At 33.9% G+C, this 64,429-nt stretch overlaps 5 protein-coding genes and 1 long non-coding RNA gene across 7 annotated transcripts; 2 read left to right on the top strand and 4 right to left on the bottom strand.

The window, feature by feature from the left end:
• The first annotated feature begins 899 nt into the window (after positions 1–899).
• LOC132052121 (protein PARTING DANCERS homolog) lies at positions 900–3,390 on the top strand. Of its 2 annotated transcripts, none has more exons than XM_059443494.1 (8): positions 900–977; positions 1,954–2,078; positions 2,163–2,251; positions 2,328–2,423; positions 2,519–2,613; positions 2,688–2,728; positions 2,815–2,895; positions 3,052–3,390. In XM_059443494.1, the coding sequence occupies exons 1-8, from the start codon at positions 917–919 to the stop codon at positions 3,199–3,201; spliced, it is 738 nt and encodes a 245-aa protein (XP_059299477.1). In that variant the 5' UTR covers positions 900–916; the 3' UTR covers positions 3,202–3,390. The 2 variants fall into 2 exon arrangements, with proteins under 2 accessions (XP_059299477.1, XP_059299476.1); XM_059443493.1 differs by having other exon boundaries at positions 2,812–2,895.
• A 288-nt stretch (positions 3,391–3,678) lies between these two features.
• Positions 3,679–13,140, bottom strand: LOC132052120 (bifunctional aspartokinase/homoserine dehydrogenase 1, chloroplastic-like). The gene is made up of 18 exons (XM_059443492.1): positions 12,824–13,140; positions 11,748–11,809; positions 11,283–11,657; positions 10,774–10,862; positions 10,373–10,676; positions 10,231–10,283; positions 9,930–10,144; positions 9,753–9,840; positions 9,562–9,675; positions 8,643–8,741; positions 7,567–7,761; positions 7,316–7,398; positions 5,754–5,979; positions 5,329–5,474; positions 4,961–5,096; positions 4,488–4,571; positions 4,311–4,403; positions 3,679–4,228 (listed from the first exon to the last, which is right to left on the bottom strand). Exons 1-18 carry the CDS (start codon positions 12,976–12,978, stop codon positions 3,983–3,985), a joined length of 2,763 nt encoding a protein of 920 aa, XP_059299475.1. The 5' UTR covers positions 12,979–13,140; the 3' UTR covers positions 3,679–3,982.
• An 8,440-nt stretch (positions 13,141–21,580) lies between these two features.
• LOC132053908 (LOB domain-containing protein 24-like) lies at positions 21,581–25,906 on the top strand. The gene is made up of 3 exons (XM_059446000.1): positions 21,581–21,741; positions 24,894–25,035; positions 25,565–25,906. Exons 1-3 carry the CDS (start codon positions 21,581–21,583, stop codon positions 25,904–25,906), a joined length of 645 nt encoding a protein of 214 aa, XP_059301983.1.
• Positions 25,907–30,422: 4,516 nt separating this feature from the next.
• On the bottom strand, positions 30,423–33,413 carry LOC132054540 (mannan endo-1,4-beta-mannosidase 5-like). Its single transcript, XM_059446526.1, has 5 exons — positions 32,558–33,413; positions 31,935–32,132; positions 31,709–31,831; positions 31,413–31,615; positions 30,423–31,120 (listed from the first exon to the last, which is right to left on the bottom strand). The coding sequence occupies exons 1-5, from the start codon at positions 32,900–32,902 to the stop codon at positions 30,676–30,678; spliced, it is 1,314 nt and encodes a 437-aa protein (XP_059302509.1). The 5' UTR covers positions 32,903–33,413; the 3' UTR covers positions 30,423–30,675.
• Positions 33,414–41,414: 8,001 nt separating this feature from the next.
• LOC132053906 (mannan endo-1,4-beta-mannosidase 5) lies at positions 41,415–54,039 on the bottom strand. Its single transcript, XM_059445999.1, has 6 exons — positions 53,917–54,039; positions 43,855–44,247; positions 43,252–43,446; positions 42,959–43,081; positions 42,650–42,852; positions 41,415–41,984 (listed from the first exon to the last, which is right to left on the bottom strand). Exons 1-6 carry the CDS (start codon positions 54,037–54,039, stop codon positions 41,615–41,617), a joined length of 1,407 nt encoding a protein of 468 aa, XP_059301982.1. The 3' UTR covers positions 41,415–41,614.
• A 93-nt stretch (positions 54,040–54,132) lies between these two features.
• On the bottom strand, positions 54,133–56,205 carry LOC132052119 (uncharacterized). Its single transcript, XR_009413938.1, has 3 exons — positions 56,082–56,205; positions 55,888–55,963; positions 54,133–55,512 (listed from the first exon to the last, which is right to left on the bottom strand). It is a non-coding gene; the product is annotated as an uncharacterized LOC132052119 (long non-coding RNA).
• Between the last annotated feature and the right edge of the window lie 8,224 nt (positions 56,206–64,429).

Here is a 64,429-nt window from a genome sequence, read left to right as displayed (position 1 = left end):
CCCGGGAAAATTTAAACCCCTTAATTTTTTTTTAAATTTTTGATCAGCGTGGTTCAACCCCTGAACCTTTTTGGAATTTTAAAAATTTAAACATTTCAAATATATTTATAAAAGAAAATTTAAAAGACCACTCCCAAAGTGAGGCAATTCTGCGAATTGCCCTCATTTTTTTGCGCGGATTGCCCTTCTTTTGGCATAGTCTTTAAATTTTGCCCCTTATATTTGTGGTCTTTAAATTACGCTCATATATTGCTCTTTAATTTTTACCTTTAGTACGTAACCTCGAGCGTTCACGCAAAAATCATGAGGTTCTGAGTTCGAACCCCCGCTCAATCATAAATTAAAAAAAAAATTGCATGGCAAGGTTTGGGTCGCGAGTATGCCGGACCCGGCATACTCATGCCTTACGGGGATTTGACATAAAAGTATTCGGGTCCGACATAACTTCGTAACCTTAACAAGTTTACGTCGGGGCATACTTTTAATGGGCAAACTTTTATGCCGGACTTCCGCATAAATTTGTGAAGGAATTACCAAAGTTATACGATCCTATGATACTTACGCCAAGTCTACCCATAAGGCACAAGTACGTCGGTCCGACATAACTTTGGTAATTCCTTCACAAGTGTATACCAAACAAGCACAGCGAAATTTAAACTCGTCTTTGCGAATTTTTTTTAAAATTTGACTATGTGTGGGTTCGAACTCGAAACTCATGAATTTTACTTGTCATGATAAAATTTAAAGATTAAATATATACCATGAAAGCTTTAAGCTAATTCACCCAAAAAGAAGGGCAACTCCCAGTGAATTGCCCCTCCAGTACAAATGGGCCAAAAACTGGAGGATGAAGGACACTATATATAAGCCAGCTCACTACTCATTTGCTCATATTATTATCACAAAAAAAGCAGTGATGAGTCGAGGATTCAGAGATTCAACGCCATTATCAAATACTTCAACCTTATCTGCTTCATGTATTCTCTCATTTTGGAATTATTTTTTTTTTTTTTTGGGTTTTATAACATCAGTTTGAAGGATCACTAATTTGTTCTACTTGAAAATTGCAATTCATAGAATGTGATTGTCTGAAGAATGATTACTGACATTGTGTTACAGCGATTTTTTGTAATCTCTGTTACTCTGTTTATTTCGATTTTTTGAAGGAAATAAGTCTGTGATTTACTTAGTTTTGAAATTTTGAATTTGATTTAACGTAGAAAGTAGAATTTTGAGTATTAACTCTATTTTTCATGTAAAACTTTTTTTGTCAATTTTTGTTAGAACATAAGATGCATTTCAAGTATGTGAATGTTATACTACTCCCTGTTATAGAAGTTCAAATTTCACATAGTATTCTACGTATCTGCTGATAAATTTGATCAGTATTTGGTTCGGATCAGCTTTAAGTTTTAAATGTCCAATGATCTGTAAGGTTTTATCCACTTTTGTACATGATGATGTGTAGGCTTTGATAACTATCGGCATTGTTTGATGTGTGTATACACCGCCATAAATCACATTTTTGAAGTTTTCGTCTTAATATATGTTGTGCTGCTGTATTTATCATTAACATCAATGTTTTGTTATTTTTTTAGATGACAAATAATTTAACAATATATAAACAAATTGCTTGAATGTCTGCATTTGCTTATGATTATCCTTAAACGGTTAAGATCTACAGTTTTCATGTCCCGGAAAGAAAAAAAAATTATTTGCTTACTTGCTCATCCCACGTAAAACAACATTTATACTTTATTAACTGTTTCTGATGTTAAGGAGAATAAGTAATGTATTTATCAAATAAGTTCTTTACAAGGTTTTGCAGTTCTCATCTGTAGGAACAATATTTGCAGCATGTTTTAATTGTTCTACATTTCCGCTGTTAGGATCAATCGTAGTGGGCGTCCAAAGTAAATGTCTATGTTGCCATTGACCATCAACTCTTTGCAGGTAGCAATGGAGTTTGTATGATGAGTAGCACATGGAGAGATGAACAACACCCTTCCTTTCTCAGTTTCATCTCTTGCTTTCTCAATGAAAATTCTTTCCGTTTAAATATTGTGCCAATTGCACCGGTAAAACTACTCTTTTCAGCTGTTTTGTTCTTCATATAAATTCTTTCTTTTGCTAATGTAAGTAATAACATTTCCGATTCACAGGATTTTATCTTTAACTGTGGAGGTTTGTCGATTGCTTTCATGTTTGTGACCAATTGGGATGGCATCGACATGATATCTATCTTTAGAAAGTAAACGTGCTGTATATCACTCAAAATCCAATTTTGCACTTTATCAAAAAATTGATAAGATTGTGACTTGATGTAGAGTTCAGAAATTGAAGGAGCAGTTTGCTAACTTCTATGTTGTTATCACCCTCCCTACAAAGGAACAGAATGATTCTTTCATATACTCCTATATCAAGTGAGTCAATATTAACGTTGCCTTCTATCTGTAATCTCTATATCAAGGTGGTACTTAATTTGAAGAACATGGATAATCTCTTGATCTTTTTGAAGGTACGGAATGCAACTTGGAAGGCCAACGTTTGTTCCTGTGCGAGACTTAGAGATGGGCTTCGAAAAGATCGTGAAGATAGCACATGCTCGTGGGGGTAAGATGTCAATTCTCTCAAGCTGAATAAAAGAAACTTAAATGTATATCTTACCTCCAAAACATCTATTGCAGCATGTAAACGCCAGGATGCATTGGCAAAAATAAAAGCTGAGGTAGATGGCTGAACAGCTTCTTCAATCTTCTGACTAATCACCTGATATTTTTGTGAACCTGAGACATTTTGCCTTGCTGTTAGAAGGAAAAATCAGTACAGGCAATGGAGATTTACCTACAAGTGGTTACATCAATCCCTGGAGTTGACAGCCACGATGCAAATGTGGTATTTTACTTGGTGCTATTTCCCTTTTATGTTGCATCAGATTTGTTGTACCAAGATAAATTTTACCTTTTCTTGTTCATAGAATTGTGCATTATCAAATACACGCATTTATCTATCCAAATAGTTGTTAGTCACTCCTTGCTTTGTCTCTTTCAGCTTAATCAAACTATTGGTTCAATTGAAGCAATAGCTAAGTCATCAAAGGAGTACATTCTGGAAACTACTGACCTTTCACCCACCACAGCTGAGACAATCACAAGGTTTTTCAGAGATCCAAAGTTTTATCTTGCTCCCAAAATGAGCTGAGTTATACTTTTAATTCTAGAGCAGTGACTTTGAACTATAAGTGGAAGTCGAATGAACTTTATCCACTGGAGATGTAGCTGCAGACTAGTGCTTCTAGCTTGACCCTGCTGTATCTATAGTATAACATGTATGGAGGACTCAAAAAGAAATCAGAAGGCTCTTCAAAACTTTCTTCTCTTGCTTAAGGAAGTTGATGTAACTTGTAAGTCTTACTGAAGTCCTTTTAAGGGAGATCAGAGTTACATCCATATTGATGTTTAGGTTCTTCTGTGTTTCTTGTTTCTATTTCTCATTCTTCATATGGCTAAATCCCACGAAGAACACTTGTTTTAATGGAAGGTGTAAACATTTTTAAGATTTAGTTTCCATGATGGTGAATGATCATCTACAAAGTAAAAAGTGCTGAACTTTTGGTTATCTACTAAGCTCCATAATACGTAGCAATCAACAGTAGAGAGCAAAACTAACAACAGGATATAATTCCCTGAACAGTTAATCAATTGCATTGATATACAACAGCAACATGCTTCACTAACAAGGTGTATCCTCTACAGGATATATCCATCATGATCCATGATCATAATACAGCTTTAATACTATCAGATTTATTCCTAAATAAGCGACCTACAATTTCCAACAGACGATAAGCGCCATGTTACAAAGTGAGCAACACAATCAGTTGCTTTAAAATACACAACAATCATGTAACTATATAGCTGCTACTAGGAGCAGGGGATGACAGATAGAAACGTGGAATAAGGAGTATGTGCAAGTCCATGAATTATGACGGAGCACCAAGATATGAGGCAAGTCGCAGTATATCACTGAATACTCCGCCTGCTGTCACTTCAGCCCCAGCTCCCGGACCACGAACTATCAGAGGTTGCTTACAATATCTTTCAGTAGTGAATGCAATTATGTTGTCCGATCCAGAGAGTTGAGCGAATGGATGTTCCTTGGTGTATCTCCGCAATTCAACCGCGCCTTTTCCGTTGACAACATCCACTACTCCAACATACCTCAAGACCTTCATGAATATCAGCATTTTCAGATGAGTAATATAAATAAAAGAAAGGAAATATCAGCATCTATAAGTCCAGAGTACTTACTTCCCCCTCATCTTCAGCCTCCTCCCTCTGTTTAGACAACTCTTGATCAAACTTTGGCAGGTGCAGCAAAAAGTCCTCGGCAGATGCAGTAGCCTGAGAAAACCAACAATTATCACTTCATAGAGAACAAATATGCCTTTCCAACTAACGTTGCTTGTTTATAAGCTAAGCACTCACCCTTAATGGTTCTGGCACAAGGCTCTGAACAGGGATATTTGAAAGCTCTAGGTCCAATCCACTTTCTCTAGCAAGAATTATCACCTGGACAGGAAAGTTATTGCATATAAAAAAATCATAAAGCCATGATTGTTTAGCATCAATTTTGCAGGAAGTTGTTTTTTGTCAATCTATTTAGAGAGTAACTGCGAGGGGAATCAGCAAACTCAAAAATAAAACTTGGTGAAGGAGGAAAATCAGCACAAGTGAGTGAACACATCAAAATGGGATCAGGATAGAAGTAAATTGACAGATACTGTTTTTGCAACACTAAGTCATGGTTGGAAACCAATGGCACTTCCAAAATGTTATTTCAGCTAAATGCCAACACTAGTCCAAAGTATTGAACAAATGGAAGCTGAAGAACGAAATCTTGTGTTGGGTTAAAACGTAATAACAATGAATGAAAACATTCAAAACTTATCAGCCAATACCTTTCTGGCAACATCTGTTCCAGATAAATCATCCCTTGGATCTGGTTCAGTATAACCAGCAGCTTTCGCCTCCTTCACCACTTGGCTAAATGCTTTTGTCCCCGTAAAGTTATTGAATATGTAACTCAGAGTTCCACTGCCAAAAAAAAAAAAAAAAAAAAAAAAAAGAGAGAGCAAAAAAAAAGAATAAATGCATGAAAATGACTGCAAAGGAATCAGATTAAAGAGAGAAATTTTGCACTCCTTGGTGCATCTTGTAACTAAGACAAGGATAGCATCATTATAACAATCCGCAACTTAGGATAGATGAATTTTATCCGAATCTGAGAAAATACATAATTTCATTCGTTCAAATCAGTGATACCAACCTAAAAATACCCTCAATCCGCAAAATCCTGTCTCCAGTTTCAAGAAGACCGCGTAAGGTGCTAATGATTGGTAGTCCAGCTCCAACAGTAGCTTCATAGAAGTAATGCGTATACGATTGTCGCTGTAGAGCTCTCACCTTCAAGTACTAGAAGCAATAGAAGGAAAATATGCAATAAAAAGCATGAGAAGCTTCCTCTTCCAGCTATTTATATAATTATCATTCACTTGCTTGATAGAGATAAAAACCACAGTTTTAAAAAGACTGTCACCTTTTCCTATCTTTGATAGAGAGGAAAGACAGCTGAAAGAGACGTATAATGAGGAAGGGCTGAAAACTTGATGATTGACATATTTTTCCAAAAAATTCGCAAGGTTAAGCACTTTTAAGAGGAAAAGAAACTCAAGCATGAAAGTATTTAGTTACCTGGTCAAGTGGCCCTGAATTAGCCTTTTTATTTGGGGTGACCACATGGATTCCTCTCTGCAACCAGTCATAGTAATGGCTTGCGATATGAGAGTCTGCAGTGCAATCCACTAGAACGCTGTTCGGGATGATATTATTTTCGCTCACATGCTGAACAAGCTTATTCAAGTCAGCCATTTCTCCATTTTGACTTAGCAGCTCTTTCCACTTCGACAAATCAATACCCCTATCAACAATGAAAAGAATGTCTTGTCATCACTACCCGTGAAGACAGTTCAATAATATCTAATGGCAAAAAGCAGCAGTAACCAGCTGGAAACTCTTTGTATCTTTTGGAACCCAGAAGCTTCAACAATAGCAAGAACGACGTAATGAACATTAGATAGGTGATAGTGAAAGGGAGAAGGAAAGAGAAGATATTAAGTTCCTCACACACTTCAATTTTTCGATCTCGTTAAAAATCTACCATGAGTCCATTACACACAAATTGACACTGAGTAAACCTGTAACTTTGAAATATCAGTAGCACAAAAAAACTTGAAAGTTCCTTAGTCACACTGAAACTAAACACGTAAAAAGCTATATAACCAAAGAGGACATGAGATCAGCTTAGAGGATGGGAAGAGAGGCAATGAATGTACATTCAGATCTACTAGCGCATTCTTAGCTAAGATTACAGCATTTGAAGTAGCAGAAAATGAATTATGAGCCAACACGCAAAATTCAAGAACCAAGCGACAGATACTCTAGGCTTCTTTATATGAACCACAAAGGAAGCACTGAGTCTGTATATCATAGATGAAACCTTTAGGAAAACTTTTTTTCTTGGCCTCGTCAGCAGCTGCTCATTTGTTATTCTACTCAAACGCAATTATTAATTTTGTAAAAGAAGCTCAAAATCAAAAGTTCCCAATTAGCAAGTACCCTCCCGTTCCAATTTCTATGACTAACTTCCCTGTTTCCACTCCAAGAAGATTGATCTCTCTCTATAAAGGTACAAGTAACTGGAAAATTCGTATAATCTAATTTTACATTTTATTTCACCTTGTGCTAATTTAATCCAACAGTCACCTGACTTAAAGGTGTATAACTAAACAAAAAATCGGATATTCTATTATTAATCTTCATACTAATCAAAAGATGGGATGAAGAAAGAAATAAGAGACCATATGGTTCCCTAAGTTTGACTAATAAAAGTTCATTTTTCACTTCTGAGTGGTTGCCGAGCAAGGTTGCAAAACCATAATATATTCTTTGGGGATGAGTAACTGCAGTTAAGCAGTTAAGATTTTGTATTTACTATGTGACCTCAGCAATGATCATCACGAAACTAATCTAATTGAAAGAAACATAATTATCTCTCCAATTAGTCATCTAATTCAATTAGTTGAAAAATTTGTATTCTGTTTATCCATTAGAATAACAATTTTAGAAATCTTAACTAAGGTTTCTGACTTTTTGCACTTCATTGTTTTATTCAGTAAAATGCTGCTTTCCTTCATTCTAAACAGAAAAAGACTATTAAAGAGAATTTAGAAGAAAGATGGAGTTTCAAGACTTACGAGCTGCTTAATAACATTGAGTTTATTCCAATTATACCCATCACGCGCAAGTCAATGTTGAATTTTTCCTTTAAGACAGCTGACTGCCAATGAAAAGAAAAGATGTTAAAAAAGTCTCTACCACCTTTAACTCATGGACATTAATAGGCGAAAGAATGATACTCAATTGAAGAAAGCATATTTTAACTTCAATACTTGTAGGAAATACAAAATATAAAAAATCAAATTAGCATAAACTTGAATTGAAAGACCTGATCCTTGAGCTGGTCAAGCAATGTACCCCCTATCAACCCAGGTCCAATAATGCCCACAGAAATTGTAGTTCTTGACAAATAGAATCTTGAGTGCACAGCACGTAAAGCCCTCACACAGTCTTCTTGCTTAACAACTACTGTAACATTGTACTCTGAACAACCTTGAGCTATAGCACGGATATTGATATTTGCCTGCAAAATAAGATGTGTTCTTTAATAAAATGTTGAATCTTGAAGATCTTATGGAAATTCAACTAATTAAAAGTTGAAATGTACACTCAGATTGCAGTGATCATCTTTTCATAACTCTAGCAATACAAAGTTGCCAAAAGCAGATAGCAATCAAAGCCAAGTTTAAAGCTTATATAAACTGTAAATCATTTTACGTAATACCAAGAACAGTATGGTAGATAGGTTATAAATCAAGTGAGCTTCCCATAGCAAGTACCAAGTCGGCATAAAGGTGGAGACTTGTAGTAGGTTGACAGACCGTGCAATATTAGGAAAAACTTTTTTATGTGTCTGACACCAGTAACATTAGTTGTGTGAGGTATCTTTTTGTCTCAGAAAAAAAAAGTGGCCCCAAATCTTACATTTTTGGATCCACAACCTTTGGGTCCACTTTTTTGCGAGACAAGAAGAAACCTCACACAACTAATGTCAGTTGTGTGAGTCACAAAATAAAAAATTAGCAAAAGTAGTCATGATATCATGAATTATAGGTGAAGTATACAAATGAAATGAACCCTGTAAATAGTGGAGTGGATACAAAGGGGTTAATATAGCGGATCTTAACTACTTTGGGACTGAGGAGTAGTAGATTGATAGATACTGTAGTTAGAGAATTCCACATGGCATGCATGTAAGGGCTCATAACAGTCGCAAAACAAAATATAGATGAAAATCTGGAGAACATTAATTCTACACAAGATACAGCCGCACAAATGGTCAAATATAAACAGTCTTTTAGTTTAAAAGGGTTTAAAAATTACCAGTTAACTCTACACAAGACACACCTATATACAGTCACATGAATGTTATTTCTAATTTAAAAGGATCGAAAACCACCAGACCTTAGCGAGTGCACTGAAAAATGTAGCACTAACTCCAGGAGTGATTGCCATTCTCTGACCAACAGCAGCCAAAATACTACAGCCTGGAACTACTGAAATCTGGAGAGAGATTGAAGCTTATCAGGTTGAGTAAACAAGTCTATAATCGGTTAGATGAAAGTAATGTTGCATACCAAGTGAAGTGACATAAAGAAGCAGAAAGCAATAAGCTTGATATGATATTTGAAGTTCAGATTAACTGTACCCTAAATCCCACAACTAATTTAAGTTTGGGCTATTCTAACTATTACTCAGCTTCATGATTTCAACGATTCTCTGATTGTTTTCAGTTGCCTTATCATCCTGTGTTCATTACCCATAACATTTTGAAAAGAAATCAGCATCAAGAAGAGTTAACTATTACAGCACTGCTCATCAGCACCCTGAAAGCTTTTGGTCCAGTTTTCCTTCCTTTCGTGTGTCAATCTAGTGACCACTAGCTTTTACAGCTTTACTAATTCTTAAGCTTTCTTGATTGGGCTTCTCAATTTTTTAAGTTGGAAAAGCCAGAAGCTACAGCCCAGAAAGCCGTCTTTTCAGATCTGCTTGTCAAGAACCAAGTTTTAACTCCCACAATTGTTCCACCGTATGGGTGGAGATAAATGCTCAATCCAACACTAAGTATTTTATCCTCTATCTGATATTTTTAGCACCATAATAACTTTTTGCGGAATTCTTCTAAGTATACAACTTGTGATCCCTATAACTCTGAGTTACATGTTGCATACCTATCATCACTATACACACAAAAACCATAACACTATAAGATGGTGACAAGAATTCCACATAACATTATTCCTGCCTTTTTTTTTTCCTCTTTGCTTATGCTGATCCACAGCTGTATTTAACTTAACAAATTGAATCAAAACAAGCAGAATACCTGAGAAAGGCGCCCGGAACTCAGAGCCTGACCAAACCTAGACTCTAAAACATCAGCAACAGCTTTCACTTCTTTTTCGGGCACAGCAAAGCAGACTGAATGCTCGCTACTAGCCTGTATCGTAGCACCCGATTATTTTCATGAAGTTATAAGCATCATAAGCTTAGCCCGGAATCAAAGAATAAACATACCTGCGATATCATGATTACATTAGCACCAACATTTTTTACTGCACCAAAAATGTCACTAGCTGTACCAGGAACACCAGCCATTCCGGTTCTGCAGAAGGTAACCGACTTTGTTGTAAACAAACAAATTTGAGAATAACCCTCAACATTTCTTTTTGGCAAGTAAACTAATGGTCCTACCCCTCAACATTCACAAGAGCTAGTTTGTCAATCGTGGCAAATCCTTTGACAGGGAATACTGATCTTTGTCCATCTTCATCTTCATTATCAGTGGATCGACAGATCCTTGTTCCAGGTGCAGCAAGGTTAAAGATATTTTTTATAACGATCGGAATGTCATATTGCATAACTGGAACAATCGTCCGTGGATGTAAGACATTGGCACCAAAATATGACTGCAAAAACATGAGAAGTTTGATATTAGATAGTGCCAATGACAGCTTTTGTTAACTTCAGCAACCATATAGAATCATGACTTCACCATTTCCCACGCCTCTTGATAAGATAGTGTCTTCAATATTACTGCCTCACTTACTGCAAATGAAGTACCCTTTAGTTGATCTTAACTTCATAACGGAAGTTCATTATTGATTGGGAAGAGCATGCAATGAGTGAGGACAAACCTTTTCTTGGATCAGCACTATAGACGCCATCAACATCAGTCCATATCGTGACTTGACGTGCTTTAAACAGTGCCCCCATGATAGCTGCAGAGAAATCACTTCCATCTCTTTTCAAAGTGGTAGGAATATCTTGGGGAGTGCTAGCTATAAAACCAGTTGCAATGATAGTCATGGATGGATTCTTAGAGTACCATTTCTCAAGTCTTTCCCCTGACATTAGGTAATCTGGATCAACTTGATTAGAGCTCGTTGGGTTCACAACAAGCACCTCTCTTGTGTCCATCCATTTACAATCTACACCACTCTGCAAATATAGGAAATTGACAAATTGCGACATAAATATGTGAACAAAATTTTTATTTACATAACTAGCAGTTCGGAAGAGATCATGCGAGAATCACCATTCTGACAACAGATGCCAGCAACTGAGCAGACCATAACTCCCCATGCCCAGCAACAAAATCAGTGAAAGATTCTGTTGCATGACCAGCTGCAATACAAATAAGCTATTGTGTCAGTTGAAGGCTAAAAAAGGAGGTCTGGTTCAAAAATATTGTCAACTGAAGAAACTTTGGCATGGAAACAATTCAGTTCTACTGAAAACAAGAGACTGAAGAATGACCATTATGCCAATATCAGCTTCATGACTCCAGCTCTGACAATAACCATAGAACGAAGCAAAAAACATATTGCACTATTGATGTTCTTCTTTTTACCGGCATAAATACTCTCAAAGAATTTTCCTTCATCTTAAGTATTCCACAAAAAATTACAAATATCTGACAATGGAGCTGCGAAGAGTAGTCCAAGTTTGATAAGTTCTTTTTTATATTATTGTTTTTGTATTTATGAGCATAGAGGCTATGGCAAGTGAGACATTCTGCAAGTAAAGAGGGAAAGCACAATCTACCAATGTATATTGCACGGAGCATGGCTTTTAGGTTGTTGATGTCATGATGAATACGAGATAAGAAACTAGCAAGCTCATCCCCATCAAGTAGATCAATAGCAGTTAATTTGTGTTTTTCTAGAATAGCACCCAATGCAGTTAGGTACGATTCATCTCGTGACTGGGCCTTGTCAATCAGATCATACATCATATCTGTGACTTTCGACATTGCAGACACAACCACCAATTTTCCTTCTGATTGATCCTGAATTATTACATCAGCAACTTTGCGAATTCTTTCAGAGTTTCCCACACAAGTGCCACCAAATTTATGAACAGACCAGCTGTCACCACTAGGAAGCTGAGTATTTTCCACAGCTCCATCCAGTAAGTACTCTATTAAAACATCAAGGGGAGAAGAAAGGGGAATCAGAAATTGAAAAAAATCACACGAGGATGATATTTAAGGTTTCAACGTAAATTAACCTTCACTTGTAACAGCTGCACTTATCCCGAACTTTAACAACTCTCCTCTTTCCCATTTTGAACTAAAAATCATTAAAAACAAGAAAGGCTTTAGCAGTATAGAAAACATTAAGCTAAAAAAAATTCCTCAAAGGAAAAGAAAAACATAGTAATGATATAGGATGTCCATTCTCATGCCTTAGATATCTTAATTAGATTACTGTTGAGACAACTAATTAACTTGTTGCATAAAACTGATGGAACAATTTTCATAACACTTTTCACTTTTAGTTGGATGAACATATAGAGCACTTCATATAGCAGTAATTCCACATACAAGATTAAAGAAGTGTAATTCTGAGACGAAATATATGGAGAAGAACTCAACTATTTCTCACCAACCAAATACTAAAACTTTAGAACTTCCAAACAAGCCTAAAAATAAAAAATAAATTTTAACTAAATTAGAACCAGGTATTGAAGTGTAGTCAGAAATGAGGGGAAATTTGGTTTTTTTTTTTTTTTTTTTTATAACTGTGGAGTTCGGGCCAGTTTGCCCGCAACTCGACCAATTCCATGGGTTACCTTCTACCTCTCACCGACACAGGTACCGAATAACTCTTTCCACCAAGGATTAGACAAATGAAAAGAAATCACCTAATATTATTTTTGCTTCCGGTGGGGTTTGAACCCCAGGCCTCATGGTTCTCAACCCACTTCACTAAGTCACACCCTTAGTTGCTTTTTGAAGTATTTTGACACATGAAATTATTCACTGCGACAATATTTTTACCGAGATTTAAAACCTTCCCAATCCACACTGAAGCTCTATTAGGGGGGTCAAGGGCGAGATTTGCAAATGACAAGAATATCAATGGCCTCGAAATAGAACAGAGGCAAAAATTAAGATATTCCATTTGGACCATTTCCCTAAAAAAAAATATATAAGAAATGTTTGAGAAATTGTAGTAAAAGAAAAAGCATGTTACTAAACTCATAAAATGTGAGAATATACAAGAACACTAACACAAATACACCTAAAGTGAGCGCCAAAATACATTACAAAGAGATTGAGAAACAATAATTGAAAAGTTTACTTGAGAAAAGGAGAGCATTGCAGGAGTGAAAATGGATGTGTAGTGTTAAATGTAGCAGTTTTCTTCCCTTTGGACTTCAAATAATTCTCTCGTGACAACAGATTTGAGGAGAGTTTACATGAATAACATGGTGAAAAGGAAGATGAAAACGCCATTGTTGTTTGTGGATTGAGCAAATGAGAGTGACAACAAGTACTAAGTTTTGTCACTATATTTATAGTAGTATATCAATGTGTTTCATGAGAGATAGTATTATAATATTTGGAGGCTCTAGTTAATTGCCTACTGATTGATACCCATTGGACCACTACTCCACGCCGCTTCCCCTGCCCACCATAGAGCAAATGGTATTTTGTATTTTTTAGGCACGGTCTTTGCGCAGGCAAATCCCACAATTTTTAAGTAATGGTGTGCGCAATTTTACTATCTACTTTTGCAAAACACTATTTTCACGGTTTGAATACAGCAACTTTACTAAGTCACGTCAAAGCTTCCTTCATGGTGTTGTGCTATATTTAGCTCAAATAGGTACTTCCTCCGTCCCATATTACTTGTCCATATTACTAAAAATATTTACCTCAAATTACTTTTTCATTACAAAATCAAGATAGAATTAATTAAATCATTATCAACTTACCTTTAATATAAAGTGTTTTTGAAAATAATCAATACTTTTATTTTTTGTTCAAAAAGAGTGTTCACTTTGTCAAACGCACAATTCTTTAAAAATACTAATTCCCGTTTTTAAAAAATAGGTCATTTTTGCAATAAAGTTATTTTTCTATTCAATCCGTGACCTGATCACTTGACAGCAAAGCCAACAACTCTACCAATTATGCCAAGGCTCCCTTCAGAGTATTGCACTATATTTAGCTCAAACTGGTATATATAACATATAATCAACGGATTTAACTGAATTAAATTTAATATTTTCAGCACAGACATAGATATATACGTAAAAGATTACATTTGTTACAAAAAAATCAAGTATACGTGCACCACTATATGAAACTAAATGTGAAATATTTGACAGGTAAACGATAATAGATATTCTCATCATTTAAAACATAGACCATGCTATTCACGATTATTATCGGCGTTTTCATATTTTGGAAATGATAAATAATAATATCATTACTTACATTAAAATTATTTCCAAAATAATTATTTATTGAAAGATCTTATTTAGATTGAAGTCATTTTTCTGTTTTAAAGAATTTATTATTTTTTTAAAATATTTTCCAGGACATTTTAACCTACCAAATAGTTTTAAAAAAATAGTATGAAAAATATTTTTCTGCATACCAAACTAATCTTAAAACGGAAATGGAAGAAAGAAGCAAACATTCTAAGTTAGGGTAGAAAGAGCCTAGTATTAATAACCAAAATTAAAATGGAAAATGAAAGTAAGAAAAGAAAGCATATAAAAAAAAAAAAAAAAAAAAAAAAAGGCACTGGGATTTGGATAAAATAAAAATGGAAAAAAGAAAGTAAAATAAGGAAGCAAATAAGGTAAGAAAAAACACGTTGATTAGGGAGGATGAATATAATGGTACTCCATTCGATATTGAAAGGATTTTGGCCGCTTGTTAACTTGCTCGAAAAATTACAACATGCAATTGCCTTTTGAGATCCTAGATGCTCGCGGTATAAGATAAATACTTTTATAAATTACTTGCATAAATATAAAAATCTGTGTCAAAAGTAATGGGTGCTCGTGCATTGTGACCAACGTGGGCCTGCCCCTGATTGTTTGATTCATAGGTTATTGATAAATTTTTATTTTGTTTCTCTAATAATGCACTAAGTATATTTAGGATGCGTTTGGATACGGTAAACGTCATTTTGATGGAAAATACTTTGTTTTTTAAATACAATAGAAAATATCTTTGTGAATCAATTTGAGTATCGAACTTTTTATTTTATACAAATATAATCCAATAACAACTTATTTTTTGTTGTACATATATTCAACATCGACTCAATTTTAAATGTAATTATGCACTTTGAATTTGTGATAAAATATTTCTTTTCTCTATTTCATGCCATTATTTCCTTTCAATTAGTTGCAAGATTGAGCACATTTCCCTACAAACGATTCGAGCTAAAATTGATTATTGCTCTTATACAGTTCGAACTATCTATGGAGTATTGGCGGGAGTTAGGGCTCGCTAATTTATCTATATAATCACATTGCAAGATTCCATACAAGTATTAAAAAGGAAAAAATTACAAGTATAATCAAAAGGTGTCTTCGATTTACCTGTAGTTGTTTGTAATTCATTATTTTTGCAACTTATTGCATACTACACAAATTTATAATTAAGAGGTTTTTACACCCTATACCAATTAGGGCAAAATAATTACCTGGTTTAGCCTATGCTTATTTTTTAATCGTTGTAGCCATTCTTTTAGCAGGTGAGATAAGAAGATTGCCGTCGCCGTCGCCGGTTTGGATACGGTTGGCTTAGTCGTCGCCAGTGACTGAGCGCCGTGGTGTTGTTTTGATCGGTTGTAGCTTGTCGGAGAAACTCCGATTCAACGCTTCTTAACTCTGATTAACTCTGGCGAAGTGCCAGGAGGTGGTGGCGCTCCGATGATGTCTCTCTTATACACTTTTATACGGTAGAAGTGTGTATAAACACCTCTTATATATTATGTATAAACCCCTTTATGTATAAACGCCTCTTGTATAAGTTTATATAATATTGTATACTAGTTTTATACATTATTATACACTTTTATACAAGGTTGATACATTATCTACAATAGGTATATAAAATTATATATTGCTGTATAATGTTGTATATAGTGAAAAAGTGGTTATGCGAATGTAATTTAAAAATATGATGACGTGGATGTAGTTTTTTATGCTGGATCGTACATTATTGAAATTTCATAAAAATAAAAAGCTTGTTTAGTATAGGAGGACTCCGCGTTTTGTTTTGGGCACACAATTATTACAATCAGGTCAAAAGGAGAGGATCAATACACGAGTTGAAGCTTGGTTAATGGCTGTATTTTTTTTTTTTCGTTTTAATAAACTTCACCACCATGTACCCAAAAAAAAAATAATGGTTCGGGGATTAATATAAATTTTCTAAATTGAAAGCAGTAAATACACCTAAGACAATTGGGTAGAGTAAGTTCAAAACCTTTATAATAGTTTAATGAAAGCTACTTAAAATCTGTGAAAGATTATAAAAATATTGTGATACAGTAACATTTTGTGTCAAAAAAAAAAAAAGCATTTTATAACTCGACAAGTACTGTACACGAGTAAAGACAAGACAAGTCATGACAATAAAAAAGTTCAAAATAGGACCTCACGAGGGCAATAGTGCCAAGTTTTTGTGCACCATGGCACAGGTCTAGTGGTTAGGAGAATTATGAGGGAAAAAATAAGGTTCATTTGGCGACTTTTGTGATCGTCTGTACTAAACCTATTAGAATCTTACCTTTGATTCAGATCAAGTATTATTAAAATAAAATTCTCTTTTTTGGTCATATCCGCTTAAAGTTTACTTTTTCTTCTTATATATTTGTTTCCAAATATCTTTGTTTTCGTATAATTAAAGCAGACACTCTAAATTCATGATTAATTTTTCTTTTTGTAATCTTACGACGAACAAGAGTGTTTTTATTTGTAATTCGTACAAAGTAATCACGAGTTTCAGCGAAATAGAAAATCTACATGATCAAACCTTTTTGTTAAAAAGACCTCTTTCTCCTTCTTCATTCTCAAGAGTCAAGAGGAATGCATCATAGAATTGCCCTTCAAATATGAGCGAGACCTAAATAGATTAGGTAATTTATTTTAATCAGTGATTTCTCTAAGTCTGCATATATAAAATTATCCGATACGTATGCTAATAAGAAGTAAGAAAATATTCTATGATAGTGTGAAATAATTAAGGTACATGCATATTGGTTCGAACATCAGCATTAACTGTAATGAAGAAAAAGTGTGAAGTGTTTATATAATTTGGCACTGTACTTGAGATGGAAGCCGAGGCTACCACAAATTATCGGCCCTATAAGTTCCACAAAGTATCTAAAATAAATTTAAGAGCCAAACTTCCATAGTAGCTAGGCAGATTTCTGAAATAGCTATCCACTCATAAATGAATGGCAAGAATTCAAACCAAACATTCTTGCATTCAAATTGAATTTAAGGTTACACCAATAATATTCCCAAACAAAAAGTTTAGACGTTGATATTATTTACAAGAAAAAATAAATTTTATGGAAAAGGACATGATTATTCTCCCCCAATCAAGTGGGGCGAGGCATAGTTTGGATTTATCACTGCTACGACAGATGAGGAAATGAAATCAATAATACTAGTATACTTTCTTTAGGGTCCTTTTACGTCTGCCCGAATAGTGAACACATTTAAGTGTTGAGAGTGACAATCAATTTTGTTTTTTTATCAACAAGAAGGTTCAATTTGACGGTTAGAATTCAAGCAAAATCTCTTTCTAAGATCATAAATGCATATATATATATGATCTAAGCAAGAACTTCATTAGCTTTGATATTGCAGTCTTCCCCGAACCAAATGTTTAAGTCATTAATACAACAACAACAACAACAACATACTCAGTATTTAAATCATCAATCAATATTCAATATAAATAGGGCCGTCTACGTGGCGTTCTAAAAACACAGGATTTGTATTTATCTCTTTTTGCAATTTTCCAGGGAAAAAAACCCTCAAAGGATACTAAAGAAAACGTTTCGGCAACCCACCCGTTTCCTGTCTGATTCCTTTCATCCCCCATTCCAAACGACGCTTCGAAAACCCAACCAAATAAAAAACCTGTCTGAATCCTTTCTTCCCTCTCTCCCTCTCCCCGTATTCTCTCTGTATTCTTCCTCCAATTCGCTCACTTGAAATAAGCCTGCAAATCGCTACCACCGAATAAGGACAACTGTAATCGGCGGCACACAAATAAGGACAATTGCTCTATATTCTCCAAACGCTGCCTCATTCTTAAGGGTCTGTTTATGTCTTTGAAAGTCGATAGTGCCTTTACAAACCGGAATACACTTACCCAGAATCTACTTCAAAATCGGCAAAGGTATGCAGATCCTCCAAACACTTGATTTTCCTGTTGTCGAATTTCTGGTTTGATCATGAATATAATTTTTGCGCTGCTATGTAGTAATTAAATCAAGCGTTAGTACATATATGACAAACCAATAAGCCTTAAGCCCAAAATTACGGCACACTCTAATTTTTGCATTTTTAAGATTGTGACGTACTACTCTTCGTCGTCTTCTTCCTTATTTTTTACCTGACCAACGGGAAAAAAGATTACTGTTGCATTCACATACGTTTATTCATTGCCATTTTCCATGGATATACTTTTCTGCGCTATGTAGCAAGTAACTTACACATTAGTACATATTTGCCCAAACATTAAGCCTTCGTGCCCAAACGTATAGTAATTTTTACACTTCATAAACAGCCATTATCTTGAAATCAATTTGACAGTTCATCGTATTTGTGTTGTTAAAAACTGAGCTTAAGGATAAGAATCACTTCAAGTCAATTTAGAATTATTTCATCACTTGCCTTCAATGTGATTCTTTGCTTATGGAGAATCTGTAGCTAGAGCAAGGGCTCTTACCTCTGTTTCGAGATACTAAAAATTACCAAGGAACTAAAGAAAGAAACGAAGGGTGATATGAAGAGAGTGGAGATCGTTATGCAACATGATGAAAATTTGGTTTTAGTTTGATGATAATTTGCCATTAATGGATCAGTGTTTTCTTAAATACTTTTTCCTATTTCAGGACTCCTTCACTGTTAATGGATGATATATTGCCAGCTTATTGCATGAAATTGACTTTCCAGAAGTGAAATTGGATGGAATTAGGAAGCTAGATGAAGATTTGAGTCATGTATGGAGATGGAAATGATTTCTTGGAATATAATTGTTATGGCCATGGAGAAATAATAAATGTGGAAGTAGCTTTTTTATTTCAGGTGAGTGATCGATTAAAGTTTCCTTTCACATTGTACAATATCGATGCGAAAATCTGATAATAGATTTGTGTTTTGTCAGTGATATGTTGAAGATATATATATATATATATACACGATTTCAGTATTTATGAAATTTTCAGTTCAGTTTATCTGTTTATGACAAATTAGTATGTGTTTCTTTGTGATTTGTCTATTATATGTTCATGATATATGATAGAATATATATGAATTTTCAGTTCAATTTTACTCATTATTGGCATTGTAAGTTATGTTGCTTTCATTCTTAGATCAAAGCGGCATGATTTATGTCTTATATCTTCGTATAAGTTGATGAGCTTGGATTCAATAGATTTGTTTAGAACCTTTATTTTTGTTCATGCAATATTGTTTTACACCTTTGTTTTAATAATGGATCTGTTAATTACTAACGACCAATTTTATGAATTTTCGGCTGAATGTAATGCAGTTTGAGTCACAAAACTGTCAATCAAGTATGCATTGAAGAGTACGTCCATCACTTTTTTGGGTACTTGCAGGCATTTTTGAGTAAGTCACAATTCATGTTTTCTGTATCGTGATTGTGCTGATTTATTCAGTTTCTTAGGCACCAGGGGTAAAGAGAAGGTTCGCATAAACATTGTGGTCATTGGCCATGTTGAATTGTCGACTCTTGGAAGTTGACCGCTATGGTTCACTTGATCTTCAAGCTTGGTGGTATTAAAGCGTGTCATCGAGAGGTTTGACAAAGAATTTGGGTGCTTGACAAGCTCAAGGCTGGGTGGGAATGTGGTAATACCATTGACAGTGCCTTGTGAAAGTTTGAGACCACCAAGTAGTACTGCACTGTGATTGCTACTCTTAGACACAAGGACTTTATCAAGAAAATGATTTCTGATATCCTTATTCAAAAAAAATAATAATATGATTTCTGATATCCAGAGAGTTAAATTGTTTCTAAATATAGTTATATTGATGGTGTTGGTTGTATAGTAAATGAAGAGTTTCTCTTTTGAACACTGTCTTTGATGACTTTGAAAGAAGCAACTGAAATAAACAAAATTGATTGAGTAATTCCATTTTCACCCGAAATCCTGAATTACAAATTAAGTGGATTGGGTAAGCGTTCTTTAATATTCCAGACAACGTCCTCTAGATCAGTTTCCCTCTCATAAGCTACTCTGATTATGACAAGCTTATATGTGATGCAAACCACAAGTGATTGTGGTATTGTGAATGTGAATATACCAACACATGAGCATCAATACGTGGTGCTTTTGGTGGTGAAAATGCTGCAGTTGGTGGCCATGAGGCAGGAAGTGATTTTCAGAAGCAATATCTGAAGGGCTCAACTTGCTAACTACACGAGCCTTTTCCTTTAACACCATTTGTGTGTTATATTTTGGGAAGCATGACATTTAATTTCTTGAGTTGCTCTCAGCAATTTAAATTAGTAGCATGTCTTAGTTATCCTAGATATCAATATCTAACGAATCAGATTAGCAAAAAGGTTGTTTTAGGGAGGAATAAAGTTTATCTTTTTCCTTATGACACCGGAGCATCAGAATGTGTTTAATTGCCAACAGCTACCACATAGGCTTTAGATGATGCTCCATTAGAGGTTTCATTCCTTGAACATGGACATGTGTGTTTATCTTCTCGGGTTATCCTTCAATTCTAGCATATTATTTTTCTTGATGACGCAGCCATTTGAAATTATTAAAATAGAAATTTCAATATTTATCATTGATGCTAACGGAAAACTCAAGATTTTCGCCCATGAGTTTTAATTGTTCCCTGTGAAACTTTTGTATATGATAAAGTTATTCACAATTTCTTTGCGTGTGTATGGAATCTCATTAAGATCTGTGAATACATTGATATTTTTTATTTGGTTCTCCATTTGATTTTTTGAATAATAAGGAGTTTCTTTTCATAAATATCTAGGATGTCTTTTGGTTCTAAGCATGGTGTGAAAAGTTCTTTTATATCTTCTTGGATAAAAGGACGTGATTCATATGTGAACGATTGCTAAATCGAGGTGTGTGAGCAGTGGCCTATGTCCGGCTTTTATGTTGTCACTATTTTGTTTACGGAACAATTTCAGAAGATATCACGAGTACTTTAATTATTGAAATTAGAACGTTTGAAATGTACCCAAATAGAGGATAATTGATTGAAGTGTTGGTTTAGAATGATTGAAGTAAATTTGAAATCTAATTAATTTACCTGAAATAGTCGAGGTGCATGCGTGCAAGCTAGCCTGAACACCCCAATCTCAAAAAAAAAAATAAAAAAAAAATGCAACATTATCAATAAAATGGTATGTATAAAATGTTCAAAAGAGGATATCTTCTGAAGTAAATTCTAAAGTTGATGCTTTATACTTTTTAGGATTTCGATTTATCCATGCTTATACAGTTCAAATTTATTGAATTTTTAGGAAAAAGAAATTGGGCTTCATAAGTACGTTAATAGCAGTTTAATAATGGATCTGTTAATTACTAATGACCAATTTTCTGAATTTTCGGTTGAATGTAATGCAGTTTGAGTCACAAAACTGTCAATTAAGTATGCATTGAAGGGTACCTCCATCACTTTGTTGGGTACTTGCAGGCATTTTTGAGTAAGTCACAATTCATGTTTTCTGTATCGTGATTGTGGTGATTTATTCAGTTTCTTAGGCACCATGGTAAAGAGAAGGTTCACATAAACATTGTGGTAATTGACCATGTTGAATTGTCGACTCTTGGAAGTCGACCGCTATGGTTCACTTGATCTACAAGCTTGATGGTACTGACAAGCGTGTCATCGACAGATTTGAGAAAGAACTTGGGTGCTTGACAAGCTCAAGGCTGGGTGGGAATGTGGTAATACCATTGACACTGCCTTGTGAAAGTTTGAGACCACCAAGTATTACTGCACCGTGATTGCTGCCCTTAGACACATGGACTTTTTCAAGAATTTGATTTCTGGTATGCAGAGGCATATCATGGTTTTAAAGATAAGTGTACTATTACGAAGATTCGGGTTCATAGTTTATATTTGACGAGTTCAATCTTGAGGTTCTTAGCATGAATTTATTACACTTTTGAAATTATTTGTTCAAAGTCTTTTGTTATATAATGTTGTTATTTTTCATATATGTATTTATGCTCCGTATAAAAAATATTCGGATTAGTTGAATCCATGGACTATATGCTATCCTTTGGCCGCTGCTAATTTTAATATTGATATTCAATTTAATTATACAAAATTTAATGACGATAACTTAAGGAGAATAGGGATTTCAATGTGTCAGACTTGGGGACTTCGAAAGAAAAAAACCAAAGAAAATGTACTTAATTCAAACGCAATAAGGGGCACAAGACATGTCCATCTCTCATGGTGAACCCAACCTCCAACCTTTACTGGACTTTCTGGACCATGTCGTAGAAGAGCAAGGAAAGCATTATAGTAGGCGTTTGCTGCTATTTGAGGTTGGAGTAAAGGTCGACGAATATTTGGAGGAGACGTTAGTGTCACCAAAGTCTTAGAAGAGGAGTATTAGCATAACTTTCCATACAGCCAGAACTATGACAATACACCAGGCTTAAAGGTGGAGAAGTTGTCCTTGCCGCCAGGCTTGATAAATCTTTGATGTCCACCTTGCCGCCAACCTTGATAAATCTTTGATGTCCAGGTGTCTTTAATCATTGACATAAAGTATAGTGTACGCCATGAAATTGAATATTCAATACTTATTGTGTACACAAAAATAAAGAAAAAGCGATGCAAGGAACAAATGTTACAATCACAAAGCACGTGTTAGAAGATAAAATTGATCGGTAACTACGACATTTGCATTCATTCATTATAACTTCTTGAGATATGTAACAATGTCGGATCTTCTCATTTATATTAAAAATTATTGTTCTAAATATCTTTACTTAAAACAGAAACATCCTTTAAGTTATTTTTCATATTTGTATATTAACAAAGGATCATTCGAAACCATAATGAGGTCATTCACGACCGCGCTAAGCGCTGGTAAATTACCTAGTTAATGATAAAGTAAAAATAATCATAGCGCTCACAACTTGTCCAACTCTTATCAAATGTTTATTTTTATTCTTATTTTTCTGATAATTGGATGAGTTGGGGGTACTATGATTATCAAACAAAACTAATGCAATTCTTTTTCTTTATTATAGTTATAATATATAGCATATCGAATCATTTTTTAGAAGTATATTTTGACAAACTTTCTCATCAATTTGGATTATATATTTAGAGCAAATCTGATTTTACATAAGTTGTGGCATAAAATTGGCTAAGCTAATAAATGTATGGGGTTCTTGACCCGTCCCGTCTGAACTTAATTATATGAATTGAACATGTCATATTTTTAGAGACTAATTTTATCACCCCTAGTTGTCAAGAAATTACTGGTTTAACATCACAAAAGTTATTGCAAATAGAAAGTTTGGAAGAAACTTAGAAAAAGGAAAACTTTAACTTGTTTCATTGCCCCTAAAGGTGAATCTTTGAATGTTTATTAATTTCGACCTATCTTATTCATGTGATGTTTGAAGAAGATATGTAACGTTTTCTATACTGGTTCGGAAGCCATCTTGTAATTGGATTTGGTGTAATTATTAGGTAATAATTACCGGGCTAGTAATTATACGGATAATAATTAAAAGGACATGTTTCTTGTCATCGTAGCGTAATTACAGTGTAATTACTAACGTGATATTTGGTTGCACAAATATAATTACGCAATTAGATCTTTTAAACTTTAGAAATAAAAGTTATTTATCAAAAACTAAACATCCATGTTTGACAAATATATGTTTATATAAGAAATATTAGTTAATTTTATCTATCACCAAGTATTCAAGATACATATATATATTTTTAAAATAGAGCGTTAAATAATTATAAATTTGTAACTAATATTGTCAAAAAAATTGATATAAATATATTTCAAATAAATTATACTTCTATTTAATCAATTAATAAAAATTCTAACTAAGCACACATTTTGCAAGAACATCATGGACTACATGTTTGACAAAAAAAAATAAAAAATTATGGCCATAATTTCATAACATCATTCAATCTTTAATAAAAAATAATCTATCAATTTTAGATCATTCAATATAAGCTAAGTTTGCCCATAATCTCATTCAACAACGAAATTCAACTCTTTTTTTTTTTTTTTTCCATCCGGTGTCCGGTACCCGCATTGGGGCCCGACTAAAGCCGGATTCTTGCCGGGTAGTCCCACATTGGGGGGCAAAGCACTCCCTAACAATGGTAAGAAGGCTGATATAGTTAAGGATAAATAAAGGCCGCCCATAACGAAATTCAACTATAATGACATGACTCGTTATAATTCATGTTTGTGGATAACTCATTCTTTCTAAGATTAGGAGTATATATATTTTTTTAAATAGAATAATAACATAGTTAAGTGAAATGAAAAAAGATGAAGAAAAATAGATAAAAGAGGAGCAAAATGTGAGAAATGTAGATTCGTAGAAGCACATGAAGTAACGTTTGAAACTCCTCAAAAAAAAAAAAAAAAGTTTGAGAAATGAAAAATAAATAATGTAAGAAGAATGATATCTAATAAATAAAATAATAATTAAAAATGTAAAAATAAAAAATAAATTAACAATAATTAAAAATAATAACTTCAATCACTACGTCAAAAGGAAACCCATATTTCAAAATCTTGTAGCAGTATGACAAAATTAATATAATTTGAATTTGTAATTTACAAGGGAAGAAAGAAAAAGGAAACACCAATCTGAATCAGCTTTTTACCAAGTTTAGTCCGATCAAACAATGGTTGATTTACACTATACCGGTAACTTTCCTAATTTCCTTGCAAAACTAAACTTTTAAAAAATCTAACCGTTCATAAATAAAGTTTCTTCTCATTTACAAACACTGAAATCTTAAAAAAAAGTATTAAGCAACTAAGATCTTACAATAGATTTTCTTCTCCAGAAATCAAAGATTTCACAATCTTTTTATTGCAGAAATAATAAACACAAAAGATTGTTAATATCTTATTATGACTTCCAGGCGTTGTTCTGCTTGCAAGCAATTGAGAAGAAGATGTCCTTCAGATTGTATATTTTTGCCATATTTTCCTCCAAATAATCCTCAAAGATTTTCTTTTGTTCACAGAATCTATGGTGCTAGTAATGTCGGAAAGATGCTACAGGTAAAACACTATATTCCCACAACACACTTATATATTACTCGTTATTCAGTCTATAATTGTAGTACATTAATGTGCTCCTTCATACATATTATGAAAAGTTATGTACTTCTTTCTCACCTTCTTGTGTCCACGTACAGAGTCCAATATCTACACTCACTTTGTTAATTGGGTTCGAAGAACATATATATGTATGCGTATAAAACAAATTTATGAAAAAAATTAGATTATACACTCAAGTATTAAGTAAGTACCGTTATTTTTTTAATTCTGAACCTCTTCTCCGGTCATGATCTTTCTTCGTGTCTTAGTCCATTCTCCAGTTATGTATTCATTCCTTTTATTTCATTAGTAACATTCACAGATGACTATTGTCATTTTCCAGTTATCTTCTCCTCTAGTTCCAATTAAGTTAAAGAATATTAGATGTAATTTTCAAGAAATTAACGACATGTTAATTTTCCTCATGTTGATTGATTTTGTTTATCTTTTTTTTTTTTTTTTTTTTTTTTTTTTTTTTGTGAAATATCAGCAAGTCGAAGAGCAACAACGAGCTGATGTAGCGGATTCCTTGTACTACGAAGCTTATTATCGGATTAAGAGTCCGGTTTATGGGTGTATTGGAATTATCAGCATTTTACATCAAGAAATCTACCATTTAGAATGTGAATTAGCTAAAGTACAAGCTGAAATTAGCCTTGTCAAAGCTGATCAGGCACAAACAGAAGCACAATTAGCACAAGGACAACAAGGGCAACAAGTTGAAATTTCACCAAGAATAATATCTGCAAACTCGTTGGATGATCATAATGGGGTTTATTCAGCATTATCATCATCATCTTTTGATCTTTCTAGTACTCCTTGGTTTTACTAGAACTGCTTTAAGGACTTCTATAGTTACCTTACCTTGAGAATTTCATGTTTTTTGTTCGATTAATTTTATTGTTGGATCAGTATTTTCACACAGTAACTAATTGGTACAAGAATAAACCAAAGAAAAGCTTCAGTATATCAAAATCAATTTGAGGTTGTCTAAATGACCATGTCATGCTCTTTTATTTGAGTAATTCTATTGTTGAGTCGGTATTTTAATAGAATATTAAATGTTTTTGAGATTCTCCGAAAAAAAAAAAAAAAACCCTTCAATTCATAAATTAAAAATCAATGCACAATTTCGAGGATCAAATTAAAACCAGTCTTAATTAGTGGCTTTTATATAATGTGGATTTATTTAAAGATATTAAACAAGCAAACAACCTCATATGGCTTCTAATTAATGTTCTATATATTGCTTTTAGTAAACAGCATAGTGTTCTTAAATGTTGTTCGTTGAAAAAGAAACTAAACTTTAGAAGCAAGTCAAAGCATTGATTCCTGCCAAAAGAAAAGAAAAACGCAGAAAATTTTACATTTGAATCATTCTCTTCTATTTAGCGGAAAAGAGAAAAAATTAATGAGTTACTGTATGAACAAAAATCACAAACTAAAAAAGGGGGAAAAGATGAATGGGCAATTTGCAGGATTGTCCTTCGCTGGGGGTGGTCTTTAATTTTTACCCCTCAAATTGGTGGTCTTTAACTTTTGCACTTAAGGCCAAAATTCTGCTAGGCAAAATTTGCATATTCTGCCTTAAGGCCCAAATTCTGCCTTGCATGATCAGATTTGTAAAATTCTGGCTTGCGATTTTTTTTTTTGTTTTACTGAGTTGGGATTCGACCCCACAACCTCGGGGTATTATCCGAAGGGCAAAACTGAAAACCACCAATTTGAAGGACAAAAATTAAAGACCACCCCAAATGAAGGACATTCCGCTCAAAAAACAGAAGATGAATGACTGGAAAATGACACTGAAGATGCAGAAACTGTGCAACACTATTGAAGCCCAATATACCATTGAGGCCCAATATGCATCCATGAGCCTCCTTTTTTTTTTTGGCGTGGATTGCCCTTCATTTGGAGTGGTCTTTAATTTTTGCACCGAAATCGTGGTCTTTAACCCCCGCCCCTCGCCTAACACCGAGGTTGTGGGTTCGAACCCCCCGGTAAAAAAAAAAAAAAAAAAAAAAAATTCGCAAGGCAGAATTTTGCAAATCTGCCCATGCAAATTCTACCTATTTGGGCCTTAAGGCAGAATTTGCATGGGCAGAAATTCTGCCTGTGCCATGTAAATTCTGCCTGAAGGGCAAAATTTAAAGACCACCATTTTGAGGGGTAAAAATTAAAGACCACTCCCAGCGAAGGGTAATCCTGCAAATTGCCCTGAGCCTCCTTGACCGCGGCCTAGTCCATGAAGTTAGCAAGAAATTGCACAATTTGTTCTTCAAACGAGCTGGTCTTTAATTTTTACCCTTCAAAATCGAACTTATGCCTAGCAGGGGAATAAGTTTGCCTAAGTTTTTTAAGAGCGCGGGACATAACTTGTGGGATATTATGATGCAAAAATATAAACTTATGTCCCGCGAAAAAGTAGTTTGTCGTAAGGGACAAAAATTAAAGACCAATACAAACTAGGGACGAAAGAGCAAATGAACCCGAAGCCAGCTCGTCGATATGCCCGGACAGATTATGTAATTTGTTTGGGCAAAGTGCGCATACCCGCTTTTGGGCCTGCCATTTAATTTTGTGAAAATTTCATAAATGACTAACTTGGAAGCCTTATTTTTTGCTTTTTAGCTACATTTACCTATTTACATCACGTAGCAAACATATAGCAAAACTCAACACTTGTTACTTATTGTATTCGCGTCGCTGTATTCATGAATACAGTCATTAAAATTTTTGAATTTTGTATTCAATTTAAATGTATTCAAACTGTTCGTATTCATTTTAGCTACTTTTACATTGTATCACTTTATTATATTTAATCGGTTATATACAAAACACAGAATTTTGCACTAAAAAAGTTAACGAATACTCAAAAACTGAATACAAAGAAATAAAATTCACTATTCATTTGTATACACTTCAATGTATTCATTTGTATACAAGAAATAAAATTAACGAATACACTCAAATACATAATACAAGAAATAAAATACACCCAAAACACTGAATTGTATAGTAAAAAACTAATGAATACACTGAATTGTATGCTAAAAAAAATTAATGAATACACTAAAAAAGAAACACGATTAAGTGTATTTTGTATTTTTCGATGAAATTCCGATCAGATCTGACTGTTTCCGGTCAAATTCGCCGAATCATATTTCCATCCAATACGACCGCCATCATCCGTCATCTTCATCAACATCACAGTTCTCTTTCTTCTCAACATCACCGTTCTCTTTTCTTCTCAACATCACAGCCGTCATCGTCATCAACTCACAGTTCTTTTCTTCTCAGCATCACTTTATTCATTATAGCTAGCAAAATCTCTTCCTTCTTCCATTTTTCTTTCTCAACAACAAAGTATAATCCAAAAACCCAAAAATAGTTTTTAAAAAAAAAAAAAAAAAAAAACACCAGAGAAGTACGGAGAAGACGGCTGCTCCGGTTCACCGGAGCTAGAGCTCCTCGCCGGAGCAGTGGGGGGGAGAGTGGAGAGAGAGATGGGAGGGTTGGGTTGGAAGAGAATAACGTGATGATGGGTATTCTACTTTAAATATATATGTAGCTATTAATTGTATTTATCATATTACTTTTAGCTATGGGATGTAATTATTTTAAACTATAGCTACTAAATATAAATATGTAGTAGAACTAGTTATGCCATGTAGTTATTCCTTTAATTTTTACCGAAGTAAATAAAATTGTTCTTTGAATTTCAACAAACGATTCAACACTAAAATCTACTCTAAATAAGCTCAAATTTAAAACATAAGTTTCGTATATCATAAAGAGCAAACCTTAATCATCATTTTGTCAAAAAGAATACTAAATCTAACAAATCCATTTGCAATAATGGTGATTTGTCATTGTTTTCAAGACCCATTTGACAAACTCACTTTTTATATTTGAAATTTCTTGAATTCATTATATCTAAATTGCTATAGATTTGGTAAATACTATTGTACAACAACTAAGAAGAAGAAGAAGAAGAAGAAGAAGAAAAACAAAACACTTTTGTCTGAAGTTACCTAATACTGGATATTCGTGCAACTATAACACAAGACAGGTATTAGTTAAACGGGTCGACGAAATAGAACGCTCCATGAATTTTTACTAATATGTTGTACATGTTGTATTTTATTATTTTCTGGATGTAAATTTATGGGATATTGGGTGATGTGCATAATATAAAGTTACACCTATCTTAACATTGTAACTTTATATTACTTGCTCCAACTAATACTTAAATATTATTAATCTTTACTATTAGAAATTTCAATGAAAACAATCTTTGATAGTCAAATATTATTATTGTTATTATTTTTTAAAAATAATAATTTGTACTCAATAACCAAACACAAGAAGATTTTTTTTGTTTTTGTTTTTGTTTTTGAAAATGCTCTCCGTCATACCAAACACACTTTAAATTTTATTGGCTTAAGTAATTCTTCCCATATATAAAAATCAAAAAAGGAAAAAAATGTTAATAGATGGTTGGAACTTGGAAAATTTAAGTAACATGGATCAGCATATAAAGTTGCGGAAAGTATTCAATGTGTGATGTTTTATAAGGAAAAACGGCCTTCAACGGATTTTCATGACATCATATGAATATCATTTTAAATTTGTGACATCAGGGTGGTAACTTGATAGACGTTTTTTCTTTTTGGAATCATCAACTATAACCAACAAGTGAAATATTATCCTACTACTAGTATATATGGTTTGCTGATTATATATAAAGCTACATGCCAAGATTTTTGTTGTGCTATGGTTCGTTTCCTAGTACCTGCCGGCTGCCTCATCCTTTTCTTTCCTTTTTATCCAACTCAATTTGAACTAATTAATTTTTTGTCCCAATTTATATGCTATATTGCAGTAGTAATTTCTAGTCTGTTTAAAAAATATATTACTATATTTTATTATTCAAAAATAATTTAACTTTTAAATTTTCTTAATTTCTTTTTTATGAGATGATTTATAGTCACATAAATGTCTATGACTTTTTTTTAGACGACAAGTTTCAAAAGCTTTCCGTGCCTTCTTAAACTTGTGTAAGTCACACACCAACACATAATTTGAGACAAATAGAGTACTTATTTTTAATTAAAAAATGCTTATTTTTCACACTAAAAAAGTCTTATTTTGGATAACATTGGAAAACTAAATAAAAGTATTATTGCATCATGCATGTGCTGGGATGTTTATACTTTTGCTATATATGGTATGAATAAAATTACACAGACTAGACTTTAAACTTCTGACTTGAATCTGTATTTTGGATATGTATTTATACTTTGAACAACTATGTGCCTATACTAGCAGTCATCAAACTAACATAACAGAAATATGAAAAAATCTACTTCGAATAACAAATGTATTGAACAACAACAATAACAACGATTCAGTCCTAAACAAGTTGAAATCAAGTGTGTTGAAATGTAAGCAAAATACATTCAGAAAGTCAATCAACCGTACATGAGCTAACTTCTGCTAATGCGGAAATTCCAATTTTGGCTATAAGAGTACTCCAGAATATAAACTTGGACGGTCAAAATCAGACACCTTAAAAACAAATTGTCCATGATGACCTCATCAACCAAAACGATGATGTCCAATTCCTAATGGATGATGTCCAACACCTAATGGATGATGTCCATGAACAAACTTAGGGATATTAACTAAATTAGCCAAAGTTGTCATGGCATGAGATTGGCCTGAAATTAGTCCTGTAGTTGAAGGATTTTGAGCTAAGATAATTGAATAGCCATCATCAAAGTCCTCCATGCCTTGTGCCACTAACTGCCATATTAAGCTTCCTCCCATGGTCCCTCCCGCTTTTGCAAAATTGTACACATTTCTGTAAACAAAGCTCATGTATGTGTCTCTTGCATTTTGGTTGTATCCTGGATCTTTGCTTGACTTTCCAAATTCAGCAAGCACTAATGGTTTCTTTAATATTGTTCTTGAATCTTGCCAATGACTTGTCATCCACTTTTGCATGAATGCTGCTTGAGCATCATCACTTTGTCCAGACAACCTGTTGACCGAAAAAATTATCCGTTATATGATGAGTTTAAGTTATGTACACTGAAAATATATATGTCGTTTACTCCATATGATAAAATTGACGCATAATAATAACGTAATGAAAAAATAAAACGCCATGTGAATGTAACCTAAATTCTTATCCTATAGTCTAATAACAATCATACGTAAATTCACTTTTCAACCAAACGTTGTGCAATGCGTGTGTATTCTTTTCTATTTTGGCTTTAGGGAAGTTAACTAGTCCGGATTTGAGGTTTAAAATAGATGTTTATTAAATTTACCATTGGTCAGTGTATGCATGTATAGTAGCAAAATCAATCTCCTTAACAAGATGGCTACTGATGAAATCTGTTCCAACTTGGTAACCAGGATTAAATTGCTTCTTTTCAGGCATTGAATCGCCATAAAATCCTTCCATTCCTATCTCCAACAAGTGCCTTTTGTCTAGTGATTTCACAAAACTTGCCATCTCTTGAACCCATCCCTGTGAAAAATCACAACACAAAGTCAGCCAAAAAACCATGTGAGACATTATAATAAAGAAGATATATAACAGATGATAGATATTGTTACACACATTAACTGTTTTTCCAGAATAATCAGCATTGCAACGAGGCTCATTCATAAGTTCCCATGCCATGATTGTATTGTCATCCCTGTATGCTATTCCAGTCATGGTATTGACCCTTGTCACTATTTTCTGTAGCACAATTATTAAAAAAAAATATCAATAAGTTCCATATATAATACTAATAAATATACCACATTTTTATACAACCATGTGGCATCTAATTTTTTCCTACCGTAACATGGTTCTTGTAATAATCTTTAAGAACTGGATGAGAATAAAAATCATCTTCATTGTTAATACTCTGAATTCCTGCATTTCTTGCCCATTGAGCATATTGATCTCTCCCTCCAAAATCTTTGTAGTTATTAACAAAGCTCAATATTAAGCGTATCCCATACTTTCTTGCTTCTGAGATCACAAAATCCAATCCCTATATCATCAAGAATAGATGCGAGTTAAAGGCCATTATATAAATAAAGTATCACATAGTAAAGAAAACAATAAACTTATTATAATTAGCCTTTAATTCTGGAAACATAATTAAGTAAATAAAAATATCTTATGAGCTAGTCACACATTTTAACATGATATCAGAGCAGATAGAGGTTTTGTTAGGGATAGTTACGAGGCAGGCAGGGCAGGGCAGTTTCAAATCTATCGTCACTCATAATTAAAAAGAATTTCTATATGCTTATAACCAAAAACAGAACAAAAAAAAAAAAAAAAAAAACAGATTCACACGTGAAAGACATGTCGAGACACAAATAACTAGATAAATAAAACATGTGTTTTTTTTTTTTAACAGTTGAAATTTTAATGAGTTGATCACACACTTCAACTTAACAAAGTAACGACCTGAAAAACACGCTCATCGTAGACACCAGGAGATATTTGCAACGCTGTATCTCCACCATCGCTAAAAGCCCAAGTCCTGCATACAGAAAGGCCAGCAGCAGAGGCCTCCTGGAAAACCTCAGAGACTTTGTACCTATCATTTGGCTCAGCAGCAACATGCATCAGCCAATAAGAGTTGAAACCATTGAAGAGAAATGGAGATCCATCGAGTACAAAATGAGGACCTTTTGTTCTAACAAATCCTACTTTATTATTTTTATGTCCTAGATTCCTAGCTTCTGTCACTATAGCTAGAAGGCAGAGCAATGCAAAGAATGAGCTAATTGCTCTAGTAAAATAAGCCATTAGTTAATTTGTTAGAACAATGTATAGTGGGAAAAGGAAGATTTGAGTAGCCAAGAGATGTTTGTAGGACTATTTATAGTTATTTAGAGCTTGCTAAAAATAGAAAAAATGAAGTTGAAGTAATTAGGAGGATTTTCAGGATGGAAATCCAATAGTTGGTTTTACTAAATTTGGCAAAAACGAATTTCTGTATCTTTGGTTTGAAGATTTTGTGGAAAGCTGACAGAAGGTGAAAGTTCAGTTGATGGAAAAAGAGAAGAAAAAAAATTAAAGAATAAAGGGAAAACAGACAAGGTGCTAAAATGTGGGTGATGTTTTACAAAAGTGCTTCTCCATGTGCCTAGTTTTAAAATTTGATAAGTTCATGGGAAATTGAATATGACATAGAAGGTTGAAGTGTTTGAAATGAATGAATCTCTCCATTTGTCCTGCATGATTTGAAGACAAGAAATACTGAAATGATCAGCTCATAATTTGGAGAGTTTTAGGGGGGCATGCATGTGAAGTTGGGATCCCGGCGTAGAAGCGGAGTAAGAGTTTTTACTAAGAGAATTCAAAAATCAATACCACATAAAAAGTAAACACGCGTGAGGGAATTCAACATCTAACCAAATATTCATAAAAGAAAATAAATTTTATACACGTGTGAGGGAATCCAACATCTACCAAATATTCATATACAATTGGATGAACCCCTGCGCCACCTTCTAGCGCCGCCCTTGCAGGAGCAAATCCAGTGCTTCGTCACTGAGTTCATCTGGATCAAGTACAATTAGATCACTCTGTGAGAACCTCGTTTACTCCAATTTTTTTGTGGCTTTTATAGTGATTGACAATTATACGCCTATAACAATATTTGGCATGTAAATCTTATTTGGCTATTACATACAAAAATATTTTTTTTTTAAAAAGTAATATTTTACATTTTTAATGTTAGAAAAGATAAGAATATTATTTAAATTTCGCAAATTAAAAATTAAAGAAAGCTAATACAATATTAATAAATCACTTTGATCCTTACAAGATGGAAAAGTTTTGTACAAATGGAATACAAATATGTGCAGATCTTTCAATGCAAAAATCTTTAATTACAGAAGTATGTATTGACATTACATTCTTTGTTAAAAGTGGTGTATTAAGGATTCAAAATAACAACAACAACATACCCAGTGTAATCCCCACAAATGAGGTCTGGATAGGGTAGAATGTACGCAAACCTTACTCCTACTTCGTAGATGTATTAAGGATTCAACATATCTCGTCAAAATACTATTCTTGTTATTAATTATCTTAGAGATTATATTTTCATATGTGGCTTTACGACAATAAACCAGTACTAACTTTTATTAATTATGAAAATACATGACTCGCAATGGAAGTGGGATCGTAAAATTAATTAATACTATTTGAGTAAGACTATTAACAGAGGTAATTTTATAAAAAGTGTACTATTATATTGATGAATGTTGCTCTTATAGTGAAAAGCTTGTTATAGAGAACTAAAATATAACATAAAAAATCGGTTATAAGGAAAACTTGGTTGTAATTATAGTGAAATGATGTTTAGTGAGTGGTTGTTATAGAGAAGTTTGATTGTATTTTTCAAAATTATAGATTGAAAACCCATAAAATTTTTAATACATATTACTCCCTCCGTCCTAATTTAATATCTTCCTTTCAAAAGTACAACAAGCTCATTACTAATAAAAAAGTATTTAGGGCTCGTTTACCAGTAATTGGAATTGGGTGTAATTGGATGTAATTTGCCTCCGTTTTGTTTGACAGTTAGGTGGGAATTGGGTGTAATTGAGAGGGTGTAATTACACTCTCCAATTCTCCGGGGGGCCATGGGTGTAAAAATTTGCTTTTTAGTTTATTTCTTTTTAATTTTATTTTAATTTCATTTCTTTTTTAATTTATTTTTTATTTTGATTATTTAATTTCTTTTTTATTTATTTTATTTTAATTTCTTTTCTTTTCTAATTTATTTTTTATTTCTATTATTTAATTTCTTTTTATTTTTACTTCTTAATTATTTTTATTTTTTAAAATATATTTTTCTTTTTATAGTATTTATATTTCATTTCCTTTCTTTCATTCTCAACCTTTACTTCTTGTGGTTCCATGTAATTGCTCGTATTTTTTTCTTCGGGGCTTTTTTTATTTTATTCATTTAGCATAATCGTGTGAATATTCTAATATTTAAAATTACATCTCTTAATATTAGAAATAATGAGTCATTAACAAACTTGGCATATAATGAGTGAAGTTATTAAAATAGAATTTTGTTGTAAATGAGGTTATAGAGTTGTATTTTCCTTTTCTTTTGAATTATAAGAGTATTTACTTATGTTACGTTGAAACTTACTTATGTAACGTTGGAATTTGACATAAGACACTTTTGATTTTGAATTTAGGTTATATTTTCGATTTTAAAAATATTTGCTTTAGTACTATTGACTTGTTATTTCACATTGCTTGTTGTTTATTTTTCACTTACAGTTGATAGAATTATTAACATTTGAATAATGTTATGGCATTATATTTATAAATATTTTTTTTTTTGTCAAACATCCAATCTCATGATGTTCTCACAAAAAATGTATGCTTTTAAGTTTTATAATCAATTAAAATATTATTAATTTGAAATTATATATCAATTATTTTTTACAATATTAGTTACAAATATATGATTATTAATTAACTTATTTTCAAGAAACAATGTATTATTAAATAAATAATTTAATATCATTTATATGCACATATTTTTTAAATATTAATTTTAAATTTTTTATAATTAAAAATTTTATTTTTAAATTAAACTAACGTGTAATTACATATACGCTTGTAATTAACCGTAATGTGACAAACAAATCGTGGTAATTTCGTGTAATTACTAGGCCGTGTAATTACTAGGGTAGTAATTACACCAATTCCAATTACCAGTGGCTTTCCAAACATCTTAGTGTTTAAGAAAGGGATAATATATTACCCCCCGAACTTTTTTTTTTCAAGGTCCTATTATCACTCTGAACTTTTTTAAAATGGAATAGTCACCACCTTGAAACTAGATATCTAATCTCTTATGCGAGAGTGACATACACTCTCCTTGCCACATGTATATTTATTTGTTTTCTATTTTTTTTAATTCTTTTTGGTAACATGACAATTTTTTTAAATTTTGAAAAACTGAATTTTCTTTAAAAAAATGAAAAATGGATATTTAAAAAAAATTTGATTTTTTTTTTAAAAATGAAAACATGATTTTAAAAAAAAATTAAATATGGAAAAAATGGGTTTTTTTTAAAAAAAATGTTTTAAAAAATCTAGTTTTTCATGATTTCATTTTTTTAGGACACTTTTATTTTTCAAGTAAAATCTGCAAAAAGTGTTTTTTCTTGTCAAAATGTGAAAAAACTGAATTTTTATAAAAATTTGGAAAAACTAATTATTATTTTTAAAATAAATCTGGAAAACTAGCTTTTTTCATATATAGAAAAAAAAATCAGTTTTCCATATTTAAAAAAAAAAATCAGTTTAGAAAATTTTTTTAAGCTTTAATGATAATTAATTAGGTGTAAATAAATGTGAAGTACCCAATTAAAAATGACACATGTAAGATTTTATGGTTCTCACTCTCCCAAAGAGAGTGAAATTTAGTCTCCTTGCCACGTCAGTGCTTAGGGTGATAATTATCCTGTTTTAAAAAAGTTCAAGGGGTAATAAAACCCTAAGGTGTGTCATAACAACTTTAGCCAAAGTTCAAGGAATAGTATTGCCTTATTCCTTTAAGAAACATAAAAGTCGACCCCATCAAGTCAAAATATCGTGGATGTGCATTTAGTTGGTAAGAAAAACAGGAAGGGCATGATCTAAGGAAATTGATACTTGATAGAAGTGGTGAATAGTTGAGAAACAGAAGAAGTGGATATCCTAACAGCATACTCCATAAAATATGCATGAGAGAAGCAACATAAAAGAAATATGACTGCTCAAACCTATGAAAATGGCTTATGCATGCATTCCATGTGGCTAACTTGCTCTAGTGGCATCAGCTTCTACGTATGTTGTAGTAATAAATAATGTTGTTCGGTTATATGAACTTCCAGTTGTAAATAACAACTTGTTTAACGTACGAATATGCATGCACAAAAATACCAGCGTATTTCATGATAGAGTCAGGAATTTCACTAAAACAATTTAAAATATAAAGAAGTAACCATGCAAATTAAAGAAGCCAAGGGATTCAATATTTACTCCTCCTATATATACATAAAAAATAATTTAACCTTTTATATACAGTGTAATTTTTCGACAAGTCCCTTCCGTCCTTCCAGTACCCTAGCTCCACCCATGAGCATATATACCATCAAATATAGTCAATTTTAAGTCCTCCGCGGCCCACATCAACACAAACAGGGTGAATTTAGGATTTGAACTTTATTGATTCGAGTCTAAATTCTGCCGCATCTCATTAATTTATCGGGTATATGGAAATCTATTATTTATACTTATTGAGTGGATTTTTTAATATAGATGAACTTATTTCTTCTTCGTTACATCCGCCCCTGAACAAAAAGAATCGGGCGTAAAAGAAAGGAAAAAACCCATTACTCCGCCACTATAAAAAATGGATAATTTGCGGCGGTTGAAAGTTGCAATTCGCGGGGTTTTTAGCCTCCGCTAATTGCTTGAGGAGGCTAAAACTCCCACAAATTGCAACTTTCAACCTCCACAAGTTACCCATTTTTTTGTAGTGCGCATTTCAAAAACAAAATCGATCTTAAGTAACAACACACACTTTCTATCCAAATTTAGGATTCTAGTTAAAATTTGCATAATCAATTAAGGATCAAGATTGTTTCCTAATCTATTGTAAAGTAATGCAAGTGTAGACTTTTTTTTATTTTTTTAAAGTAGGGGGACATAAAACCTTACCTCCTCACATATTATACGAATATCAGGTGATCCGAATACTGTTGACTTTAGGAGATTCCAAGACTTAGAGTTTGCTGATCTATGACCATTCTTGAATGAAAGACTATCTAGAGTGAATTTAAATACAACACTAAACAATGTCTCAGAAGTGCATTTCATATTAGCTAAAATAGTACTAGTAATTTGGGAAATCAGGTTCCCTTCAACTGATTTACAGTCCCAGGTAGCAGCTTTCTTGGCTTGTATCATCATCTGGTTCATGTCCTTCGACTGTGGTTTGAGTTTTTCGATAGCCTAATCCAATGCAAGTGTAGACTGAAGAGTCAATTGTTCGCTTCAAAGAGATATCACCTTGAGGGCCACCAATTATCACCTAATGACATATATCGTCCCACATGCATGTAGCTATTGGCTAATCCCTTAAGTTTGAGGGAAGCTGCTTCAAGAAAATATAAGATCAGCTTATTACTCATTCAATTCTGTTGAAATCAGAGAAGCTGGGAGACAAAAACTTGAGATAACGAAAACTTCATTAATAAACGCATCAATATAGAAATTTTCCGGTTAACTTGTCATATAATAATTCCCTAGCTATCTATACACGGCTTTGAGCGTTTGTCCTCAGTGGTGGCTGAAGGGCAAGGCTGCCAAAGCAATGGCTTTAGGCCTCCAAAATTTTCGGGGCCCCATTTTCACTAATAAATGAACTTTGACCAATATTTTAAAATGTATTTTTTTACCAAATTGATATGAAAAAATTTGTAACTTATAATAGTACTTTTATGTAGTTTTCAAATATATAAATTTTAATTTTAAAATATTAAGTTAATCTAATCTAATTTAGATTCAAAGTTTAGTCAAATTGATCCTCGAAAGGCGAAAGTATTACATAAATTGGGAAGGAGGGAACAATATTTAAAAGTAAAAAGGTATAATTGTAACTAAAAAGGAGAAGAAAAACTATTATATTTGTTACTAATGTTGATTGCACCGGTTACAAAAATAGACTTCATAATAAAAATATATAAGATTTTTTTTTTTTTTTTTAAAGAAAAGTTAGGGTCTTATATGAAGATTTGTCTTTAGGACCGAGGACGTTGAGCCGGCCCTGTTTGTCCTTCTTCATTTTTCCAGGATGATTAATGTCACACACACTCTCTCTCTCTCTGACCAAAATTGATGTTCACCAATGTTGCTTTTGCACCGTGAAGATATGAAGCCATCTATAGTATCATATAGGAGTGTCAAACAAGCGGGTTGGACTTAATTTGGATGGGTCAAAATCAGGGCCGGCTTAAAGTTTTCGGTGGCCTAAAGCCAAATCTTAACGAGAGGCCCTAATTTTTCTTTTTAAAAAAACTTCTAATATATTTTTATTGTGAAGTCTATTTTTTCTAACGGGTGCAATCAACATTAGTAACAAATTATAAGTTTTTCATCCCTTTTTTTATTTAAAATTATACCTTTTACTTTTAAATACTAGTCCTCCGTCCCAAATTATGTGACACTTTTCGCTTTTCGAGAGTCAATTTGACTCAAATTTGAAGTTATATTGGATTAGATTAACTAAATATTTTAAGATTAAAATTTATATATTTGAAAACTACATAAAAAGTAGGATAAGTTACAACTTTTCTCATATCGATTTGGTGAAATGATACATTTGAAAATGTTGGTTAAAAATCATGCAATTTGAATCTCGGAAAGCGAAAAATATCGCATACATTAGAACAGAGGGAGTAATTATTTAAAAAAAGAAAAAAATTCATGAACCTATTATTAGCGAAACAATTGCTTTTGGCTGCCCTTCAGCTGGCACTGGTCAAAATGGTTGATCAGTTAGATATTGACCCGACCAAAAGTTACTTAGGCTGAAATGAGTTGGGCTAAAATAGGCTAAAGAATGGGTCATAACCCAACCTGCCCAACTCTTACTAAGTTTAAGTTTTAATCTCTTTGTTTGTTCTTTTATAATTTTGTAAGTAGTACCTAATAAACTATTTATTTATTTATTATGGCTATATAGATAACATATCAAATAAAAACTGTTTCTTTGAAAATATTGTAACATGATTTCTCGTGGGTCAACTTGGGCTACATATCAGCCCAATTTTGATGGCCTGAAATGATTTGGGCTGAACTAATAAATGGACGGGTCAATGACAAACCCAAACTTGGAGGAGTTATGTTTTCATGGACTAATTTTGCCATCTAGTAGCATAGAAGGAGACATGCATGTTAGATTGTCCACATTGTGGAATGGATTGTTGTCAATTTATATGGTTTTAGACAATCACACGTCATTACCTAGTTTTGGGATTGAATTAATCGTGATTAATGTCCATTTTCGCGAAACAAGATCTGAAATTTGAAATTATAATATAGGCATATATGTAAATTGCATGCAGAAAAGAAGAAAATCCAATAGCTCAAGTTTTCTTTTCACTCTTAATTTGGTGAGAAAATAGGCTAAGATTTCGTACGTCATTGGTAGTTAGAAAATGGAAGTAGAATGGCGAATTGGCAGACAACTTTGCAGAAAGTCTGGTGTTTTATTTGAAATCATACCGATCATCTGATAATGATGAATAACCGCAAAGGCGAAGGATCATTTATTGTTCCAGCTGACATCTTAATTAGCACAAATGAAGTATTATACTTGAGAATGTATTTGAGTGAAGCAAGTCTGGCGATAACTATATTTCATAGAGGGCAAGTTATATATTTGAGTGGTCAGTCAAAAATAATTACAGTTGTTAGCTAAATGTATATAACTTATTCGTTAATTAGGTAGAATTTATGTATATTATCTGTATACTATATACTTACTACTAGCTATTATTTTGGCAGCGACTATATAATAAAAAACTTTTTTTCGTATACTTATCTATAATTATTATTAATAAAAGGTTTCAAATCAAATGCGTTTTTGGTTGATCAGTACATTTACTTTCCCTTTTAATTTATTTATATATATATATATATATATATATATATATATATATATAACGATTTCATTTTTGAACCTCAACTAAGTTATTCTAAATCAATTATTTCTCTTTGCCTCATTTGATGGATCAGAAAGTAAGAACTTTGCCTAAAAATATACATGAATTTTATTGTAAATAGGTTTTAAAGGTTCTTATTAAGGTTTTGCTTTAAGCCGTCAATATCATTAAGCGGCACGGAGACGTCTATTATATCATCCGGAGATTGTTAGTAAAATTGGAATTGATTTAATAACTTTGGATCGTAAAATCACAAGCTTGACAAAAAATTGAATAAAAATACACAATGAAATGGTATGCCCTTTGATTTGATACTCAGGATGACCAAATGTAGAACTTTTCTTTTTCCCAAGCAACATGAAAATTACATACTTGAGGTTAATGAACTTCACATGTTTGCATGGTAATGTGAATTTCAATTATGATTTATGACTAAGCTAAGTCCTCTTGATTAGTTTACATATAAATTTTAGAATCTGAAATATAAATGTCATCCGCAAGAATCTCTCATGGAATTAACTCTCCTCCATAGCTCTAACTTGATATAGTTCTAAAAATAGTCCAAATATCACATGATTCTTATATAAGAACGATTGAAACATACATTTTAATAAATTATTTGAAGGTTAAATGTACCTAGCCGACTATTACAAAGACACAAATCAAAAATAAAAAACTGAAAAATAAATGTCATCCAAGAATCTCTGATGGATAATGTTAAGTTCAATTCTTTTCTTCCATGGCCTCGAAGATGAAAAAATAAATCCTAGACCTGAACCAAATGAGCCAAGGCAGTCATGGCATGAGATTGGCCTGTAATAATTCCAGCAGTTGATGGTTTTTCTCCCAATTCAATACAATAACCGTCATCAAAGTTTTCCATCCCTTGTGCCACGAGCTGCCATATTAAGCTTCCTCCCATAGTTCCTCCATCTTTAGCTAAACTATAAGTATTTCTATATATAGTGATCATAAATGTGTCTCGTATTTCTTGACTGTATCCTGGATCTCTGCTTGACTTTCCAAATTCTGCTAGAACCAATGGTTTCCTCAATATGTTTTTTGCGTCTTGCCAATGGCTTGTCATCCACCTTTGCATAAACGTCATTTGAGCATCATCACTTTGACCAGATAACCTATAATAAAGCATAAAAATTCTTGTTAAAAAAACAGTTAAGGATAACTATTGCATGTAACTAGATAACATATGGCTGATGTATTTATATACATGTACAGATTTTATTTTATTATTAAGAAGTATTTATAAAAAAAAATGACGCAGTACGTGATGCTTATGCATGCTACTCCAAAGATCAGAACAATAACGTGGATAATTCGATGTTTTTAAATTTATCTTTTATATAGAGGAAGTACTGTATGAGCTGATATAATTAACCTGCAAATTTCTTTACCAGTTTGTTTGAAAAGCTTTCCTACAAGTCCAATTGTTAGCAACAACCCTAAATTTACCTATATTAACTACGGATTTAACTGAATCCAGTATTTTGATATAGTATATAGATATATTTATGCTAAAAACCACAAGAAAAATTCAGTAGGTTATAAAATTCTGACTCATAATATTTCAAAAAGTATATTATATATGTTCAGTGCTGAAAACCTTAAAGGCTGAATGCATTAGATTTAATTCTAAATCCATCAATCTGTCGTCATGTAAATAATAGTTTATCAATAGCTTGATTTTAGTAATTAATAGCTGGTCACCTGGTCTATTTGCAGCTTGGTCTATTTGCAGTATTAATAGGATCATGAATTATGAAGAAAAAATAGCTTAGTATACCATTGGTCAGTATATGCATGGATAGTGGCAAAATCAATCTCCTTGACTAAATTGTTATTGATAAAGTCTGTCCCAACTTGGTAACCAGGATTGACTGACTTCCTGTCAGGCACTGAATCACCATAAAAGCCTTCCATTCCTATCTCCAGCAAGTGTTTGTTATCTAGTGATTTCACGAAACTTGCCATTTCTTGAACCCAAGCCTGTAGTAATTTAATATCAACGAGAAGCAGAAAAAAATAGTCATTAAATTTTTTGAATTTAATCAGTAATTGGGAAATAGAAAGGCTGTCTTTTATTTAGGCTTACGTTAACAGTATTTCCAGAATAATCAGCTTGGTTGCGGGGCTCATTCATGAGTTCCCATGCCATGATAGTTGAATCATCTTTGTAAGCCATTCCAGTAATGGTATTAAACCTTGTAACAACTTTCTGCACCAATTTCAAAAACCATGCATGTTGTACTTCAGAATAATATATTAATTAATTACCAACTTCATAATTGTAAATAATAAAGAGATTAACTTCGGCCAAAAAATAGCATGAGAAGAGTTAAACTTTAAAAGGAAATAGAGTTGTAGTAAATGCTATGTTTTTGTTACCTGGATGTGGTTCTTATAGTAATCTTTAGTCACATAATGAGTGTAGAAATCATCCGCTCCATTTATCTGAGCTCCAACATTTCGTGCCCATTGAGCATATTGAGCTTTCCCTCCAAAGTCATTATAGTTGTTTACGAAGCTCAAGATTAAGCGAACCCCATACTTCTTAGCCTCCGATATAACAAAATCCAAACCCTACGTATATCCACACAATACACTTGTTAAATATTATCAACAATCCTAAATTTACCTTTAAGATTACCATGCGTAGAAATAATGGCATATTTATATATTTAACATAGTATTAGTAGACGAATGGAAAATTTTAGTTTATAATGTGTAGTATGCTTTCCGTTGTTTGACTATATACGAAGTTCAAGGAAATAATGAAGATTTTTGTCACGTAACAATACACTAATCAAAACTTGTGATCGTAAGTTGAAAAAGAAAAGTTGTGGTCTTAACAAGATCAAATGACATTTCTGCATGTGGCTTTAAAAGCATGTCTTAAGGATAAAATAAGAAGTTCAAAATTAAAGAGTTTTTAAATATAGAAAGTTGTAAATTCACTATCATATAAAATGAAACTGAGGAAGTACGTACCTGAAAAACACGTTCATCATAAACACCAGGTGAAATTTGCAGTGCCCTATCGCCTCCATCACTAAAAGCCCAAGTCCGGCATACAGAGAGCCCTACAGAAGATGCTTCCTTGAGGACCTCGGTAACCTTGTACCTCTCACTAGGCTCAGCAGCAACATGCATTAGCCAGTAGGAGTTGAAACCATTGAATAGAAAAGGTGATCCGTCGAGTTCAAAATGGGCACCATTGACTCTAACAAACCCTTCATTTGCATTCTCAAGTAAAACCCTAGCTTCACATGCAAGAGCTAGGGACAAGATGAAGAGAACAAAATAACTAACCATTCTTTGAAAAGAAGACGTTACTTTGATAGACAAATTAAATGCACATATGGTTTTGTAGTGAAATAAAAGCTGTGATAGGTTATATTGGTCACTTGTTTGGGCCAATATTTATAGTGATTGGAGTATTAGGAAACTTGCTAAAAATAGTAATATTTGATCCCAATTGGGGATTTAATAAGTTAGAAAGTGGTGGTTTACTAAATTTGGCTGGAATATATTTTCTTAAAGCTAAAGAGTACTTTATGGGAAGTTGATACTAGATGAGGTTATTTAGTTGTATAAAGCAAGAAAATCAGTTAATTAGAAAGAGAAAAAGAATGACAAAAAGCATTACTCTGTTTAATTAAAAAATTAAAGAAGTGGGTAGATGAAAACATTGCGGTTTGGGGGTGATTCCTTGCATGCATAAAAAGAAAAAAATTGCTTTGTATGGTTGGTTTTTCAAGTTGATTAATTGGACGGGTACTAAAAATGTGATGATGATCAAACATATGAAGAAGTGTACTCTAATACTTTTGCAGTTAGAAAAGTTAGTTAGAACTTAATCCAGCAGATTGATTTAATTTGGTTTTTCTATATATTATTAGTTACAAGGACATAATTTCCTGTTGGAGGTTCTAGTTTACCGTTATTAGACTTATTTGCTTAGAATTTTAAGTTGTTCCGTATAGGATTAAAAGTGGATCGGAATTCTGAAGAGTTTCCAGGTAGGATATTAATGTAGAAGCTGGTGGTTGCTGAATTGATTTGGCTGTGGATATTAATTCGATGGAAGCTAATTAAAGTTTCTATTGGAATATAAGTGATCAGTTTAATTGAACTTGCCATTTACTCAGATCTCTCACATGCATATATAAATGCTGAAAATGTAATACATATTTTCGATAAACAAATTAAGTTCTAGATTCATATGTTCAATGTACTCAAAATCTTGAACACATTATTTTAAATTTAATTCTCAATTCCGTGTGCACATGCATTCTGTTGCATGGATAGACCTTTAACTGTATTTTCTAACAAATTTTGAGAGAAAACCGCTTATATTTTTTTTGTGAAGGATAGTTCATGTTGTTGGAAACTTGTATCTGAAGGCTGAAAGGAAGCCTGTTAATGAGCAAAAGTTAGATCCTCTGACGAGCTCGTAGATTTCCTTAATTCGGAGAAGGAGAATACACACGATTTCTGCGGTTTGATTTGAATTTGGACGGATCAAAATAAACTACATTAATAAATGAGTAGAAGTTGTCCCCAAAAAAAAAATGAGCAGGTTAATAGGGTGTCAAATGGACGTGTTGAGATAAATTTAGATAGGTACAAATAGGTTAAGTTAAGGTCATTGACCAATCCAAAAGTTATTCGGTCTTAGATGAACTACATAAAGATAGGCTAAATAATGGGTTACAACCCAGCTCGCACAATAGACATTAATTTTTTATTTTCTTATAATTTGTTTAATGATCAAACAAAACTACTAATATGACTATATTAAACATGCTAAATGGAAAATAGTTTGATGAGGTTTCTCATAGACCACTTTGGGCTAACATATTTACCCAAGTCAGCCTAATTATTAGATGGATTGCCGGGCGGATCAAAATAGGTTGAGTTAATAAACATCCCAACTAGGATGGTTGGACTGACCACATTTTTATGAGCTAATTTATCATCCAGGAAAAAAAAAAATAACGAAGAAAAAGAGTATAATATATTTTTTTTACATATCAATCCTGTATGTGGCAAGAAATAGCTCGAGGAGTCCCCTGTGAAATTGATATTTAATATTTATCCCCACTTTTACATATCTTCAAAAAACTAGCGTGTTCTATTTTATAGGTGAGAAAAGCAAATAATATATTTTCCCTTGCAATATAAATTGGTGTGATTCATGACTACATGGATAGTTATGATGAGTAATTCAATGTACAGCTAGGTTGAAAACAAAATGAAATCATATCAATATATCACGATCAGTTATGGAGGCAGAATTTTTACAAGGCGAGTTTAAAATATAAAAGAAATAAAAACACGAAGAAGACAGGGGGATTTAACATCTACTGTGTATGCATAAAAATGATCTTAACCTTATATATATACTGTAACTTTTCGCCGAAAATTAAATATTCGGATGACATTTAACCCCCTCCCTCCCAATCTGTTGGGCCTCAATTAAAAAAACCGGTTGCAGCTTCGCTTCCCCTGCTCATGACTTGCATGATATAACTCTTTTCTGTTTGTAACTTTGAAATGGCCCAAATTACAACGGACATGGGCTGCAATCTGTTGGGCCTCAATTAGAAAAAAATGACGCGGGTTGCAAAGGTGGATTTCAAGCATTTCTCTATGGTACATCCAATTCAACCCGTAACATCTTCAATATGGGAGGTCTATATCTATATATATCAGAAAAGAATCTTTCTAGATGATCAACAACGTACAAGCGGACAATCATGCATTTATGGTCTGCAGTACCCTACCATATTCTGTTGATAGCTATAAAACGACCACTAATTTAAAGAGATAAGTTGGGTCTGAAGCTGAAATATTTGACCCGATAATAACAATAAATTAAAAGCTCGAGAAAAATATAGGCTAGTATGTTGATAAGGTGTTCAATTAGCTATTAATGAAGTAAGATTTTCAAAGTTTTCATGGACATTAGATGATCAACCCGAAGGCAACAATTAGGGGGGGGGGGAGTAGATGAGGCAACACAGTGGTCTCTCCCTTATTTACGTTTTCAAGACTCAAATTTAAGTATAGGAGTCCTCCTCCTATCTTAGGTGTATGGTAGTTAGTTATCCTATTAACACCTCATTTATTTTTATTAAGATTAAGAAGTTCGAATTTGGCATATCTAAATAGTAAGATGTGTATTAAAGATTAAGACGTTTGAATCTGAATACTAAGATGTTGCAGATAAGATACTAAATAATTAAACCGTTTTCTCAAAATCTTTGCTTTTTTCAAAATCTAAATGCATGAAACTCGTCTTTAGTTAAAAATTAATAAATAAATAATCCATACAAATACTAATTAATTAGTGCAATTGCGATTGCAACTGAGAATGGTGGTCGTTGTGGATGGCGGTGATTGATAGTGGTGGGTAGCGACAAATGATTAGTAGAGAAAATTGATAGAATAGTGATAAAATGTCATCTTTACAAAAATTCTTGAATACATCATCTTAGTGATATTAAAAGTTTGTTACAAATTTAGTTCATTTAACTCATTCTATCAAATCAAGGAAAGAACTTAGCAATGGGCCATTACTCTTATTTGTTACTCGTTTCGTTCACTTTTTTACTTGTTCACTATATTAAAATAAATTTTTATTTTTACTTGTCCACTTTTGATATCAACAGAAAAATAATTACTTTTTCTTGTTTTACCTATAGCATTAATTTTATTTTATTTTCAAATCATTTTTCAAGTTCAATATAACTAAGAACCAATTAATATCAATATTTATATTAAATTATGCACTTCATTTATTATTCCTTAAAAGTCAGAAAGTCTATAAAATAGATTGAAAGAAAAGCCAATGAGAGAAAGATATATTCAATAGAAATGACCACTTTTAGTTATTGAATTCAACAACTGCATGTGTGAGCTCCTCCTCTCCCTCATTAATTCCTTTGAAGAGTCACACCATTATTCTTTAGCCAAAATGTAAAGATATGCTTTATCGCACAGTTTAAGTTAGGTATTTTCAAAGTTCGGATTCGGTAATCGGTAATTGAAAGTATATACCAAATACCAAACTTTCAAACTTCGGTTCGATAATTCGATAATCGGTAAATCAAACTTCGGTTCAGACAGATTCTGGTGAATACCATATCAAGTCAAAGTCCACTGTGAGATTAGCTTACCTAGGCAAGAGTCATACTGATACTTCACAAACATCATAATTTTGTTTGATGTCTCGTTTTCCTTATAGCACTAGTGTAGGACAAAAATGATTATTTAACCACTAATTGGATTAAGGCAAGATGCACATTATTTTAAAAAACGAGACATAAAAACTTGACGTGATGCTACATAAAAACAATATAATGCTAACTCAACATTACAACCACTTGCATTTCAGATAATCCAGCTATCTGTCTAATATACCCAACTGTACGCCGAAATTTCAAATCTCCTAATTAGCGTTTTCTGAAATATAAAAAGAAATAAAAGATTCTATTAGTATTTAAAATTGATGTAATAGTCGAAAGTTACCTCTGCTCTGAATCATAAAAGGTCCCATTTACAATGTAGTTATCATATCCATCCAACTGCAGCAAAGAAAATTAATAAAGTTTATCGAGAAATTTCCTAGGCAGCTCCATCCATCTCTCTTTCTGCTCATTTCAAGTTACAGGGTTGTTGGAGACTTGGAGCCAGAGGAATTAAGGATTTTGTGATTTTGTTAGAGCTTTTGTGTGTGGGTAATCTATTAGGACTTAGGTCATTAGGGATTTTTAAGTGAAGTGAGTAGTGACGGTGTTTTTTTTTTTTTTTTTCTTTTTTCCCCACCCATTTAGATAGATTTATAGTGTTCCACACTTCCCTCCAAAAGGATACTGAACCTGTGACCTCCTCTGGTCGTGTGGGGGTGCTTTTACCACTGAGTCATCCCTCACTTGTTGATTTTGTGATTTGAGCCTTTTAGATGAGTGATGGCAGCCAGGTAGGCCTAGCCTATTGGGAATGGGGTGGACTAATAATTTAATTACAATGGGCCTTTGGGCTTGAAGTGTATTTATTTTGGTATTCGGTATTTACCGAATTACCGAACGGTATATTTTTAAATACCGAATATCGAAACCGAAATACCGAATTTCATATTTTATTCCCGAATACCGAAATAGCCGGTTTGGTTCGATAATTCGGTTTCCGGTATTTTATGCCCAGCCCTATCCCGAACACTATCCAAATAGCTTCAGTTGACTTCTATTAGAAACGGAAGAGTCCAGCCGCCGCCACTTGAGTTTTCTATAAATTATAATGACCTATTCGGTTGTTGTGACGTTTTTCAACAATTCTTGCTTTCGTTGATTTCCTCCCGACTTATATTAAGTGTATTTAACTTGTGAGGAGCGAACGATAAGTCGTTCGATGCGTTTGGTAAGACTCTTGATACGAGATTAAGTCCGAATTTCTTATTTGTTCGAGTTATTTGGTTTATTTCGTATTTTCTCCGAAAATTCCACGTGATCGGATAAGTTCGTAACGCGCCATCGGAATAATGCCCATAATCGATTCAAGTCTGAAAGGTCTCGGAAATGTTGCGGATATCGAAAATTAGAAGATTAGATCCTCCAAGGTACAGTAACCGAAGTCTCGTAGAGGCGAGACTGGTCGCGCAGCGGCGCATCTGCTGCAGCGAGGAAAGGTTCCGCTCCTGCGGACCCTGAGCCACTGTGTTAAGCTCGCAATAGCGAAAGGATAGCCCTCTCCAGCGAGTCCGCACTTGCGACAAGAAGTGCGCAGATCACTGAATCAGACTTAGAATAAATATCCTACTTCGTCTTAACTCATTTCATTTGAACATTTTAGAGTGGGAGCTCGACCTAGAGCAGCTTTGGAGGGTAGAGACCAAGACCCTTGCTATGGTAAGTCCCTAACTCTCTCATCTGGATTTATATCCTTCACTAGAAGACTTCAATGGTAGTTTCCTTGTTGGGGAAGGAGGGTGTGGCTACACACTCCATGAAACCTAAACCCTTTTCATATTTTCCAAAATGAACCTTGTAGGTGGTATTAATCTGGTTACTTCTTGATGTAATAGGGTTCATAAAGGTTGGGTAAGCTAATTTAGAATTTTGAAATCCCCATTTTACCCTTCTATGCCCAAAAGTCCCAAATTGGAGGGGTTGGGTAGTTTTAAAAGATCGAACCTTTATCAGCTAAATGTAAGTATTTATGACTCATATGTACGTGTGTAATCCGTGTTAAACAGATGGGAGTCCATTCGGAGTTTTGGGCGAAAAAATGAGGAGACTTCGGGGTACTAAGCTTCAGTTCCAGGCAAGTTCAGACTGTAGTCCTTATTTGTGCATGTGGTTGGTCTAAAATGAATGTAATAAAAGCGTCACGGGGTAATTAAAGGGGGCTCTGATACTTGTGAGGTGACGAGCACCTTTATCAGATAGGTCATCATGTTAAGGGTATTTGCGCACTTTCAATTGTATAGTAGGTCTAAATGCCATGCTTTGGGCACTAGCTGATAGAATAGTACGATCCTTTGGGTCTGTGATTGGGGCCTAATGCTTGTACTTTATGTCTCTTATTATTATTTCCCGTCTTATTTGTTTGTGTGCACATCACTCATATATCCTCTTTAAAATGAAAGATAAATTAAAAGGTGAGACCTTCATGATATTGAGAACTTAAGGATGAAATTCATGCATATTCATGTATACTTATCTTGGATTTAATGCATGCCATGCTCATACTTCACATACATTTCATGCACATTATTAAGGATATGTTTGTAAGTCCAAGGGGATCTGGCTCCGGACAAGTGATGATGCTTTAGCTCGATCCGTTGACAATTGGGTCCGGTTGGCTAGGTGACAAGTTATTGAGCTATGATATGCGAAGACCATGATCCGAGGACTTTCCGGAGCAGTGATATATGGGCCTCATGACCCCCCATGGGTCACGATTCATTGATAGTCGAACGTGTGTATATCGAGGAGTGAAACAAAGGCCTTGCATTGCATTACATTACACTTGCATTGCATTCATCCCTTACTTATGTTGTTTTGTTGCGGATTATTAAGATTGACTTGCCGTGATTTGATATCTATCTATTATGTGGGTTAAATTGGTTAGGATGAAGTTATCCTACACGTGAGTTAACAGTAGTGAGTATGGGTGTGCTTAATTGAATTGATCTTCTGGATTGTCCGCAAAGCGCGTCTAGAGAGTTGATAAAACTATGGGATAGTAGCTTCGTTAGGCTTATGAATTGGCAACCCTCATAATTAGTTAGGTTAACTAGTAAAAGGTATGGAATGTGCTTAGTGTGTGGTAGCTCTAACTAAGTCTAAACGGTAATATGAAATGTTGGAAAGATAAGTGAAATTGTGTTAAACTCGATATTTGTGACATCTCTTTCTCATATCTCTTGTACTAATCATGGTTGAGTGAAGTGCTAAGTGGTTGTCGGCCAGCCCTTGTCTCCGTATCATTTAGGGATGGTCGACGATGCTACTGAGTACCGTTGTTTTTGTACTCACGCTATACCTGCTGCATCTTTTTATGGTGCGTGTGTTTGATTTGTGTTCGGGTCCGACCTTCAGATGTGATTGGGAGTCCACTCGAGAGCTTCAGGGTAAGCTAATGGAACCGCATGTGGCCCCGAATTTCTCCTCTTTGAGTTATTTTATTCTGTTTAATTCATACTCGGACAGTTTGTTGTATAGAGTTGTTTCTATGGTTATGAAACTCTGCAGTGCTCAAGTACATTTATGACCAGATTTTAGGGGTAATGCCTAGTTTTCTTTGAACTCAGCAATGTTGTATAAATTGTGTCACTTTGACTTGTTTTTAGTTAAAAAATGATTATTGTTTTTACTCGGCTTTTTTTAAATTGATTTAATTGCCTTCGGGGTTTGGCTTGCCTATCGGTGGGAAAGAATAGGCGCCATCTTGACCTTGCATTTTGAGTCGTGACATAAATAGATTCGATCTCTCATGGTAATGGTCAACCCGATAAGTAAACTAGTAATAAATCCTCTTGGTACAATAAATTAAAAACTCAGAGAAAAATAAATGTACTTTTTTGGTACATTGAAAAGATTAAATAAAACTTCTAAACTCTTTCATAAGCCACAGGCGTAAATTTGCAAGCAGTAGAGATTTCATTTCCTTTAATTCCCCCAGATTATCAAAAAAAAAAAAAAAATCGTGCTTGTGGCCCGTTGTGGGCCTTCATTCGTGTAAAAGTTTGCATATTGATCGCCTCCATGATTAATAGTGGTTTTATTTGCTTCTAACAAATACTTACGATCTTCAATTGTAGCTTTAAGACATGACATTGTATATCCTCCTCTATAATGCTCGACAACAAGAAGTGCTAGCCTGTTTCCACTTTCAATTCTTTATATCTCAATTGTTTTGTTAATTTTAGCCCTTATTTGATGCTCAGTAGTTCTACAATGAGACTTTGAGGTAGGCTTCATCTTATCTGAGTATTCTAACATTCATTTTTCTTGATCTTGACTAAAAATTTATCCAAAAGTAGCTTCTCCAACTTGCATCTTGACGATGTCATCAATATTCAATTTAATCTATCTTGCACGAGGTAGAGATTAAACGATTAGTTTAGCTTGTTTATAGATTGAAATTTGATTAGGTAATTATTCAACTATCACTCTAATATAATCACTAATCCGTTTGCACGTAACATCAAACTCAGAGAAAATACATGCTAGTTACGTTGATTAGGTATTCTAGCGGAGGTTTTCAAAGTTTCAATGTTAGGCGATCAATCCTAAGGTAGGGTGGCTCAGCAAAATAGAGTCTAAAGTCAAGTTTAGTGAGATGGTTCGAAAAAATTAATTCGTAACAATTAGGAAACTAAAATGAATAAAAATTCTTAATGGAAGGAAAATTAAATTTTTTAAGTATGTTGGCCGTGTGTGTATATATATACTAGTCAATTTGCCCGCGCTTCGCACGGTCATAAAAGAAGATATAATCTTGTAATAAATTTGGTCAAAAAATTAGAGATAATCGTTTTGTGTATGTGCATACGAAAGTCTATTTAGTCTCATTTCATTCAAATCCTAAAAGTAAGAAAAATGATTTGCGGTTGATGATCCCGCACATCAGTACTCATGTTACACCTCTGAGTAACCTATTATATCATGCACATGTTATCAATGCATGTTTGTATAAATGTAAAATGAATATTCCCACCTTGAGGCTCCCATCAATAAAATATTTCAAAAGACATTTGTGACTATGAATAAAGAGCAAACAGGGAATTCTGATTTAGTATGCATCTGAAGAAGGAACTCTTGGTTTTGCTAATATATGCAGGGAGCAATACAGGAAAAATAGTACCAACAATTGCTCTCCAAGACTTTCTTCTAGGCGTCTCAAGTAAATAGTTCTTATCAGTGTTGCACTGTATTTTGGTAGAGCTCATATTCAACAACATAGCTCATTTGTCCCTCACTCGTATAGATTTAACAAAGACTTGTTCTTATGAATTTGGATATTTTGAATGAAAAATAGAAACACAGCAGCTGAATGTTGAATTAACTCCTGCATATTATTCACCAAAACATAATTTGGAAGAACAGGTTGATTCCTCTAATTAAAATATAATCAAATCATCTTCTAAGCATATGGGAATAGACTACTGAAAATTAAGTTATTTGTGAAATTAAATGCATATTCCATTTCGTTCGACCAAAATAAACCTAAACTTCATACCTTAACAGCCCTTGTGTTTCGCTCGAGTTAGGAGAATGTGTTTCCATCTTAGTCCTTTGACGATCAAAATCTTATCTCTCTGTTGTTGTAACCAGTTTGACATTTGCTGATCCCCATATCATTTAAGTAGCTTTCCTGTTAAGAAGCTTCATCCATTTATTTATTTTAGCATTGTCGAACAAAACACCATGAAATGCAAAAAACATAAAAGAAAATCTAACACTAAAAGACATGGCCTCAATATTATTTTAATATCAATATACTGACTTGTCTTAGAATCTATGTTTCGCGCACTTTCCTTGCCTCATACACGGGTAATGGGGACTCAGTTCTCGCAAGTCCATGCTTCATGAAGTTCTTGACAACATTATAACTGTCATGATCAATTATTTTCCCAAAAGGCTGTTGATTCTTTAGAGCTTGCATTAGTTGGAATTTTTTTATCTGAAAAACTCTGCATACGTAAAACTCTAGCAGCTTCAAAAAAAGAATCTCATCAAAAGTAAAAGCTATTGCTAAATTACTGTACTATATTTTTGAGATAAAAACCATCATTTTATTTTAAAATGAACATATTGACAAAAAAGAAGTATACAAATTGGGATAGAAATTAAAGATGGCTAACTAATTCCAGCTCTACAAGTAAAATCAAGCGGCACATCTTAGTAACAAACAGATAAACAATTCCAAGAAAAACTCTTAATCAACTTCCACTTTTGGTGTAGTACCGCTTCTATTTCCAGCATCACCACCAACGGAAAGATCATCCTCATCCATAGTAGCTCCATTGGCGTCACCTTGATTCATCGTAGCAATGACTGGATTGCAGATGCTTTCCAATTCCTTCCTTTTGTTTTCAAATTCATCAGCATCTATAAGTTGGCTCATCTTTCTCTTCCCACTCACTTCAACGCAGTCTATTTATCTCTACTCATCACCAAACGTCACACAAAAAAGCAGGCTTCTCCAACCAAGTTTGTTTCACTGCATCCAAGAAATGGACCCGATCTATGGAGACGCTTTATACTCATGTTCCCCCACATCATGTCACAAAATCACATTAGAAAGATTAAAAGGTGATTATTGAATAATGCTTTGCTCATTTACAACACTATATTTAAATAGAAAAATAGATATGTGAGAAATAACAGCAAGAGAAGGAGGCAACTAAAAGCAGCAATACAAGAACGGTAAAATAGTAAACAATAGTAACTTCGAGAGAAGAGATAAATACAAGCTTTGACGTGTCCCCCTCTTTCTATCGAAGGATGCATGGTGTCGCCTAACTCTAAGATCACAAATAGATTAGGAGATTCACGAGATATTTTAAAAATAGATAGAGTATCCTTTGTGTATCTTTTATAGGACACAAATAGTCCGGCAGTTTCATAGTTACTAAAGTGAAGATGGAAAGATAAAGCAAAGATTTGTCATTTTCCCAGAAGAACAATGCAAAAGATGGTAACATGTGCTAAAAAGTTTGATCTTAAACTGGGCACGCCCCTTTTTAAATTGTTACCCCATTCTTTCTTTGGTTTTCCCTTGTCCCAAAGAGGAAAGAAAAGGCTAATAAAAGGTCAGAGGGAAGTGAGGAAAAAAGAAAGGGGAAGAAAATAAGTCCGCAAAATTTTGTTCTGCGATGACTATCTCTAAAGAAGGAATGAAATTCATCATACAAAACCAATTTGGCAGGGTATATATATTTAACTGGAATTTCAGAAATTCGTGTACCAACCTTTGCTTTTGCACTGGAATTTAGAAATTCATCCCTTTTTCTCCCTCGTCAGTCATCACAATCTTGGTTTTTTTTCTAGCTTTCCTCGCCTTTCTTCTCTTCCTCCTTGGTTTCTGATTCATACGCCTCTTTAACTGTCACTTGCGAGTTCGTCAACTCGAGTTCTGCGCAGTATTAATGCTAGTCGGTGAACTCCTAACATTCTTTTAAACTGACTTCAAATTTGAAGGAGTTGAAGAGAATCGAAAGCTTTAATGACATAAGAGATTCTAGTTATAGACTGCACCATTGTGAAAGGTGCAGAGAACATAGAATCATTAAATACTGAAAGTTATTAAGGAGTTCAGGGAAAAGGTAAAAGATTGAAAACGCAATTGTTATTTGACAGCGAATACAACTGAAAAGTGTAAAAACGCATAATCAGAATAACAATTAGGTGCAGCAAATGAATTATAAAAATAAAAAAATAAAAAAACTGACAGAGAATAGTAATTAATACAAACCCAAATTAATGGGGAAAAAGAAAATACAAGTCTCACCTTTGATTCTCTGCATATGCCTTTGGTTTCTTCTTGACGCCTTAGGACCTTATAATGCAAGGTTTATAACGCAACCCTAAATCAAGCAGGAATCCCAGAATACAGCATACAGAGGCACGTGAAACTTTTAAAAATCGTAAGAAAAAACTAAAAATAGCAAAGGTGTAAAAGGAAAAACGAAAGATGGAAGTTACCTTGGCGACAAAGAGTGATTGTGAGGTCTAATCGACATTGGGGATGAGCCGTAAATTAAAATGGGGAATGGAAAGAGAGACTAAAAGACGTGGCGTTTCTGAATGTTTGTGACGGGGTAAAGAAGAGGAAAGGCCATAAATAGTCCTTTTAACTATGGGAGTAGGTCTAAAATAATCCTTTAACTATACAATTATCGATTTTAATCCTTTAACTATTCAAAAACTTATTAAATTTGGTCTCTATCTATTTTTTATACAAACAGCGTACAAACCCATAAATCTCCGTGAGATTAATGTTAAATCATTCCTCAAACCTGTCTCTCTCTCTCTCCCCGCTTCTTTTTCCTCAAGTTCCTCTTGTTACAAAAAAAAAAAAAAAAAGCATTCGCAAGACCGTGTCGCTCTCAAGTCTCCCGAAATTCGAAAAGACAAACTCCGTGCACACAATTTCTCGTAACCATTCTTCTCAAACCCTACTAAAAACCGACAAAAACCGTTGACTGTTTCGTTATTTTTGCACAAAAATGCGCAAAAAAATATAATTATTTTCTAAAATAAACCGATGGAGACCGTCGGTTTTTTTTTTAAAATTTTTTTTATAAAAAAACCGTCGAACTCCGTTTTTACAGCAAAAAAACAGTATAAACTAAATCAATGTAAGTATATGAACAAAGAATATCAGTAGTCTAGTGGTAAAGCCCTTTAATGCCAAGGAACATGTCACGACCCAACCTGAGGGCCGCGACGAGCACCCGGTGCTATCCCATCCGGGCACCTCTTAACACACTTTACATCACATTCTAGGTGAGCCACATAATTATATCATACTTTTCATTCATCATCATTCTAATCTCATCGGGCAACAACATATTTATATCATCAATAACATCTATGCCCATGTAAATGTACATGCACCGACAAGGCGATCAAAACAACATCCCAAAATATAGGCCGACAAGGCCGAACACATCTAACCATATACACAATGTCTACGAGCCTCTAAGAAGGGTACATCATATCATAACATACGGGGCGGGACAAGACCCCGCCGTGCCCATGAATATATACACAAAAGAATCTATACCAAAAGTTCAGCCTCCGAACGAAACGGAGCTCCGCTATGTAGTCCCCGAGATAATACAACATGGATCAAATCTGTCCCCGGCCACCATGGCATGTACGCGCCGTCCACAAACAAAAGACGCGCAAAGACGAAGGAATGTACCGAGTATGTAAAGCTTGATCAATATTAATATGGAAGATAATGGATAATATAAGAAATAATATAGATGGGAGATAATGGCATCATCATCATAGCACTTACCCGCTTTCCATGAGACGTTCCATTTTTATTTCGTACTCGCGCACATACATTCGTATTCTTGCTCATTTCCCTTTCGTATCTATTTTCATATTCGTATTCATGTCTCCTTTCATACTCATGCTCATATCATATACATTGCATATTCATAGCCCTTACTTGGTACTTACATAGTCTTAACATATTCGTACTCTAATGGATGTCATATACATAGCATAATCGTATTCATATAGAGGTCATATACTTAGCTTATCCGTACTCATATAGATGTCATACATATATCTTATTCGTACTCATATAGATGTCATACATATAGCTTATATATAGCATACCCGACTCACGAATGTTCCGTGTTTCACGTACCCGACCTACCAAGGCTCAGGTTCGGCCCTACCAAGGCTCGTGGTTGTTCGTACCTAACCGGCAGCTGGCGCGCGCGCGTCGTTATATATATAGATATACATATTCGTTATATTTTACCCGGCCATATAAGTTCGGAGTTCACAATAGCCTCTCATGGGCACACATACATATATACATATACATATTTATCATATTCTACCCGGCCATATAAGCTCGGGGTTCACAATAGCCTCTCATGGGCACACATACATACAAGCTCATATCTATCTTCAGCCCTTTTTACTATCGTCATTCTTTACCTTCTATCCTTAGAGTATTACTCGTCGTATAAGGAACTTAGTACAGTCGTATCGTTTGAGCACCATTAGCTTAGTAGCTTCTCGAGCTAGAATCATTAGAGAGTATAATGAACTCATAGGAAGATGAACATCCGGCCAAAGAACCATGCCTTATGAAAGAAGGGTTAGCCTTACATACCTTTCGTGCGACTATTCTATCACTTGTACGTTCTTCTTCAAAGCTCACGTTCTACCTTCATTGAAGTGCATACTCATATTAGATGATGGATAGCTTTAGCATTTATGACTAACTCTAGAGAAAATCTAAAGCATCTCCTCTATTTATACTACTTTCCTCATATCATATATCAACTCCCAAACATCAATAATAACGTTCACAATATCATCACAATAGCCTCTAGTCATCTACACTACTCTTACTTCACAATTCTCTTCACTTTATCCATATTCATAGTCATAACTTGACAATACGTTCATTCACATACAATGTCGTTTTCCACACTCTCAATAGCATTTATAACATGATTATATTCATAAAGCATCAAGAATCATCACTCGTTCCAAACGTTTACTCAAAAGTGCTACTATTCACACATTCATGACCCATTTCTTATATTCTTTTGTAATCCAAGTGTTTCAACTTCCAAATACTTTAAACAACATGGAAACATCATAAAACTCACCTTAGATGGTGTAGGATTGAACTTTGGATGCAAACTCTTATTTGAGAGAAACCCTAGTTTCACCTTCACTTGAATTTCTTGTTTGGATGAACTTTAACGGGTTTTTACACTTGATTCACTTGACTTGATGTAATTGATCACCAATATCTCTTGAACTATGGGAGAAATATTGGAGAGATGTTTTAGAGAGAAGGTGGAATGTGGAAATGAAATAACGAACTTGGTGCCCATTTTAATAACTCAAAGATTCGATCCGTTTCTGCCGTTATACGGACACTTATACGGTCCGTATAACTTATACGGTCCGTATAAGTGACCGTGAAAAGATCCTATCGCTCACCTCTTCGTCCGGAACCATTATACGATCCATTATACGGGCCGTATAAATTTATACGGCCCGTATAACTGACCGTATAACTCCACCTGGACCTTCATACGATGGTCCGTGCCTATTATATGGTCCGTATAACTTATACGGTCCGTATAATGAGCCGTAGGGTTCCCACTAAACTTGTTCTCGTCGACTCGTTTGATCTCCAATCCTTGGCGGAACCTTCTTAACACTTGTTTATCACTTCATTAACAATCTAAGGGCGTTATAACTCTCCCCCAACACATTATTAAGTTGTCATCAACTTACTACTCATAAATCCCTTCCGATATTTATCGTATACATGGCCTTCTCTTGGCAACTTTCTCGTCTAACATCGAATGTCTTTCAAATCTTAATTAGAATCATCAAATGATATTTCTTACTCATTGAAACATCGTACACTTCGTATTTCTTATCAGCCTACTCACTGTGCATCAATGAAAAAATTTTCGAGGTGTAACATTCTTCCCCTCTTTAAGAACATTCGTCCCTCAACGTTAAGCACTCGGGTTTCGCAAAAATTTCACCGCAGTTTCCTCTATAATACGGCACTACCGTCCCGTCACAACAACCCATAATATCAGCCGCCTCACCGTGGCCACAATATAATAGCAATATAATTTGGCCACACACGACCCAAATACATAAAAGGAAAGCATACATACCTTCCATCTTGACGTCTCATCTTAGCCCTTATCCGTTCGAAATAAGTGTGGATATTTTGTTATTGTATTTCCTCCGCTTCCCATGTCATCTCTTCTCGATTATTATTTCCCCACAAAACTTTAATAGGTCACTTCCTTGTTTCTAAGCTCTCCCTCCGTACTAGCATTAATGGGGGTTTTTCATCATAAGCTAACTTTTCTGGCGATTTCAACTTCATTTACCGAGACGATCCTATGGATCTCCAATACATTAAGAATAATCGGAATACCGGATTTGACCGATTCCAAATGGAAGAGGTAAATCTAATGTTAAGCTACTTTGCCTACTTTGCACACAACTTCATAAGGCCCAATAAGGGATGTTGTTTTTGCCAAATCTCATAACGCCTTTCTTACACTTTCAAGAATACCCAATCTTTAATTCGGGAACTCTGCAGTCCCTTCGACGATTATCCGAAAGACTTTTAGCGACTTCTATCACTTAACTCGATCTTGCATAGCTTGACTTTATGGCTTGTTAGACCAAATCCGGCCCTATCAATTTAGGTCTCTCCCGTTTTAAACCACCCAATCGGGGGATCTACACTTTCGCCCATATAAAGCTTCAATACATTTAAATGCTAGGACCTATTATTGTAAGCAAATTCAATGAGTGGTAAATGATCATCCCAATTTCCATCGAAATCTATCATACATTTCGTAACATATCCTCAAGAGTCCGAAGACGTCTTCGTCCAACGTGGATGTGTTAAGGCGCATACGAGTCCCCAAATTGGAAGGACTTTAAATTAGTCAGAATCGAGTACCTCTATGGTGAGATAATAGATGCCGGAACACCATGAAGTCGCACTATCTCTTTAACATATAGCTTTGCATAATCCTTGTCGACACCCAATTTTCGCCCTCCTTTTTATTTAATTAATTTCACTATGCTTCTCGCCGTGAAAATTCCCCGAAAAATGAGTTTGGAATATTTTCGCCAATTATTACACTATTTTTCGAGATATATTTCGCTAAAATTAAGAACATTCCTATGGTCTCTTAAAAATGACCAAACATCATATTTTATAATTGAAAAGTACTAAACATTTTTTTTATAATTAAAATCATTCGAAATAATAATAATAATAATAATAATAATAATAATAATAATAATAATAATAGTAATGTTGATATTCGTATATCAATATTGGCATTGGCATTTTTCCTTTAATCTTACTTATTACCGTATTAATCATCTTTTACACTATTTTTAAACTAAATGCGTATATTAAATTACTTGTGTCATAATTTATATAGGTATACATTTTGTGGGAATTAATCAAGACGAAGAAGCATATTTTAATTAATTGATTGAAATAGAGGGGGATTAGAAATTAAATCATCTACTAACAATTTGGGCCAAATCCTACTCCTACTTCTAAATCAAAAAATCTGTGGCCCAAAAAATTGTCTCACTAACCAGCCCCAACCCACTACCCGACCCGGCCCAAACCCCAAACCAAACAGCCCCTAAGTCTATTTCATCTTCAACTAAAATCAGCCTAACCAAACAAATCCCTAACTCTTTTTCCATCCCAACCAAACGACCCTTTCTCTCTCACCTCCTCTCTCTTTAACCAACGCCCCAGCCCAGTACATTGCCACGCCCCGTCACTTCCGTCACCTCGCCGCCACCGCACCCGTCAGACCACCGAGAAGCTTCTGCGCCGACACCACCCATCACCTTTTCCCTTCTGAAGACATTTCCAAAAGCTGTAAAGGGAAAAGATTCTAAAATCCGTCGGTTCGGGAGACAATCGAAGCTTCAATCCGATGAACAATGGCAAGAACCACCGTACTCCACACCCAACGGCTCTTTCCCCTTCCATTCAGTCTGAAAAGGTGAGATTTCTTACCCCTTTCACCATCCCATCTCAGAAAACCGTCACTTTTTTTTTCCCCCTCTCTTGTTAAAAATTTGAATTCGGAATCTTTTTATTATTTTTTTAAAAGAAGCTGTTGAAACCCCCCCCCCCCCCCCCGGCCCCCCTCAACTTTGCCTATAAATACCAGCCTTTGAGGTCTGTCGTAAACCAAGAAGAAAAACCATTAAGAAAAATCTGACTATTTTCATAAGTCTAGATAGTTGAAAAACCCCCTTTTCTTTTCTTTTTTCCTAAGCCTTCCCAGCTAATGAAATTTGTAGTTTTTTTTAGAAAATTCGTTTTAACTCATAAGTTTTTTGGTTGCAAATCTCCTTTGTGGTTCTCGGTTGCTGAAACGACAAGCTTTCGAGGATTCCGAGACTCAACGACAACGTTAGCCTCAGTTCGCTATCACGAAGAAGGTAATCGTACCCGTCTTCTCTTCGTCTTCAATTTTGCAAAAGTAGAAATGTAGTCGTTCAAATATTTCTCGTCGTTTATTTGGTTTGGTTGGCTGGGATGTGTTCGCTCCTTGTTTTGTTGTAAATTACTGTAGAACGACGAATTTCGTCAAATATGTGTTTAACCCCGTCGCTGCTCGGTAAAAAGGCAATGTCTAAGTCCTTTCCCTTCAATTTCTGCCCTAATTGTGTATTAGTATGTGTTAAGTATGCCTGCTGTTTGCTTGGTTTGATTAGTTCAAAATCATGTAATATCAATTACATTTTAGCTTTCAGGATGAGGATTAACAAGGTTGCAAACTGGTTCTGTGCAGTTGTTAGTATGATTTAGCGCTAGTTCAAATCAGTTTGATTAATGTTGACATGAGCATAGTCATAAATTGGATGTTTCAATTTCCTAAAAGTCCTTCGCCTAAGCATATTTCTAGCAAATGCTGCAGTTTTAGCTTGTTATGATGAACCATTTGAACTTATGGATTAAAGTTCTTAATTTAGTTTTAGTTATTTGTTTGGCTAAGCTATTACTTATCTTTTAAATAGTTCTTCATTTCTGCCAAATTTCTCCTCTAGTTCTTGTGATGTGATGTTAATAGCCATACTATCAGAAAGTGTTTAAGTGCGGCTTTTTAGAGTGTCATTGTTTCACCCGGAATAAGAATACTTGAACTCAGGGTTTCCTGGCTTGTTATGATGTGGAATCAAGCCCAATATATGTATTTGTTAAAGAGTTAATGTGTTTTGTCATTAATTGCTGTCATGTTATAGGAATTAGCTCAAAGCATGCAGTTGTCAAGTGTTAATGTGTTTGGACATTGTGCTGATCAACCTACCCTCTGAAAAGAATAGCCAATTTTGGTTCAAAACTTCTTGTAAGCCCATGATCAACCTCGGATCCCTTTGTTTCCTTTTTGTTTCAAAAGGGGTCTGTGTAGTGACCACATCATGAATATTTGTTTAGTCTTCTGCCCTTCACTGTATGTTCTGTATTGAGGCCTCAAATGTGTTGTGAAAAATGGCTTTTCCTTTTTGCTTGATTTGTTCCCTGAATTAATATGTAATCACCAGTGTTTTCCAATAACCAACACCAATAAGGGTCAACATAGCTGTTAAGGTCTCTCACCCAGTGCTGATACTTGTTTGGAAAGTTATTATTCTACTAAGTGACTAGCAACCAGCTTTCCCCTAAAGATAAGATCAAAGTGTGTCTAAAGAGGGGCCTTTTTTTTTTTTCTCAAGTTAATAGATGTGTGAAGATATTTCTGAAAGTAATAGTTAGAATTGGTCACTTACCTCTCCTGTGTGCTTAAAAGGACTTCCTTCCTCTCTTGATTTATAGCTGTATAAATCTCATCTAAGGGGTTTAAACCCATCTGGTAATGATCATGTTAGCTCAACTTAAGTAAACCAATCCTTGATAAGAGGAATCAATCCTTTAGTTCTGCCCCCTCTTATCTAGGAAGGGATTTCGTTTCAACTGAATCTGGTTTGATGTTGCAATCAGCTCTGTTTAAAAATTCAGTAACATCTTCCATTCCCCTGCATTCTTGTTAGAGAAACAAAGAGTGACCTGAATTTGTTTTGGTTTCTCACATGCTTAGTGTTGTATCTTGGAGAGGTTAAGAATGTGGTTGCTGCTTTCCAGTTAAAGGGCACTTTGATAGCCCTGTACAAGCATGAGTGATCATTCTAAGTTTGGAATTTGAGGCTTAAGAGCATGAAATGAATATGTATAGGCCAAACATTTCATATGTGCATGCAGTATCCTATGCCTTCTAACCTCTAGTTACTATGTCGAGTATGACCAAATGAACACAGTCTCCTTTTGATAAAAGCAAAGGAAGTGAGTATGTTCAGTTCTGTTTTATAAGAAACTAAAAGATGATTTGAATTTGAAGCTTGCATGATCATGTTCCTACTTGGTAGGCTCTACTTATTTTACCCCCTTTTACTTGACTGCTCATGTGTTGCTGTAAAGGGAATTTGAAGACAGTTTGTCTGATAGTTTGAGAGAATAGATCACTGTTGGTATATACTTGTGTTCATATCTAGAAATATAACTTGTGCATTATCAGAACCCCCAGTTTGTATCAGTTTAGCCAGGTCTACAGCAAGAAGTCACTGTTTGTGTATTCAAACCTTAAAAGAGTTGTTTATACTAAGCCAAAAGGGCTAAATACATTTGCAAAAGTTCAGGAATTGTAGTATGTGCTTATTTGACATCCCTTCATCAAACAGTCCAGACTCAAATAGTTAAAAAAAAATTATTACTAAGCATC

Source organism: Lycium ferocissimum, chromosome 4 (assembly GCF_029784015.1).
Source record: "Lycium ferocissimum isolate CSIRO_LF1 chromosome 4, AGI_CSIRO_Lferr_CH_V1, whole genome shotgun sequence".
NCBI classification, from domain to species: domain Eukaryota; kingdom Viridiplantae; phylum Streptophyta; class Magnoliopsida; order Solanales; family Solanaceae; genus Lycium; species Lycium ferocissimum.
The sequence above is the reverse complement of the archived record's forward strand: the minus strand, read 5'-3'. Positions and strand labels throughout refer to the sequence as shown.

What these genes read in the sequence shown, in the direction of transcription:
- LOC132053908 (XM_059446000.1), top strand. Translation starts at nt 21,581, where the DNA reads ATGGTTCACTTGATCTACAAGCTTGATGGTACTGACAAGCGTGTCATC. An exon ending in CCACCAAGTATTACTGCACC is followed by an intron (nt 21,742 to 24,893) that starts GTGATTGCTGCC and finishes TATGACTTCCAG; the next exon opens with GCGTTGTTCTGCTTGCAAGC. An exon ending in ATGTCGGAAAGATGCTACAG is followed by an intron (nt 25,036 to 25,564) that starts GTAAAACACTAT and finishes GTGAAATATCAG; the next exon opens with CAAGTCGAAGAGCAACAACG.
- LOC132052120 (XM_059443492.1), bottom strand. Translation starts at nt 12,978, where the DNA reads ATGGCGTTTTCATCTTCCTTTTCACCATGTTATTCATGTAAACTCTCC. An exon ending in TGCAGCTGTTACAAGTGAAG is followed by an intron (nt 11,658 to 11,747) that starts GTTAATTTACGT and finishes ATGTTTTAATAG; the next exon opens with AGTACTTACTGGATGGAGCT. An exon ending in ATCAAGAGGCGTGGGAAATG is followed by an intron (nt 10,145 to 10,230) that starts GTGAAGTCATGA and finishes ATGTTTTTGCAG; the next exon opens with TCATATTTTGGTGCCAATGT.
- LOC132053906 (XM_059445999.1), bottom strand. Translation starts at nt 54,039, where the DNA reads ATGCAAGCTCTAAAGAATCAACAGCCTTTTGGGAAAATAATTGATCAT. An exon ending in ATGATGAACGTGTTTTTCAG is followed by an intron (nt 43,447 to 43,854) that starts GTACGTACTTCC and finishes GGATATACGTAG; the next exon opens with GGTTTGGATTTTGTTATATC. An exon ending in CATGCATATACTGACCAATG is followed by an intron (nt 41,985 to 42,649) that starts GTATACTAAGCT and finishes GCTTTATTATAG; the next exon opens with GTTATCTGGTCAAAGTGATG.
- LOC132052121 (XM_059443493.1), top strand. Translation starts at nt 917, where the DNA reads ATGAGTCGAGGATTCAGAGATTCAACGCCATTATCAAATACTTCAACC. An exon ending in TTCAACCTTATCTGCTTCAT is followed by an intron (nt 978 to 1,953) that starts GTATTCTCTCAT and finishes AACTCTTTGCAG; the next exon opens with GTAGCAATGGAGTTTGTATG. An exon ending in ATGATATCTATCTTTAGAAA is followed by an intron (nt 2,252 to 2,327) that starts GTAAACGTGCTG and finishes GACTTGATGTAG; the next exon opens with AGTTCAGAAATTGAAGGAGC.
- LOC132054540 (XM_059446526.1), bottom strand. Translation starts at nt 32,902, where the DNA reads ATGGCTTATTTTACTAGAGCAATTAGCTCATTCTTTGCATTGCTCTGC. An exon ending in ACGATGAGCGTGTTTTTCAG is followed by an intron (nt 32,133 to 32,557) that starts GTCGTTACTTTG and finishes TTGATGATATAG; the next exon opens with GGATTGGATTTTGTGATCTC. An exon ending in CATGCATACACTGACCAATG is followed by an intron (nt 31,121 to 31,412) that starts GTAAATTTAATA and finishes TTCGGTCAACAG; the next exon opens with GTTGTCTGGACAAAGTGATG.